The 72,089-nt window shown below is 33.2% G+C and overlaps 2 protein-coding genes and 1 pseudogene across 2 annotated transcripts; all 3 read right to left on the reverse strand.

Moving 5' to 3' along the window:
• Positions 1-21,646: 21,646 nt before the first annotated feature.
• Positions 21,647-24,170, reverse strand: LOC120187570 (pentatricopeptide repeat-containing protein At2g17210). Its single transcript, XM_039191268.1, has one exon. It carries the CDS (start codon positions 23,925-23,927, stop codon positions 21,720-21,722), a length of 2,208 nt encoding a protein of 735 aa, XP_039047199.1. The 5' UTR covers positions 23,928-24,170; the 3' UTR covers positions 21,647-21,719.
• A 3,104-nt stretch (positions 24,171-27,274) lies between these two features.
• Positions 27,275-31,653, reverse strand: LOC120187502. Its single transcript, XM_039191212.1, has 9 exons — positions 31,336-31,653; positions 31,076-31,121; positions 30,895-30,973; positions 30,741-30,786; positions 30,571-30,669; positions 29,438-29,506; positions 29,013-29,361; positions 28,744-28,883; positions 27,275-28,352 (listed from the first exon to the last, which is right to left on the reverse strand). The coding sequence occupies exons 1-9, from the start codon at positions 31,504-31,506 to the stop codon at positions 27,408-27,410; spliced, it is 1,944 nt and encodes a 647-aa protein (XP_039047143.1). The 5' UTR covers positions 31,507-31,653; the 3' UTR covers positions 27,275-27,407.
• Positions 31,654-55,263: 23,610 nt separating this feature from the next.
• LOC120187668 lies at positions 55,264-55,882 on the reverse strand (annotated as a pseudogene).
• Between the last annotated feature and the right edge of the window lie 16,207 nt (positions 55,883-72,089).

Raw genomic sequence — 72,089 nt, forward strand, 5'->3', positions numbered from 1 at the left:
AGATTTCCCAGTTTTCAACCTGAAACATACCCAAATTTGGTCAATTTTTCTCACGTTTACCCCTAATAATACTATGTAACTATCCTCTACTTATCCATACTAACTTTCCTTCATTTAGATACTTAAAACATCTAGTATCCCTCAAGAGCATTTGATTCTAAGAATCATAGAAAAAATTTTAACTTGTTTTTACACTCATCCAATGCTTCTAATCTTTCATTTACCTCTTTGACAAGTCAATTCTACCAATAAACTTCAATAAACACTCATATATTAACATATCATTATAAAACCCATTTTTTAAAACCCCATTTATTTCCCTTATCTCATTGTTTTAATCTTATCTAAACCTGACTTAAGCTTCCATCATATACAAGGCTTCAATAACCAACCAAAAACGAAGAAATAAACTAGTAAATTGAAAACTCACCTTTGAGCTATGGAGGAGCTTTTCTAAGAGGAAAGAGGAAGAAAAGAAAGAAGATTTTTTGGCAACCTAATCCCCTTTTCCCCTTATTTTAATACCAATTTAAAATGCATTTTAAATTCTCTTTCATTTAAAGGACCAAAATGCCCTCTTAATAATCCATTGTCACATTTTAGTCTAAACCATTAATCCTAATCATTCTCATCTTTTATCATTTAATCGAATAAATCCTCTTATTTTTAAAGCCTTTCAATAAAGTCCTTAGTTCAATATTTTGGCATTACAAAAGCTACACTACCACAATTTTCAGCAAGAAAATTCTTATATGCTTGGCATTTCTCAGTATGCCTTCTAGGGTTAGATGTACCAATATAAGAATCAGCTTTATACCTTTTCACTTTGTAATACTTACACTCGGCATAAATAGAACCATCATCAGATTTGGTGAATGTGTAGTGGTCCAAACGGGAGAGGTTCTTCTCCCAAATTCGGATGAACCAGTGGACTTCCTCTTAGAGGATTTATTTATATCAACTGCTTCGGACAATATATCATTTACATCTCCTTGCAAAATAAATTAGAGTTAGTATGGTAAAAATTAAACCTTGATTAAGCTACAAACAAAAGCAGGTAGCAACCTTATACAACCAATCCAAATGAAAAACCAGCAACACAAACAAGAACTACATAGGAAACAAATAAACAGTAGCTACAAAGTATAATATATTTACCTCTTTCAAAATGTTCTTCATTCTAATTTGTTGGGATTTCTCCTACAAAAGAAATGAATAATATATTAATGAACAATATTAAAATAAAAAACAAAATCATAAAAAAATAAACATACTTGGATAATTCAACTCATAAGAAAGGTTGTCCATGAAACCATTTAAAAAATAAAGGATTTGAATATCAACAGAGATGGAAGAGAATGAAATGATATGTTTTTTGGTGTTTATGAAGATCAACGGACGGTTTTTGTGAAGATCAAATATGAACTAGGTTGAATACGGATGAACATGGGAGAAACATTTGGGTGTTTGATCGAAAAAATAAGAAATTGTATGGGTTTTGGTGTTTATGAAGATCAAATGAGGGTTTTGGTATGAACTAGGATGAACAAGTTAAAAAATTTCGTGTGTTTGATCCAAAAAATAGAAAAGTGAAGACAGAGAATTTTGAGAGAATTGGAGAGTTAGAGAGAGCAAAATGGGAGAATGAATAGGAAACCAGAAATTGAGAAAACAAATTTTACCTTATATAATCGCTCCGTTCGGGTCAGGTTCAAGATCTGCGTGTTTTTGAACTTCGTTTCACATTGGACCGTTATCCCCTTATTTTGATTTTATTAAATTTAGTCCAACTTTAATGATTCAATTTAATCTTTATATTTTAAATTATTTCAATTTCATCCCTATATAATTTATATTAATAAACTATTTATAATTAATATTAATATAATTATATATTATAATTAATATTAATATTAATATTAACTTATATTAATATAAAATATAGTCTATAAAAATTAATATTAATATAAACTATATTTTATAAATTATATAGAGTAGTTTATAAACTATAGTTAATATAATTAATATTAATATAGTATAGCTTATAAACTATATACTATATTAATATAAATTATAGTTAAGATAATTAACATTAATATAAACTATATAGTACATTAATATAAACTATAGTTTATAAATTATATACTATAGGTTATAAAGTATAAACTATATAGTACACTAATATAAACTATTGTTTATAAACTATAGGTTACATATATAGTTTATATAACATATAAATAGATTGTATATATACATAAACTATAGGTTATATATATATATAGTTTATATATATTGTACATAGTTTATACATACATGTACTATAAGTTACATATATAGTTTACATGTATACATATATTAACTATTGTTTATAGACTATGGGTTAATGTTACATATAAAATTTATATAAACTATTGTTTATTTAAACTATATATGAATTATCAACTGTGTCTATACATATATAGTTTAGGGATTAGGATTTAGAGTTTAGGATTTCTATAAACTATATATTTTATTACTTTATATAGTTTATATATATATACTTTATATATACTATACATAGTTATACATACATATATTATAAGTTATATATATATAGTTTACATGTATACATGTGCTATATGTTACATATATTAACTATTGTCAATAGACTATAGGTTAATGTTACATGTATATAATTTATATAAACTATTATTTATATAAACTATATAAGAATTATCAACTGTGTCTATTCATATATAGTTTTATAAAGTTTAGGGTTTAGGATTCATGATTTAGGGTTTAAGTTTTAGGGTTTAAGGTTTCTATAAACTATATATTTTATTACTTTATATAGTATATGCATAGTATTTCTATAAACTATATATATATATATATATTAGTTATATTAGTTATACATATATATATATATATATTATATTAATATAAATTATAATTTATAAATTATATAGTTTATATAGTTTATTCATATTTAGTTTACATACATACACACATAAATATATATATATATATATATATATATATATATATATATATATATATATATATATATATATATATATTATATATAATTAATATAAATTATAGTTTATAAACTATATACTTTTTATAGTTTATACATATATAGTTTATATATATAGTTCATATAAACATAATTTATATATATAACTTATAATAATTATATAGTTTATAATATAAATATAGTTTATATATAAACTTATATATATATATATATATATATGTATATATTATAATTTTTTTCAATTTTTTAAATGAATGCAATTTACTATATTTTTCATTATTTCATTTTCATTTTGCATTTTTTAATTTCTTTCACTTTTATTGTATTCAATTTAGTTTAAATTTATATTTTTTAATTGGCCCATTGTTAGTTGTTATTTTAAATGGTTGTTATAATTTTTGTAACTGGCCCATAACCTTTTATATTAATTTAAACCTCACATTTTTAATTTATTTCGATTTGGTCCCTTACCTATGTGTGTTGTTTAATTTATATTTTTTTTATTTTAAATTTTAAATTTCTTCAATTTTGTCCATAAATTTATATTTTTTACAAAATTGATCCATGATTTTTTTTTGTAATTTACTCGAAGTCATATACAATTACAACTTGCAATTCAACAATCACGAAAGATGACAAAATAATTAATCCAAAAATAAAAACGACTTGAACTGAACTCAATCCGTATCCGATAAACATCCGACCTGCATTTTATCTGTCAATGATGTGACCCGATCTGAACGAGATCCGACTGAAGTCCACCTGAACCTGAATTAACCTGATCTTTATCTGCTTCGGACCTGAACTGTTTTGACCTGAACTGACATTGATCCTAACTGAATGACTTGACCTGAACCCGATCTGGATCTTGTGTCAAATCAACCTGAAAATGACCCGGACTGATTTAACCTATACCCGACTTGATCCGAGTCAAACCATCAAATTGACCTGACTTAACATGTACCTAATTTTATCCGACCTATCAAGATCTGACTGAAACCTGTCTGATTACCTGATTTTACAGCCTTAAACATGTTTAAACATCATATAACTCATATTCTCTCATTTAATAACTTTATTTTAGTTATGAATCAAAATTTAACCTACCGAGTTATTTTTATGTAAATTTGTTTTTTAACCAAAATTAGATATACTTCATATTAAGCTCATTTTAAAAATTATTTATGCAAATTTAGCCTAACAAATTCATTAGGCCCTTATCTCATCAATTTTTGTTTGCAATAAGGCTAACCTTAGTTGCCATTTAGTCCGATATAACTATTCTTGTAAGGATATTCAAATATTTAATGAGTTAATAATTTATATAAAGCTCAATCGAATTAACTACACTAAAATCTCATCTCAAACAAGGCTTAGCCAAAATCTCTATTGATATTGATACTCCTACTTGGATATCAATATTTAACTTTTAAGTATCGATACTATCCCACGATATTGATATTATTTTAAATTTTGAAGTGACTTTAATTAAAACGATATTGATACCCCTATGTCAATATTGATATCACCCCTATAGGTATTCATACTCACCTAGAGTACTAATATAATTTTATCTTTGATGTTTGATTAATTTCCTCTGGTATTGACATCATGTCCTTGGTATCGATACCATGAAGAACTATGTGATACTCAAGATAATTTGTGATAATGAGAAACAAAAAGAAATTGTGATATGTGATAAAAGAAAAGAAAATTGTTCACTATAACCCTTAAAAGGTGGAAACACGCCTGAGATAAAATTCGAGAGATCTAATTAAGAGAAAGAACAAAAGGACCATGTTCAACACTGTGAGTGAGACCAAATAAAACTTCACATTCACAATTCATTTGTTCTTTTCTTATTTCCTTTCTTAGAAGATTAATAATAGCTATAGAATGTTGTTAATATGTTGAAGACAAGTTATCATCTTTCAATGTGAACTTATGGTAGACTTTTCTTAATAAGTTCATACTAACAGAGAATATGAATATCTGACTATATCAATTGTACAAAAAGCAAAACTACCAATTTTCTGCATCTTGGATATGAGACATGCATCTCTTTCAATACTAAGTGTAAATAATAACAATAAATAAGTGTTGACATAACAAAGCATTATCTGCTATTCAAGTGAAAAGGAAAATTTATTGCTTTTGACATGCTAAAATCAATTCATTAGTATTCAAAGAAAATATTCCAGCACTACCTCAGTAGTAAAGGAATTGTTGTTATTCTTTAAGGTTTCAGGTTCGAGCACCAAGAATACCAGTGGTGTGAGCATTTAATAGCAAATTGTTGAGAGTTATCTTTAAACATATATTGCATTGTACATACCCCAGAATAATAAAAAATATATTCCAAACTTAATTTTCAAAAGCGCGCTTAAGGCGTCGACCGTAGGTGGGTGCCGAAAAATTCACCTCCAATAGCACAGGCACAGAACAACAAGTACACGCTTTTGGCACTTTTTACGTGAGCGTAGGTGTTGTGCTTCTTGTACCTATGTGGGGGCAAGAAATTAGTAAAAAAATTATCACGTCTCTCTTTTACAGTGTTTTGGTTGGAGGAATATAAAATTACATGAATATATATTTTATCAAATTATCCTTGTGATATATATTTTTTAACAAGTAAAATTTTAATATTAATTATAATAAAAATGTATAAAAATATTACACTAAGTTTAAAGAAAAACACATTTAACATATAATTAATATAATCAGTATATCAAACTTATATTTTCAAATAATTTTCATAAGTATCATATTTATTTATATAAAATATAATATAATATAAAAAAATATTATAATCTCGAGTGGAAAAATATATTATTATTTTTATTTAATCATTGGTTTCCGATCTATTGACTGACTAATCTAAATCAAGTACTAAGAGGCAATGCCGACCCTCCTAACCTAATTTGCTTTTAATGTATAAGATGTATTTTTTAATAACTGAAAATTAAATATTATTTTAAATAGTTATACTCTTTTACAATAATAACATTTTCCCCTCATAAAATTAAAAAAATGAATAATATACTAAATATTAAAATATACAATATATTAATATTTTACTAAATCAAACTCTTTGTATATTATTATGATTAAGTTTATAATTTTGAGTAAAACAAGAAAAAAAGAATTGAGAAGAATTTATATGAAAAAAATTATTATTTCAGGGATATTTGTATTTAAAGTGGTGGGAATGTTCATTACCTAAAAATTTTGAGGTAATGACATTCCCACCATTTTAACCAAAATATACTACTATTAGTAATGAGTTATTACTTGATAACGATCTTTTCCGTGAACCAAATATGGAAATAAAATTCAAAAAAAATCATTCCCTTTGATAATGATCTTTTCTACGAACCAAACGCCCCTTAATTTTTGAGAAAGGAAGAAGAAAGGTTAGCTATTCTCTAATTTTGATTTTGCTTATTTCTTTGTTTCTATTCTAATATTGTTTATCTCTTTGGCTGATTTGGGGTTATTTCTTTCTTTTTGCTTTGGTTCCCTGCACATTGAAGCTTTGATTGCTTCCCGTTAGTGCATTGCACATGAACATGTAATTGTGTTCTTTTTTAAGGTTCAATAAATACCATATTGGCTTTTACCTTTTCAAAAAAATATTTAATCTATATCCCAAATTATGCAATACAACTGCAGTAGATAGTATTCATGCTATCATATTTTCTCAATCTACCATTCTTTTTAAAATGATTTATTTATTTATATTATTAAAATTTTATCTATATTTATTAAATTTTGTTTATATTATTTTAACTTTTCAATTTGTTGAAAAATGGATTCGGGGTTGGTTTCCACCGAATCATCGAACCCTTTAGATCCGACAAGAAAATATAGAAAATCAGAACTTGCAAATAAGAACAAAATATGTTGAGTACAAAATATGTTGCATAATTGATTTATAGATTTTTAGTACAAAAATATGCCCCGCCTACAAAAGACGTGCACCTTCTCCATGTGCCTAGGCTCCAACGACCTTTTGCTCCTCGGTGAGCCTTGTGCCTTTTAAAACTATGATTCCAAATGCTAGCTTTTTATCTCATCTCAGGCAAACATTTTATGGGAGTAGTGAAACAGATAAGTTTGGAAAAAGAAACCACTTGAAATTAGTTCCATGACAAAACAAACCCTGATTAATCTAAGCACATCCAATGGGACAAAGGCTTCTATAGTGGATTTCCAAGAAGCTTCATCCAATATAAATGTGAATAATTGTATAACATCAAAATCTCTGACCTCAACAAATTTTAGTCAGGATGAACTGAAAATTGGCCTGCCTAACCAGTAACCACCAAGGCTCTTCAGGATATAGCCAAATGTTTTGCTTGATATCACCACTTTCAACACTTCGCTTTCCTGATTGTCGGCCAAGATCATGCTCCTTGTCCTTGCAAAAAATTGGCCTATTATGAAGCACCGGTGAACAACTACTAAATTGCAAATTTTCAATAGCCATTAGAAGAAAAAAAGCGGCAAACCTCACATTTAAGTTCTTTAATAAGTGTTCAAAAAGTAAAAATACCTTGCCCATTTTGCAAGGATTACATAATCTTGTCTCTTCAGGGGACAATAGTCCATGACAGAATCTCATCAACTGCTTTTAGCAACAAGTAAATCACCTTCAAATGGCTATAACAGTGCAAGGGTTTTGATCCAATTTAACTTTTGTCAATTAAACATGGATCATCATTGGTAGAATTACTGCACAAAGAAACCAATAAACTAATTCCATAGGATACAACACAAAGTATAAGAGAATCGTTTCACCATAAAAATGAGAACTTTGCTCAATGTATTAAGAAAATTAAAATGAGGTATTATTTTCCTCCTTCCGCTAGTTGTCCCTTTCCTTTTGGTAAGGGTCAACTATGAAGGATTTTTAATGAGACCTCCTACTTCTATCAAAATAATATTCTAGGATTAAAACCTGACTTTACTCAAAATTACACAGTAATCATTTAATCATGTAAAACTCCAAAGGCTAGCAGAAACACTTAATTTAGACGTAGAGGACTCAGATGTTAAATCTCATGATGCACATCATTTCATTCTACAAATCCATGGTTAGACTGAGGATCTCCACCTTCATTTTCCGTCAATTTTGAAAATTTATTTATTTCCCCCTTTTCTAGAAACTGCCAGATGAACAAAACTAAGAAGATTTATCTGAAAATACAACTCCAAATCACAGGAAGGAGATGCAAAGATTAGGCTTACCCATCCAATATGTGAAGGCATTTTAAATAGCAACCACAAAACTCCAAAAGCTAACTGACCCACGTAAGCAGCACCTTTTCCTCCACTGGTGCAAATAATGATAATCAACTATTATCAATGGCGCCAAGCAGTGCTAGGAATACTAAAGCATCCCCGAGACCCAGACAAATAATCCGCAATCCAACAACAGGCAAATAATGCTGTGATAAGAAAAAAAAAAGTAATGAAAAAGTAAAATCAGAAGACAGGGAAGGCAGCTATGCAAATTTCCATTGCAACTGAGATATGAGAATATTTGACAATCAACAACAGAAAAAAAAAATTAATTAATAAAAGGACAGCAAGGCTAAACATTTAATACCTTGTCAGTCTAGGTCTAAACATTTTATTGCCTTGTCAGTCTAGGTGTATCTTGACATGAGTAACTTGCAGCTCTGGCTCGATGAGGAAAAGCAGAACATTGGAGTGTATTACTCGAGATCTAAAGATTATGGAAGTTGAGAAGATGAAGCCCGACTTTCACGGTTATATCCATCATAAGGGAACTCAGTTTTGTCAACTGGAGTTCCCTTCCACTTTGATTTCTTCCTGCTGTATGTTAACAAATATTGCACAAGCTTCTCATCAGACTGCATATTATCAAAGACAATAGCGTCATCTTGGTAATTATAAGCTTTAGACTCAGAGTTCATATTAGTATCTGTAGCAACCGTCTTTCGGTTGGGGTCCCGAAATTAGGCTTCGATTTGGTTTAAATGATTTGGAGTCGTCACCGACCACTTTAAAACGAATTTAGGTGGGTCGGACACCATCTTACCTGATCTGCGTTGTACCAGAAACGTATCGGGTTCGGGAGTCGGTTACGGTCAAGGAATGATTAGCACCCTTGAACCGCCCTTTTGATACCCAATTAATTTGTCGGTTGTCTTAGTTGCGAAAAAAGTTAGAAATTTAAATTAAATTTTAAAAAAATCGATTCAGATCACTTACCTTTGATCGATTGAAAATATTACTAAAAATGCCCAAAATGTTGGATGATAAAATTAAAATAAATACAAGGGGGAAAATTCTAAGATAAAATAAGTAACAAAGAAAATTAAAAATTAGTACAAAAATGAAAATAAACAAAAACAATAAAAAATAATTATAATTTAAAAAAAATAATAAAATAAAAAAAGAAGGTCAAATGAATAAAAAAATAAAATGGTTGGTTTTAAAAAAAATACAAATGAGAATAAAATAAAAAATAAATGAAATAATCAAAAACATAGAGGACTAAACGGTAATTAGCTCCTAACTAAAAAACACATATTTCATGATACTTTGAAGATTCCACGTGCATAATCCATTAAAAAAAAGCAAAGTTTTAAGGGTTAGTTTGGAATTAAAGAAATATAAAAATAAAAATAAAAGGGCTGGACCGATTCCCATGTTGAATTTTTAATATTTAAGATTTTTTTGTTTTATTAATAATAATTCCTAACTTTCCTTTCCACACTTACTTACCAAACATTGGCAGCTTTAGCCGTAGGAATAAAATAATGCAAAGTACTCGCATAAAAATAAAAGAAAAAAAATAGTTCTCATGCCCGAAGATAATGGGGTCAGGCTGGGTGTATTTAAAACCACGAGAGAGACTCACCTTCTAAGATAAAGACCACGAACATAACACCTATATGTTGTGTACCCACGCCTCCTTCGAAAGCTTGAAGGTTTTGGGTTCTGGCGAAGACGCGGGCTACTCTCGAAGAAGACCGGTAAAGCTTTTGAACTTTTTCACCTGTTTTCTTTTTTTGTCTGGTATTTTGGATCGATGGTAAAAATATTTTTTCTTTGGTTGCTTCCCTGGCTCTTCTCTTCTCTTTCTTTTCTTTCAATGTTCAAATCTTTCTATATATTTCTTGTATTTTCGTGTAAAAAAATGAGTAAAACAGTGTGTATGCGTGCAAAAAAAAATTTTGTATTTCTCTTGACTATTCGTACAAAAAATCTGCCCTAAATGTCTTGTTTACATGAATATTTATAGCCTACCATATACTGTTTTTAGGTCCGATTTTTTAGAGTTTTAATCTGACTAAATCACTTGCACTTTGTTGCTTATGGTGTCCTATAACTCCACGTTGTTGCGTCCAAGAGAGAGGATCATGGGTTGTTGCTGGGGCGAGAGAACCGACGGAAGACTTGGCCCGGTGGTTGGTTTGGCGAATGGATGATGTAGCGCTGCTTGGAACGCTAGTGTTCTGGAAACCCTAGATTGCTGGTCTGGTTTGCACGTATGGCTTGGGTTTGGTGAGGGCCAGGAGTGTTGTAAATGGGTCGAATATTCAAGCCTGAAACATGTGTTGAAAAAAAATAAACAATAAAAATAAGTAAATTAGTTGTAATATGTTATATAATTATAATATATAATATGATATGTATATATTATGTAATATAATACACATACACCATATATTATAAATAATAACGCATAAATTAATATGTAAATTAACACGTAAATGCTACATGAAAGAAAATATATGTCGACCGTATCAACCCCACTTTTTGACAAATAATTAGAGCATCTGTCTTCTCTCTCCTTAGGTCCTATTTCAACGACAGATCTTTCCTTGCTGTCACTTTGCTCACTACGCCGTTTATAAACTAACTTATATGGTTTCTTTCCACGTTGCACATAAACCATCTCATTATGTTTCATTCTACACTGTTCATCAACTATCTCACATGCTTTCTTTCTACGCTGAGCATAAACAATCTAAATTGGGTTCTTTCTACGCCAGGCATAAACTATCTGCACTGGTTTCTTTCTTCGGCGAGTATAAACTATATCCATTGGTTCCATCTCATTTGGGTCCTTTCTACGTCAAGCATAAACTATCTCTGTAGGTTTCAAACAACTGAAAGCCCTACTACTACCGGCAGCCAAAGCATCTAACTTATTATCATCACACAAATTTCTATTTTTCGATATCCTAGGTGAACTATTCATCCGAAATGCCAATTCAGCATCACCACACTTCTCCAATTCAATGTTTGCAAAGTCATCCACCGGTTAGCCACATCAGTTTTGTTAACAGCCATTACCGTTGCCTGAACCGCAGCCTCAACAGTCTCTACCATTGCACAATTAGCATCTTTCACCACATCTTCTAACAACTTTTCCACCCCACCATTCTTAACTTCCGAAACCCTAGAAATCTTTGCATTTTATTCACGACTAAAGATGCCCCTTTTGTGGGCAATCTTTTCAGGGACACAACAATCAATACAAACAGTAAATTTTGAACCACAAACAAAGCCTGACCATGGTAGAACAGATTTGTAATTTTCATGGCCTTGGATGAGAAAATGGGAATTAAGGATGAGCAATTAGGGATTGGAGATAGGGAAAATGGGAAATGGGAAAACAGATTACGGATTTTGAATTATACAAAAAGGAAAGTGAAGGGATGAGAATTACTTGATATGGGCTTTGGACAGATTACGGGGCAAATTGAGACAACAAAGCAATTGGGCTGAGGAATTCCACAAGCAAAGCTAGACAAATGAAACGGTTATGGGTTGTTAGAAACAATCTATAGCTGTCAATAAATAATTGAATGAATCTAAGCAATATATAGATTGTAATTGGCAAAATGAGATTTTATGAATGAAAATACTGAGAACTTCTTTCTGTAACCTACATTTCTTTTCTGCTTCTTCAATCCTTTCTTGCATTTCAGGTTAAAACCTGACAATTGCTAATCAGAGCTAGATTAGTGATCCCAAAAAATTTTGTAAACTGGGTAAGACAAAGAAAATGAAGAAGAGTGGAACCATAGAGACACCAGAACAATCAGTGGAAGCTAGGAATAAAGAGACCTTACCATCTTGGTGGGCTGGTCAGAAAAGTGAGCTGGAAGCAAGGATACAAAAACTGGAAACTGGAGTGATTGAGAATAGAGGATATTTGCAGAGAATATTGCAGATGGTGAATCAGGTAGCTGAGAAAAAGGATTCACCTTTATATGATAAAGGTCGGTTGCAAGCAGCTGAAGAGAAAACAAAAAAAGGAGGTAAGCAATCATGCTTAATAACAGTTCTTAATGAGCATGAGAAATATACTTTCAGGAATGATGAACCTGGAATATTATCATCTAGACCTGTTGTTATTCCTCAAAATTTTGAAAGTCCAATTAATGATATTATGGATGTGCAAAAATTAAAAATAGAAGGAAATGCAGTGGACTTAGGGGAGTCATCTATTGGTGGAGAGGGTTAGTCAAATTATGTTTTCAGGCCAAATATAGAAATTCAGATGTTTGATGGAACAAACCCAAGAGGCTGGGTAAGGAAATGTCAGAAATATGTTTTCCATTTTTAAAATACTTGAATACCAAAAAATAGAATTAGCTACAATGTACTTAATTAGAAAAGCTGAGATTTGGTTTGATGGTTATATAGCCCATAAGCATAAGGTGAACTGGCATGAGTTTGCAGCAGATATATGTCATAGATTTGGTGATCAGAATTGTAATGACATTGTGGAGGAGTTTAACAAGCTGATTCAAAATAACTCTGTAGAAGATTATCATGAGAAGTTTGAGGAGTTGAGATCTTATATGTTGTAGTACAACCCATTCTTGGAGGAAGGGTATTTTGTTTCTAGTTTTTTGAGTGGGTTGAAAGAAGAAATTAAGCACATAGTGAAAGTTCATAATCCAACGACTCTGGCTGCTGCTTTTAGATTAGCAAAATTGGTTGAGTTGACTTGGGAGGTGAAAAATAGGAAGTTGAGGTTTCAACCTAGAGTGGCATCTGCAGGACAGAATTCCATCTATAAATCTATTCATACAAACTTGAATCAACCATAAAAGGGAGTTGCTCAGAATAGACAGTCTTTAGTGGAGTATAGAAGAACACATGGAGTGTGCTACAAATGTGGTGAGAAGGTTAGTCCAGGACATCAATGCAAAGTCAAACAGTTGAATTCTATAGAGGAGATAGAGGATGCAGGAGAGTTTGAGAATGTGGAACCAGAATATAATGAGCCTAAGGGAGCAGATTCTGGAGATGGAGAATTGGAAATATCTATAAATGCAATAACAGGTAACACATGCTATAATACCTTAAGGATACAAGGTCACATAACCACTGAACATCCTAATAGACAGTGGAAGCACTCATAGTTTCATAACTGGGCAGTGGTCTAAAGAAGGAGTAGAAGTGGAGCAGACTTATCCCTTAACTATTACAGTTGCTAATGGAGAAAAATTATACAGTTCAACTATGAGTAAAAATTTAAGGTGGGGAATGCAAGGTTCTCAATTTGAACATGATTTTAGAGTTTTAGCTCTGGAAGGGAGTGATATGGTGTTAGGGGTGGATTGGTTGAGAAAACTGCAGAAATTGATGGAAAAACACAATGATCTAACATGAGAAATTTTTATGTTAAGTGGAGAGGATAATCCTAATGTGGTACATGCTGAGTTACAAGATTTATTGGAGAAATATTCAGTTGTTTTTGAAGAGCCAAAAGGGATGCCACCTCCAAGAGAACATGACCACTCAATTATATTAAAAGAGGGTATAAAGGCAGTGAACAACAGACCCTACAGGATGCCTTACCATCAGAAGTCAGAGGTTGAAAAGCAAGTTAAAGAAATATTATCTTCTTCTATAATTCAGACAAGTAAAAGCCCCTTTTCCTTACTTTGTTTGTTGGTTAAGAAGAAAGATGGGAGTTAGAGGACGTGTATAGATTATAAATAACTAAATGCTCTGACTATAAAGAATAAGTTTCCAATTCCTGTAGTGGAAGACTTGTTAGATGAATTGAAGGGAGCATCATACTTCTGTAAATTGGATTTAAGGTCAGGGTATTGGAAAATCAGAATCAACCCTAAGGATATTCCAAAAATAGCCTTTAGAACTCACCATGGTCATTTTGAGTTCAAGGTTATGCCTTTTGGGTTGATTAATGCCCCGGTAACTTTTCAGGCATTAATGAACAGAGTATTTGAGCCTTACCTAAGGAAATTTGTTTTGGTATTCTTTGATGACATAATTATTTACAGCTTTAATTTGGAAAATCTTATTAAGCATCTCAGGACTGTTCTGGAAGTTTTGAAGTAGAATCAGTTATTTGTAAAAAAGACTAAATGTTTTTTTGGTTAAAATGAAGTGGAATACCTGGGTTATATCATATTTAAAATGGGGCAGCTACTGACCCAACAAAGATCCAGGCAATGCAGCAATGGAAATTACCAAAAACCTTAAAGTCCCTAAGAGGATTTCTTGGCTTGACAGGATACTATAGAAGGTTTATTAAGGGCTATGGAGAGATTTCTAAGCCTTTAACTATTATGCTTATAAAGGATCAGTTTCAGTGGACAGAAGAAAGCAGAGCTACCTTAGAACTTCTTAAGACTGCAATATGCCATGCTCCTATTCTAGCACTGCCTGACTCTACTAAAAGTTTCTGTTTGGAGACAGATGCAAGTTCTAAAGGAATTGGAGCAGTTTTATCTCAAGAAGGTAGACCAGTGGCTTATCTTAGTAAGGCATTAGGAGCTAAGCAGCTGGATTTATCTATATATGAGAAAGAGTATTTGGTTATTCTTATGGCCATTTCCAAATGGAGACATTACTTAGAAGAGGGGGACTTTCATTATCAAGACAGACCATAAGGCTCTAAAGCATTTGTTGGAGCAGAAGTTGACTACTTCTATACAGAAAAAAGGGCTCACCAAGTTATTGGGACTGAATTATGTTATTCAGTACAGAAAAAGTAGACACAATTTGGCAGCAGATGCTCTATCTAGAAGAGATGAGGATGAAGGGAAATTACAACAAATGACAGCTACTATTGTTATTCCAACATGGGTTCAGGAGGTTGAACAGAGTTACCAGAATGATTCATTGGCTACAGAGATGATTACTAAGCTAGTTGTCTCAACTCAAGATGTAACAGAGTGGTCATATTCAAAGAGTGTCCTAAGGAATAAGGGCAAAGTTTATATTGGACAAACAGATTCTTTAAGACAGCAAATTATAGAGGTTCTACATGACTCACCTTAAGGTGGCCATTCAGGTATACAAGCTACATATCATAGGGTGAAATCCTATTTTTATTGGAAAGGGATGAAAAGGATGGTTAAAGAATTTATCCAACAGTGTGACATTTTCCAAAGGATTAAAGAGGAACATGTTTTGAAACCAGAACTACTTCAACCACTTCCAATTCCTAAACAGGCTTGGGAATTCATTACTATAGATTTCATTGAAGGACTTCCAACTTCTAACAGGTACAATTGTATCTTGGTTATTATTGACAAGTTTACCAAATATGCACATTTCCTACCCTTGGTACATCCCTTCACTGCAACAGATGTAGCTAAAGTCTACTTAGATCAGGTATATAAATTACATGGACAGCCCATAATAGCCCTGATGCAAGCACGTTTTCAACTATAAAGGGAGTACTCTTGAACATCCTTTTAATGCATTTACTTTATAATAACCTTATAATATATACTATTATATTACATATCATTCTAAGGATATTAGTTATGAAGTTAAAGAATAACTTAGTATGAATACATCTTACACATTGTTATTTTAATATGTTAAGCATGTTAGGATAGCTATATAATTATATTATGCATGATTATAACATATACATCAAGGCAGCATACTTATAATGCATTTCATTAGTTCATTTTGCATTCATATTAGCTCTTAGGCTTTATACCTTACCTTACACATATTAGGAGATGATATAATTAGCTCATGACATTCAAACTTAGCTCACATTACCATAATCAAACATGGCAGCAAGGTAATTAGCTCATATTAGCTCAATACCATGGAATTACCTTGTTTCCTTGCACATGTAGGTACATTGGAGCATAATAAACGTTGAGGTAGCTTGGTGAATGATTTGGACGTCATATGCAGCTCACAAAGTAAAAGACAGCTCATGGAACACTAAGGGAAGCTCGATTCAGCTGGAGGAGCTTAAGGCTAGCTAAACTTAGCTAGTTGGACTATTTGGAGTTGAGTTGCCAAAAGTGATGTCAAAGGTAGCTGAATGTAGCTGAACATAATGTTAAGGAGCTCACAAGGACTTAGCTAGGAAGCTTGTTCACAAACAGCCCATGTTTCCTAGCTAGCTCCACAACTCAAGCTAGCTTGGAGGAGACACATGCATGCCCAAGAGAGAGAAAATGACCAGCCATCATCCCATGCACAAGGCTGCACCACAAGGCTCCCTAGAACACCCATGTGCGTGCCATATGACCAGCCCCATGTGTCGTGCATATGATCTCATTTAGGCACCAAGATGAAGAGCCATTTAACCATTCGGCCAAGCATCATCTCCTCTCCCATTTGGCTCCAATTTGAAAGGATACAAGTGTTATTCGGCCAAGGATCATTTCCCTCCATCAAGGGCCGAACCATCATCTCTTTTAGCATTTAAATTATGTCTTTATAGGGAGATACAAGGGTTGGTCGAACCATTATGTCTCTATTCGGCTATGCCCCTCCATTTCCTATAAATAGGAAAGCATTCATCATTTGTAATCAGACCTTTTATTTTAATTGAAGTGAGATTTTTTCTCTTTCTTAAGTCCTGGTGACTTTTTATCGACTTATCAAGTATTTTATACTTGTGGCGTCAACCCTCTTCTTTCATCTTGATACTTCTGGTTCCTAGTTCATATAACTAGTGGGTCAAAGTACTTATCACCACCCCTTGAAGAAACAATATAAAGATTGGGTCTTTGCTCTCTATAGCATTGGTTCTTATTTGAGCGTTCTTCAAGATACTATCCTCACAACCATCCTTTTGTTTCATCGCCATAACCATAACCATTTCAATCATCTTCCGCTTCCATCTCTCATTTATTAAATAGCCTACCTATTAAACCATACGTTTACCACCCTTATCCATTCTATTTTGAGCCATTCACTTGTGCAGGTTGTTTTGCTTCCTTCCTAGATCCACAATCAAACGAGAAGGTAGAATTACCTTACATCAAGCCCTATCTGATAGAGACAAGGTTTTTACTAGTCTTTTCTAGACATAACTACTTAAGTTACTTGGAACTAATACTTTATTCACTACAGCCTACCATCTAGAAACTGATGGTCAGACATAAAGATTGAATCAATGTATGGAATAATATTTAAGAGGGATGTGTTTTATGAAACCTACAAATTGGAGTAAATGGATGTCCCAAGCAGAATGGTGGTATAATACCAGCTTCCACACTGCTTTGGGAACAACTCTATTCATAGCTCTCTATGGCTACATACCTCCTACTATGACATGACAAACAAAATCAAAAGTAACAGATGTACAACAACTACTACAGGAAAGAGACAGTATGAACACAATTTTACAAGAGCAACTTGTAAAGGCATAGCAACGCATGAAGCATTATGCAGATAAAAAGAGAAGTGACAGAGAGCTTCAGGTAGGGGATGAAGTTTACCTTAAGTTCCAGCCTTATCGACAGACATCAGTAGCTCTGAGGAAGAACCTGAAGTTGTCAGCCATGTACTATGGACCCTATAAAGTCACAGAGAAAATAGGATCAGTGGCTTACAAATTACAGTTATCTGAAAATTCAAAAATTCATCATGTTTTCCACACCAGTTTATTGAAAAAGACGATTGGAGATAAATAGTAACCTCTCGAAATCCACCGGAGGTCAATGTAGATAGGCAGCTCTGTGTTTATTCCTCACTGGTATTAAACAAGCGAATGGTGAAAAGAGATATAAACAATCACACAATTATTGTTTCAATGGGTGAATTTGGGACCAGAGAATGCTACCTAGGAAGATTTTTCTGTACTAAAAGCGCAGTTTCCTGATTTCGATCCTTGGGGACAAACATCGACTGCAGAAGGGGGTATTGTCATGGCCTTAGATGAGAAAATGGGAATTAAGGATGAGCAATTAGGGATTGGAGATAGGGAAAATGGGAAATGGGAAAATAGATTAGGGATTTTGAATTATACAAAAAGGAAAGTGAAGGGACGAGAATTACCTGATATGTGATTTGGACAGATTACAGGGCAAATTGAGACAACAAAGCAATTGGGCTGAGGAATTCCATGGGCAAAGCTAGACAAATGAAACGGTTATGGGTTGTTAGAAAGAATCTACAGCTGTCAATAAATAATTGAATGAATCTAAGCAATATATAGATTGTAATCGGCAAAATGAGATTTTATGAATGAAAATACTGAGAACTTCTTTCTGTAACCTACCTTTATTTTCTGCTTCTTCAATCCTTTCTCGCCATTTCAGGTTAAAACCTGACAGTAATCTAAAAAGCATGTTTTGTGAAGGGAACGCTTACATTGTGCACATGAAAAATAATCTTTGGGGGCTTCTTTGAAATAATAAGTGCATATTTGAGATGAGTCAACACGATTATAACATTTTGGGCAGAGAAGAACAATGCCCCACTCGCTGTAAAGCGTTTGAATCTGGTTTTTACTGCTGGCGTTGTCACATCGAAATCCACATGCTTGGCATTCAGTTAAGTTGGGGAGCCCCTGTGCCATTTTAATGGGAGGTTGGTGCAACGATTAAGGCATTTTGGGCTTCGCGTAGTCGGAGAGGAGGCGGCTTGCCAGAAGTGGGACAGCCATCCGATATCGTTATCGGAGGGGATTCCATTAGAGTTCCATTCAGGTTTCAGGGACGAGGGGTATTTTTAGGGTTCCATCGATACCATTCCCATTCATGTGAACGTGTAGGGATGAGACGTGCGAAGCTTTAGGGTTTTGAATTTAGGGCACTTTGGAGACTTTATTTTAGTTGTAATTATTCCAACCACAAAAATATTTGGAAAGGTTCTATATTATTTAGGAAAGACTACTTCATGTATCACTTAATTTAGTCCGTTGATTTATTTATATTATTAAATTTTTAATAATGTTAATTATAATATTAAATTTTAGTCGTTAAATCAATAATGAGATCACGACATGATTTTCCACATCAAAATAACATCTTTTTGATGTAATTGTTATGATGCTTAAAACGATATCATTATAGATATTAAATTTTAGAGGTTTATCAATTTTATCATTAAAATTGTAAACAATTTTCATTTTTAGCATTGTCCCTTTCGATCGATGTTTGTAGTCAACCATCACTCATCATAGGTCATATTTCACTGCAAGATCAGTATCAAAATATTCTTATTTCACTCCTATTTCTTTTCCTAGGACTGAGTTTCCACGAAACACACTCAAAAGCGACGAAAATTCATGTAAAAGTTCAACGTATTAATACTCCAATCACTTTCAGTGCTCATTCGATGAGGCTAGTTTTTGAGGTATGTTGCTTGCTTGTCTTCTTGAAATAATGTTTTCCATCTTTCTTACGAACAAACACTTAAATCCCGTATATTTAAGAAAATCTACAAACATCTAGAAAATGACTATTTTTTTGTTTATTTTCATCAATTTTGAGTGGGTTTCAAATAAAACTAATCATATGAGAAGAATGAGTACTGAAATGTGAACATTTTGGTACTGATTTTGTTGTGAAAGACGATCAATGACGCACCGTTATTGGCTGCTCGAAATGTGTAGTGTCAAAAAAAGTAAATTATTTAAAAGTTCAATAGCAAAATCGATACGTCCCTAAAATTTAATGTCTAAAATGATTTCGATTTAGGCATCAGAATAATCACACCAAAACGATATCATTTTAGTGTGACATAACATGTCAGCAACCATTAGTAATGTCATCGTCCTATTAGTGACTTAATGGTGGAGTGACATTATTGAATGTAAAACTAAAACTCAATGCTATGTTGGTAAAATTGAAAGTTTAGTGGTATAAACAAGTTAACGAACAAAGTTTAGCGGTATCAGAAGTAGTTTTTTTTTCTTTTTTTCTTTGTTATCGCGTTATAGTAAATTTGGTGAAATAATGTTCCAAAAAATAATTTTCTCATATAAAGTATTAGAGAGATTATTTTTTTATCTATGATGAATATCACTATGTTTCTCGGAAGATGTCTAGAAGATTCAATGATTTCTGGAAAACGTCCGAAAGACTCGTCGACTTCTTAAATACCCAAGTAAACCAGTTAGAGGTTGTATGGTAGAATGTCATACCTAAGATTGAGCAGTTACATCTTGTGTTTGGACATTCAAGTTCATCCATTTTATGTAAGTTTCTCTTGATCTTGAGTTTGGACCTTCAAGTTCATCCATTCAATATTGAGTTAGTACTACAATGCATTTTGACTTACATGTTCGTTCACTATAATAAAGCGATTATACAATACCATTGAGTTTCTGGATCTGCATCAACTAAATAAACCCCTACTAGAATTTACTCCAGACATCCTAACTGATGTTTTGTGATGGTAGATTAAAAGCATAACATAATACGATGATATAATAACAAGATAATATGATTACATGATACACGATTATATGATAGAATTTTAATATGATGGTGTTGAAGTTTATATACATGATATACGTACATATATATTAATGATAGAATTAAATACTACAACTCAGTTAAACCATTGATGTATAGATACTTATGAAAATATCATGATATCCTAGATTGTGTATAATGAATCTAGTATGTTATAAATTATCATAATTATAAATATCATGATATCTTAAATTGTGTATAATAAATCTAGAATGTTATAAATGTACATCATAATAAGTATGATGATATGAAATAAGATACTCTAGACAAATGATAATGCTTAAAATTATAAGAGTAAATGATTAACGCCTAAAAGTCATAATAGAATATCGTATTTATTTTTATGAAATTCATGAAATATAGTAGAGTATATGAGTATCACATAGCTTTTTAAGTTTAACCTTTATATTTTTTTATTTGTAAGTTACATATTTTGAGGATTACGATATGATAACGATATCATCATAGGAGTATCACTATATTTGTCAAAGTACAATGATGATGACTTAAGAGCATATACATATTATGATTTTTATTCGAGTTGTGTTGTAATATTTTATTGGATAAATTACACAAGTGGCCTCTTATGTTTTCAATTCGTTCAATTTTAGTCACTGATTTAAAAATTAGATGTCATTGATTTAAGATATTATTATCATTTTTTTAATTGGTGATCAAAATCGGACAAACCAAAAACACATGGAATTATCCTTTAAAAAAAACAATGAAATCCAATTCCGATAATATGTAATTGGGATCAGACATGAGATTTGTCGTGTTTCTATACAACAGTTAATCTGCAAAACTGAAAAATAAAATTTCTGATGAGGGGACAAGAAATTGTAATTAACCAAAATCTATTTATATGTTCAACAGAATGACAAGCAACATACAATTTTTCTGACTCCCTTTATTCAAGGAAAACCCTCTCCTTGCCTTAACCAGATATTGAATTCGATCACTCATTCGAAGATCCAAAATATACTTCAGCATTCGAATTGAATCCTATCGTAGATGGTCATTGAACTATGCAACCGCTCAACCGTGATGTTGATCTCTTCAGCCCGAGAATTGGAGAAATCCCCTGCAACGAATCTACAAGCTCTGTTTCCCACATGAACCAAACTGTATCCAGCAGAGAACCTCACCCCTCTCTCTTTCGCCAGCCACCTCATTGTCGTCGCATCATCCCATGAACCTTCTGCTGCATACATTTTTGATCCCAGCAAATACCCAGAAGAGTTCATCGGCTCCAGCTTGAGAATATGGGAGAGTGCTCCTACACCAAGCTCACTGTTTCCACGGCTGCTGCAGGCACTTAAAAGGGCTCCCCAAGCACTTGCACCAACCTTGATACAACCAGGGATCTGTTTGATCAATTCCATTGCAATGTCCACCTTTCCTGCCCGACATAACATGTCAATCACACAGGAATAGTGTTCCGACTCCGGTACAATCCCATATTCATGGACCATTGATTTAAGAAAAGCAAACCCTTCCTTGATTAACCCTCCATGGCTACATGCAGATAGTGCTGAAAGAGCAGTCACAGAGTTAGGTTTCAGACCCCGCGATTTCATTTCCGGTAGCAATGCTAATGCCTCTCTGGGAAGACCATTCATACCGTATGCTGCTATCATGGCACTCCATGACACCACATTTTTCTGTTGCATCTGATTGAAGACCCTTCTCGATGTATCAATGGCGCCACATTTTGCGTACATATCAACAATGGCAGTTGCAACAGCTACATCAGCCGCCACGTCTCTTCTGATTGCAACACCATGGGCCCATTTTGACCTTCCCAGTTCGGCTGAAATCGAACATCCTTCGAGAAGGTTCAGGATCGTAGTAACAGTGGGCTTCTCCTGCGTTTTGCTCATCTCACAGAAGACCCCGACAGCCTCATCAGGCTTGCCACAGTATGTGAACCCAGCTATCATCGTGCTCCATGCCACCACATCCCTGCCCTTCAAACCATCGGAAAGTTTCCATGCAAAATCAACAAGATTACACTTGGCATAAGCATCAATTAAAGAATTCATAACCAAATCATTCAATTCGTACTTCCGACGGATTATTAGACAGTGAACTGACTTGCACAGAGATGCAAACACAAAATGTTTGCATATATGAAGAAAATTCACTATAGTCACTTCATCTACCCCGACGCTTGTCTCCCCCATCAAATTAAATAACGACAACGCTTCATAGTATTTCTCATTGAGCAAAAATCCAGATAACATAGAATTCCAAGAAACATTGTTCTTTCCAGACATCTCTTTATAAATTTGAAATGCAGAACCAACAGCATTACACTTTGAATACATATCAATCAAGGAGTTCCCTATAAACAAGTCACCATAATCTCCTCTTTTGATCACCGCTACATGGACCAACTTTCCCATATCAATGTCTTTCAATCTGCTGCAGGCCTTTAGAACACTTGCCGCGGTTATACCATCGGGTTGGATCCCATCCTCGGACACCATTTCCCGAAACAACTTCAAGGCAAAATCCGCTTCCTCGGTTTGCAAATATCCCTCGATCATTACACTCCAAGAGATCACATCTTTGTCAGACATTTCATCGAACAGCTTCTGTGCACTCCCCATGTTAATATACACATACATGCTTAGCAGCGAGTTTTGGATGGAACCAATGGCGGAGAATCCACTCCTAATCACAAACCCATGAATTTCTAGTCCTTCATGGTAAGCTCCAACATTGCGGCATGCCTGAATTAAAAGAACCAATGTGGAAGTATTCGGTGCGAAGCTAGCTACCCTAGCTTTATTAAACCACCGTAGGGCTCCTTCTGTATCACCCAGATTCAGGTGGCCGTAAATAATGATATTCCATGAAACGGAATCTCTGTCTTGCATGCGATAGAACGCACCCAATGCCGATTCCAAGTGTCCAGATTTCATGTAAAAATCCAGAATAGAATTCCCAATGGAAGCAAATGATTCATAACCTTGTTTGATCAAACAAGAATGCATGGATTTCCCGTAATATGGGGAACGAAGGTTTAGGCATGCTTTGAGGATTGGGGGGAAGAGGGAAGGATCCGATGGTTGAACTCCATATCTCTGCATCTCCCGATAGTTAGATAAGACTTGTACCCATTTTCCAAGACGTGACGATTCTTCCATCCTCAAACTCCAGCTCCAGAGGTTTGTTGGAAAGCGCATTGCGAATCAAAACACAAGTGAATGAGTTGCATCATCAAGGTTTGTTTATTTTAGGACGAGAGCTGCAAAACAGAGCCTTCATACATGGATTCATTGTCCCCAACAAAAACAAATCCACAATTGCTTCACAGCTAACCCACAAAAGAATTCTCAGTTTCTTGCAGAGCATGCAATTCCTAGTGTCTCGGCTGCAAGGGAACCGGTATGTTGCATTTTCCAGCAATAAAAACCAAAAAGAAAAGATTTCCGAATTTCCAGCCTCTCAATCTACCAATATAAAATCACTGTCTAATTGATCTACTCAAGTGATGAAATACATTCAACATTATGTAATTTAAGATCATCAGCGAGTCTAGCTCCATATATATATATAAATTAGCTAGCTGGTAATCCCAGTTTTATTTGGAAAGGATGATGCATTTGTCAATAACAGCAAGGACTTTAAAAATGTAAACCCTCTCAATTCAACAAAGCCTTATGGTACTGGAATTCTTTATCACTCAAAATGTAGTACTTGCATAATAACAAGATGTACTATACTTGTTCACGAAAACATAGTAACACGGCAAAGTTAAAAAAAAAACAGCTTAAAAAACAACCGAAACGAACAAAATTGAAATTGTGACAAAAAATAGTAATATTTTTGGTTGAATGTAGCAAAAAATGTGACGTATTTTATAATATTTTTTGTTAGCAATTAAAATATTACGAGAGAAGATAACATTCTCAGTTGTTAACAAAAAAATATTATGAAAAAATTAAAATTTTAAGTTGGATATAGCATAAAATATTATATTTTTATCACTTTTTATCATTTTTAATCTTAAATTAATAGGTTGTATTGTAGAACTGCCCAAAAAAACTAACGCAAGTCTCACCATGAAGATCTCCCTACAACATTTGGTTTCTATCTCTATTGTTTGTGATGGGATTGTTTTTTGAAAAGGAAAATAAGTCTCATTAAAAACTCCTCCTAATCAACACAAGGTGTGGAGCGTATGAGGGGGGGAGTGGCCAATTGCATAGATTAAGTAAACCGTACATCGTTTGTCACCTCTAAAGAGATGATCTCGAGACAAACCGAGTCAAAAATTGTGAAGACAATGATATACAATTTCATTTGACCAAAGTATCTGTTGCAGAATTACAAGATCGATGAATAAGAGAAACATTCCTTCACTAGTCGAAGATGACAAGGTAAGATAGAGAAATCTTCATCATCACGTAGCAATTTGTTCACTAAAAGAGCACAATCAAATTCAAAAAGTACATTCTCCCATCTGTTATCACAACCAAGGATAAAGCAACACTAACATCGCAATAGGTAAGATAATAGATTCTAGCACATAATACAAAAATGAAGATATGGGAGATGTTTGCGAAACAATTAGCATGTTAAGATTTATACATGCTACTAATTGGATGTAGAGGTGTTGATTGTTTGGTTTTAACTAAATTAACCGATTGAATCGAAATTTAATTAAGTGAATCGGTTGGTTAATTTGATATTAGGTTGATTAATGGTTAAGAATTCGTTTGGTAATGTTGTCTAAAAGTAATTTTGGTTTAAAAGTTAGTTTTGACCGAAAAACAATACCAAACGGGTAAAAATTGAAGAAAAAATGCGATGGAAACCTGATTTCAAACCAATTGCAAAAACTAGGATTTCTAGCTTTTCATTTTAAACTTTGAATTTGGAAGTAAATTTAAATTTTTATCATAGTTTGAGTTGCACTCATTTGCCATGGAAAAGAACAATAAAATTCAATTGTCTTTATTAATTATGTATTTACATTTTAATTCAATAATTTAATACTAACAATCTTAAAAAAATAATTTATTGTTTAATAATTTATTTTAATTACTTAAAACTTATGATTTATATATTAAAATATTAATAGTGATTTATTATAAAATATATTTTTATTATAATTAATTTTTTATTTTTATTATAGTTTAAATTGATATATTTCATATATAATAATTTCTTTTAAATTTATTTATAATATATATCTTTTAATTTTTTTATTTGAATGATTAAATTGATAAATATATCATTTAAATTATTTTATTTTAAATTTTAAATGAGTGATTATGGTTAAATATTATTTTAAAAATTCAAATATTAAAAAGTATTGATAATATATTTTTTATTAATAAAATATTTATAAAAAATATTATTAATTAATTATCTTAAAATATTTTAATATTTTTATTATAGTGTAAGCTAATATATTTTTTATATCATAATATTAATAAGATTAAATATAATTTAAATATTATATTTTTAATTTACAATATAATGTCTAAATTGACATTTTATCTTTTAAAAAAATCACTTTTTAACAGTAATATCAAACAAGAAAATTTTAAATTGCATTTTTGAAAAGTCACTTTAAAAAAAAATTCTACAACACAATCACTTTTGAAAAGTAATATCAAACTGGCACTTAAACTTTTTCAAAGTTTGGTTATCAATTAATTCTGTTTGAAATCAATTAGGTAAACAAATTAAAAATTTATTAAATATATCATATATATTACACATATATTTTAAGCTTAAACACATTAAAAATTAAGGCTCAACTATTTTTTAACCACACTAGACCCGTTCACTTTCATGATCAAATCAAACTTTGAACCAAATAAAAAAAACTCTACCAAATTTGAATTAATCTAGCTAAAAAATTATTTAAAAAATTGGTTAATTAAGTCACAGACTGAATTAACCAAACTTTGTTCGATTCAATTAATATTTAAAAAAAATCGATCAGCCTACTGGATACAATTTTTTGATTATTTAATTTTGACTAATTTAATTCGATCGATAACCAAATTAACCATTTGAATATCGCTAATTGGATGGACATCATAATTTTTCTTACCTATAGATGATTTTTATTATTATGGTTTTTAATATTTTATCAAGTTTATAATAATTTAATATATTTTAAAAAATAATGCATTTTTAATAATTTCATTTTAAAAAATTATTATATAAAGTTTTATGAAAACCATTTAATCACAATTAGACATGTGTTTCTTAAAAATAGTATTTGTTATAAGAAAATTTAATTGTTACTTAGAGAGATATTTACCTTTTCAAATAATAGAGGAATATTTTTTTATTAAGATAAGGTTATTATAAAATAGTACATGTAGCAAATAACATTAATTATTTGGCAATGAATTTTCAATGATTTATACTACAATTGTTAGTACTCCAACTAGAGATCTCTAGGAATAACAATTATTCTTTTAACTACTAAAACAATTTGATTTGTGCTAATAATAGAGGAATTAAAATAGAGTATTTGGGTAAGTAGAGTGAACTTTATACACTATAACATATTAAACATAATCATAACACCATAAAATACATGAATTGTCGAGTCTGCTCTGCCCATAGCATTCATGTTCATTGCCAAATACCTGTTCATCTTCATCGAAGAATGAGCTAGGATACAAATGCTTATGTGCCTAAGAATTAGGATACAAATGAAATCCGATATTCAGGTCTGGCAGAATTGAATCTGGTCTCTGTTGTGGTGACAACCTTGAGTCTGGTTTTTGATGCGTTGATAATTCATCCCACGAGGCTTGTCGATGATTCCTTGATCTTGGTGTTGCCACCGTCTCGTGTCCAGAATTTGGTAACAGGAAGTTCAGGTTTTTTGTGCCTGAATTTTCTGTCAATTTAGGGTCATTTGAGTTGGAGTTTGCAGTTGTTGGATGCACAAAGTTGGTTGCGGTTCTTGAGACAGTATCAAGCCTCTGAGATGACTGGAAAATGAATCCATGAGGCTTGGCAGTCCCCATGAGTTTTTCCATATGAGCTGGGAGGTTATACCAGTAAGCACTATTATTGTACCCATTCATGCCAGCATGAATTGGGAAGGGAGGCCTCGGCTGGACTGCCGCACTGCTGTTTGTCAGGTTAAAACCAGTATTGGAAGATCCATCACTGCCTTCACTCTTCGGATTCCATGATTCAGGATATCTTATAGCAGCCGAAAGGGATGCAGAAGTAGTGCCGAATGCTGGTATAGGCTTACTTAAATGGTCATCTGAGATAGATTGAACAGAAGGAACATGCTTCTTGGACAAATTATCAGCTTTGGGATAGGAAGGCTTTTTATCTTCTCGGGTTTCTGGGATATAAGATTCAGTGGCAGAACACGAGTTTCGACGTACAGAGCAGAGCAGTGATGATGTCTGCTGGCCTGGTGGAAACGATAGCGAAGTGTGTTGTAAAGGTCTCTGTGCTGGAATATCATTTTCCACAACCCATCCGGGACCAAAATTTACTTCAGCTGGTAAACACTCTTGTATCCTTTTAGAGGCAATTTTCCAGGCAACTGAGCCAAGGCTAGCAGCAAATCGAGCTAGACTTCTTGTGTAACCATGCTCCACGTATACCCCCACCTGCTTCAAATGAAAAACAAGATATCAAACCAACACAGGCCAACCTAAGATTCCCCACTCAAGCTAGTCGGAAAATTGATGTAATTGTTAAGTGACAATTATACAGTTCACTGCTTTTCATCTTTCATTTTTACCAATTATGACATCTTCAGACCCCAAAAAACACACAAATCCACCATCTAGGGACGAAAATATGTACAAATTCATATGGCCATGCAATTCTGAAATTATATTGGCCTAGACATATTCCAATTTCCAAACATTAGTTCATTATTAGTGTTTCAACTTCAAAACCACAAAAAATGCTTGTGGACATAACTTATAGCACTGAGAGCTTCAATATTCTACTCAATAAAATTATAAAACCACCATTTATCTACATGATACGTACAGTCAGTAGCTGCTTCCTCTCTCCATCGAATGTATTCAACACAGATGCCTCTCTGGCAGAAGATGAATGGAGCAGATTGTAAGTGTTACGTCTATTCTCATCCAGCACAAAATGCTTTTCACTGTGCTTCATCACAGAACCTGCAAGAAAGACATTCTATTACGCCTTCTCATAAAACAACACATAAGGGTGACGTTAATGAGAGTCATAAGAGAAGAAAACCAAAAAAAAAAAAAACGGATGAAGTTATAAGAGTGTTTGTCCTGTACCTTCGTCATTTCTGTCGCATTTGTTTTCAGTAAATGAGCCTGAGTAAACATCATTGAGAGAACCACACAAATTTCCAGACGAATCTGCAATATTAGACTTGTCTGATGCAAGAGATCCTTTTCCCGTGTCATGATTGGAACATAGGGTGTTGTCTTGACCAGTAGCAAGGGTGGCACCTGAGGAAAATTCTGTAGCAGCCCGCTCTAAGGAAGGCCGACCTGGTGTCTTCTTGAAATTTTTGGTTGGTGGTCTACCTCTTCTTATCACCTTTGGTTCTGCTTCATTATCATCACTATCTTGCCGTAAATTATCAAAGTTCTTTTTTGCTAGCTCTTGTATAGATCGTGCCTGGAAACCAATAAAGTTTTCATATAAAACATAAAGTTAACCTTAAATGTAATTACGAATTGGAGCCTAATCATACCTGTCGAAAATATATAGTATCAGGAGCATTATACTGCATCGCGTTTGAACTTATAAGGAAAACATCTTTCTGCAAGATAACAAAAGGAAAAATATATTCACATATCCCGAATTTTCAGCTTCTTACAGTGACAATTAAAGTATCAATCAAGGATGACCAATAGACCAGATTACACCTCTAAAATATTTTCATAATTAGAGACGAGAAGATAATAACTGAAACACATCATCTTTTAAATCTCAAATGTAAAGAATTTAAGTCTTGAATTTGCTTCAGCAACAACTTATTTGCAGTGACAAAACAAGTTGAATATGTAGGATATTTTTCCTTTCTTGTTATCAGCTGGACAACTAAGAACAAAAAACATGTTCAGCACTTCATCCTTTTCCTTTTCCGCACATCACATCTATTCAGAGAACAAAGAAATGATACCAAAATTGGAAGTGTAAGAAAATGACTACTAGCGACAACGAAGCACAAATGAGTTTTTTGCATTTGTATAAATAATAGAATCTTTTTTATCACCAAAGGAAGGCGAACATGCATATTCAATAAATGCAACCCAGTAGTACCAAGTGGTTTAAAAACATGGCAATAACAGAACTTTGTCTATTTTCCCTACATTCAGGATAAAAATGAAGATCTTACAGCAAGCTATATCGCATCTTTCACTTAAGGAGTTCACTATCATCAATGAAGGTAACAGACCAATAATAAACACAGCGCAGAAGAAAAAAGGAGCACATTCAACATAACATATCTAGCATAGTTCCTTTGCTAATATGAAGCTAAAAGAAGTTTCATGCTAAATGCTTTCAAAAATTTTGAATCAATGACTTTAACAAGACGCAAAACTAGGATCCAAGACCAGCATAGCACTTTGACTAGTGAACAGAATCATTATCAATCAAAGGAAATCCAAAAGCACATCCATGAATACAATCCATGTAAAATTACTTATCAGTTGAAATTAACATCCATCACCTGGAAATTAACAAGATCTCAAAATATTTAGATTAACCACTATTATGGAATCATGAAACATAAAGAAAGTACAAGAAGAGACCAATGTCAGCAAAGTGCTGAAATTATTGAAAATGATAGAAGATAAAATGACAAACATGTTAACGAACCTCAAATTGTTCTAAGGTGGCATAAGCCCCGCTAGCAAGTTTTTTCCTAATAGTTCCAAAATCCATCGGATGCTCGATAACATCATGGTAGTCTGGCAGCTGCGTAAAGAGAACTAAATAAAATAAGAAAAATATGGTTTAATAACAACAATGGTATTTGCAGAGCATACCTCTTCAGGGTCTACAGGCTCCGAAAACACACCATAAGTGTCCTTCCTGAAATTAGTTAATTTCAAAAGCAGCAGAACTGAGTCAACTGACTATCAAAATGCTACATCTAATGTAAGAAATCAAACCAAACAACATAAGAGGTTACTGAAATACTTTTGAAGCCTATCTAGGATGTAAAGTAACAGCTTTTTGTCTGGTAAAGCTGTCGACGGTCCAGAATCCAACTGACCACCTACACATATTGGTAACGGTTCATAATAAATAACTTAAAAAGTTAAAATTCCTTTTAAAAAAACTGCTTTCTCTAACAAATGGTATTGAATCATAAGTAAACCTTGGCATTTACGTGTGGGGTTTGCACCAGGAAAAGACTTCTCTTCCTGAAAATTATTGACAAATATGAAAAATAATACTGCAATTAATAAATGAACAAATAACGGGCTTTATTTCCTTTAGTGGCTGAGGTACCCCATAATTGGCGCTTTTTTTTAAATCCCGTTAAAATACCCAAAACTAAAATGCAAAAAAATAGCTGAAATTAGAGAAAAAGTGTTGGTTTTAATTTTTCATAGAAAATCTAAAGATTTGTCAAACCTTTCTGGAATCAGCAATCCCGGCTCCATCCCCGATCGATTTGATTTTCCTCTTCCTTCGACTCGAGAACGCGTTAGTATCCTCGAGATTCGAATCGGAGCTGCGGGATTCTGAACTGACCGGCAATTTTTGCTGCGAGGAAGGCAGCTTGACCACCAGTTTCATATTCATCTCCGGTCGTTTTATCCGGAAAATTCTCCCTCACTCCTCATCTAGTTGTATGAAGAGATTTGATCTAGGTTCCGATAAACAAAACCCAGTCAATCAAGAGAGCCGATGAAAAGAATAGAAGAAAACGACTAGGTTTTAGAGAAATGAAGAAAGTGATAAGTTTCATTTTAGTCGAACAGAGGAAAAAAGGATTACAATCCGGATGCAAAGCCCAATACTAGACCCAAATATTTAAAGGCCTGCCTTCCTTCTTCTTCCTCCTCATCTCTCACTACCTTACCCAATGTAACCCCCAGACCCGGTCTGTAATTTAGATCAAAACCTAAGTGGTCACATATCTTATTCAGAGATTTTTTTTAAACATCTTATAATACATTAGATATAATACAGAAAAAAATATTAATAATACAGATATATCCAAAACGATAGCAAATACATGTCACCAAACATAACTGAAAAACATATAAAGATATAAGTTCATACAAAATAAGTAGTTGATCTTCCCTGATGACAAATTTGATAGTTTACGGTCTGCTGTTATCTGGAAAAAAATAAAAACTACAGAATGAGCTAAAAATTCAGTGTGCTCCATACAATGTATATAAAAACATACTGATAAGAATATTCCAATAAAATCGGTTTATGCAATCATGTCGTTAAAAATATGAACACTACCCCCATCCCATCACAACAGAATGTGTAGGTTCCCCAGAACCATACACCCAGCCCCATACACCTAGCCCACACAACATATAAGGCCCTGAGCACAAAGCCGAGGAACCTGCAGATATACTTCCTTCAACAATACCCCCAATGAATGAGATGTTCATGAATGTATTTGAATGAAAACCATGATTAATTCTTTAAAACATAAAAGTGTTCATGTTTGGAGATCATATATACAAATACAGAAATCAGAAGACAAATCAGTAGTATACAGAAATTCAGATATCGGATAATCAGTATTCAGAGAATCGGTATAAAATACCGTAACCAGAAATCATATCAGAAAAATGCAGTAAATCAGATATCAGATACACAATATTCATATATATATATTAAAATAATAATAATGTAACACTGTCGGAAAACACACCTGTAACAGTTTGAGAAATCAGATAGGGAAGCATATTACTGGGTTTGTCGATCACGCTCTGTTACAGCGCTAGATCCTACGAATTGGAAAAATCCATATTGGAATCCTAATATAAATAATCTTAATCTTTATTTAAATAATATACGGAAATTTACGGGTAATTCTTGTAGTACGTGGTTTGGGCTGATCTGATGAACGAACAACTCCAGACCTAACTGATCCTCGCTCAGGTGAAACACGAGTACCTTCATAAAATATTTTATTGAATCAATTCCTTAACCAAAACTCAAATAAATAATCAAAATATTAAAATACCAAGCCTTTTGGTTTCACATGCTCGATTAGGGGATTTCGGGTAAGAATTTGGTAAAACGGACTTTGGAATCAGAATTTGGCAAAATATTAAAACATAAAGTATGACCTTTCGAAATTTTGAATTCTTGATCAAAATCAAAGTCAACGGGTTTGACTGACAATTTGGAGACTTTCGGGTTCGAATTTGGTGAAACGAACCCCAAAAATGAATTCAGGACGTCGAACAATGTTAGGATAGGTATACGCGAAAAGATTAAAGGCCGTTTAATGGTCGGTCAAAGCCGATCAAAGTTCTGGTCAAAATATGATCAACCATTTTACATATTTATCACCTTTTTTTAAAAAAAATTACAAAAATAGCACCATTTTAAAAATAATTAGCAAAATATTACCATTTTAAAATATTTACTAAAATATCACAATTTTTTCAAAAATTACGAAAATAGCATTTTTAAAAAAATTACAAAAATAGCACCATTTTCGAAATAATTACCAGAATATCACCAGTTTCAAAATAATTACCAAAATACCACCCGGTCAACGGTCAATGGTTGGGTCAGGTCAACGGTCGGGTCGAGTTAACGGTCGGGTCAACGATCGGGTCGGGTCGGGTCAACGGTTCGAACCGATCAACCTGGTTCAGACCGGTCAAAACCGATTGAACCGATTACAAGGCAGCGGCCGAGTCTTCCCCACGCGTAATGGCGGCGCGTGGGACCTCTTCTGGCGTCCTATAATTCACGGAAAAATTCCTAAAAATTATTTTGAGCTATTTCGAGATACTTACAAAGCTCAGTTCAAATTTTTGAATTGCGGAGAGCTCGATTTCAACAAATCTGAAACTTTGACCTTTTTACCTCCTCATGCGCCGCCGTCGACGGAGACCAAGGATGACACCGGTGGACTCGAAATGGCACAAGGAACAGATGGTGCTAGAGGTGTCTAAAACGGATCAACGATCGACGGTGAATTTAAGATTTTCTCGACGATTGTGCTAAAAAAACGTCGAGACTTTGACTTGAAATTCCCGGCGTTTGGAAGCGTTTCACTTCAATTAATTTAAGGGGTTTGTTCCTCACTCGATGATGAACACGATGGTGGTTTCAAAACGACGATCAAAATTCAAACGGCGTCGGGATCGTGGTTGGAAGATGGGTGTTGGGAAGGGAATTTTGGGAGCAATTGGTTTCTGATTTTCAGAAACCAATTGCACGTATATAACCAAACTTACCAACCCTTCTAGGGTAAATTTAGGGTTTGGTCCCTAAATTTTCTTTAACTCTAAAACAAGCTATAAGTTTTAAAATCTTTCAATTTAATCCCCAAAACCAAATTACTTAATTAAAACCTCAAATTACAATTAAATATTTTTTTCAAATTTCCGGGTTGTTACAATTCTCCCCCTCTACAAGAAATTTCGTCCTCAAAATGTACCTTATGAAAATAGATGAGGAAACTGAGCCTCCAATGACTCCAAAGTCTCCCAAGTAGCTTCTGAGGGACTACGATTACTCCACTGAACTTTGACCATTGGAATACGCCTATTCCGAAGAACTCGTTCATCCCTCTCTAAAACCTGAATAGGCTCCTCCTCATATGACAAATCATGTCTCAGCTCTACCTCGTCAACCTGAATGATATGATCCGGATCTGGACGGTATCGCCTCAACATAGACACATGAAAAACATCATGAATACGACTAAGCTGTGGAGGCAACTCAAGCTGATAAGCAGCATGTCCAACTTTCTTCAAAATACAATACGACCCAATAAATCGCGGACTCAGTTTACCCTTACGTCCAAATCTCAATACATTCTTCCATGGGGATACCTTGAGAAAAACCTGATCTCCAACCTCAAACTCGATATCCTTACATCACTTATCTGCGTATGATTTCTGCCTATCAAATGCCTCTTTTAAACGATCACGGATCAATCTGACAGTATCTTCAGTCTCTCGAATCAAGTCTGGACCCAAAGTTTTTCTATCATGCAACTCTGTCCAACATATAGGAGTACGACATCTACGTCCATACAGAGCCTCATACGGTGCCATGCGAATACTCGTTTGATAACTATTATTGTAAGCAAACTCTCCCAACTATCACGGAAATCAATCACACAATCCCATAGCATATTCTCCAACACCTGAATAACTCGCTCAGACTATCCATCAGACTGAGGATGAAAAGTCGTACTGAAATTCAAACGAGTACCCAGAGCCTCGTGCAAAGCCTTTCAGAACCTGGAAGTAAACCTCGGATCTCGGTCAGATATGATAGACAATGGTACACCATGAAGTCTAACGATCTCATAAATGTACAACTTAGCCAGTTTGTCTAGAGAATAATTAATCCGGATAGGGATAAAGTATGCTGACTTGGTGAGTCGATCAACAATCACCCAAATAGAATCCTTTTTGGAAGGAGTCAGAGGAAGACCAGTAACGAAGTCCATTGTAATGCGCTCCCATTTCCACTCAGGAATCTTAATTGACTGTAACAATCCAGATGGATGCTGGTGTTCTGCCTTAACCTGCTGACAAGTCAAACACCTCGCCACAAAATCTGAAATATTCTTTTTTATACCAGTCCAAAAGTAGCGCTCCTTGAGATTATTGTACATTTTGTCCCCGCCAGGATGCATAGCATAAGGACTACTATGAGCCTCCTGAAGAATAATCCGTCTCAACTCATCATCTTTAGGGACACAGTAACGACTGTGAAAACACAAAATACCATCCCGATCCACTGTATACTCTGAACTCAATCCCTGTTTAACTTGTTCAATAATGGGAATCAATAAGTTATCCAAAAGTTGTTTGGCCTTAATATCTTCGGCCAAAGTGGGTTTAACCTGCAACTCTGCTAATAAAATGTTATCATCAAATAAACTCAAGTTGGCAAATAAGGCTCTGAGATCTGATATCGCCTTACGGTTTAAGGCATCTGCCACTATATTAGCCTTCCCTGGATTGTATTCTATCTCTAGATCATAGTCTTTTAGAAGCTTTAACCAGCGACGATGTCTCAAATTTAATTCTTTCTGAGTAAGTAGATACTTCAGACTCTTATGATCAGTATACATATAACATTTTTCTCCGTAAAGGTAGTGTCTCCAGATCTTTAAAGGAAAAACCACGGCAGCTAACTCCAGATCGTGAATATGATAATTACGCTCATGCGGCTTTAACTGACGCGAAGGATAAGCGACAACCTTCTCATCTTGCATCAAAACACATCCTAATCCAGAGTGAGAAGCATCACTGTAGACAGAAAAATCTTTTCCAGATTCAGACTGAATCAGCACTGGGGCTTGAGTTAAAATAGTCTTCAATTTCTCAAAGCTAGCTTGTTGGTTCTCAGACCAGACAAATGGAACATTTTTCCTTAATAGTTTCGTCAGTAGAGCTGCAATAAGGGAGAACCCCTCAACGAAACGACGGTAGTAACCAGCTAAGCCCAAGAAACTACGGATCTCAGAAACATTCCTGGGTTGCTTCCAGTTCAGAATAGCATCCACTTTGCTTGGATCCACCCGAATACCATCAGCAGAAACGATATGTCCAAGAAAAGTCACTTCGCTGAGCCAAAACTCATACTTGCTCAACTTAGCGTATTGCTTATTCTCCCTTAGAGTCTGTAGAGCAATCCTTAAATACTCCTCATGTTCTGCTTCACTTCTAGAATACACCAGTATGTCATCAATGAACACAACTACAAACTTGCCCAAATAAGGTCGAAACACCCTATGCATCAGATCCATAAAAGCAGCAGGGGTATTTGTTAACCCGAATGACATCACGAAAAACTCATAATGCCCATACCGGGTACGAAAAGCAATCTTCGAAATATCCGAGTCTTTCACTTTGAGTTGATAATAACCAGACCTCAAGTCTATTTTTGAAAAGATAGAAGCCCCTCGAAATTGGTCAAATAGATCATCGATCCTGGGCAGAGGATATTTGTTTTTAACCGTGAGCTTGCTCAGTTTCCTATAATCAATACAAAGTCTCAATGTCCCATTTTTCTTCTTGACAAAGAGAATTGGGGCTCCCCACGATGATATATTGGGTCGGATAAATCCCCTGTCCAATAACTCCTGAAGTTGGACTTTTAGTTCCTTAAGCTCATTTGGGGTCATACGATAAGGATCCATTGAAACAGGAGTGGAACCAGAATAGACTTCAATTTCAAACTCAACCTCTCTATCCGGCGGTAATCCAGGCAACTCTTCGGGAAAAACATTGAAAAATTCCTTGACAATCTGGATGCTTTCAATATCAGATTGAGAACTTTTGGTATCCAATATATAAGCAAGAAACGCCTCGAAACCTTTCCTGATCATCTTCTCAGCTACCAAAGCAGACACAACATTCGTCAGAAATCCACGGCGTTCTCCGATCATTACAATCTTTCGATTATCTAGGGTCTTCAGAACAGTTCTCTTGGTCTCAAAATCAATATTTACTCGATGTTTGTCCAACCAATCTACGAAAATAATCAAATCAAACTCTTTCAAAGGTAACTCCATCAGGTCAGCCAGAAAAATTTCCCGATTGATCTCTATAGGGCACTATCTAAAAATACGATCCAACACGATGGACTTGCCTAAGGGACTTTGAACTATCCCTGAATGCTCAGTATTCTCAACAAGAATATTTAGACCCTCAGAAACGGAATGCGATACATAGGAATTGGTAGAACCACTATCAAACAATGCAAAGTAGGGAAATGAATGAATAGTAATAGTACCTGCAATCACATTAGGCCCATCACGATCTTGTCGAAGTCTGGCAGTGTAAACCAATACAGGTTGTCTGGCCTCAGATCTGACTGGACCCCTACTCTGAGATGCTCAGCCTCTACTAGTCGATCCCGATGATCTCTCCTGAGTACGACCACCTGCAGGAGTCTAAACAGTACTCTGAGTACGAGCGGGAATACGAGCTGGTGTCTGAACTATAGTAACTGACACTGGACAATCCCTTATAAAATGGTCACCATAACCACATTTAAAACAGGTACCAAATTTTTTCCTGCATTCTCCAGGATGAGATTTTTCACAATAATTACATGGCTACAACCCAGAAGATTCAACAGGTCTAGAAGACTGAACAACTGAAGAACCGGATGCTACAGGTCTGGTACTCGCACCGCCTCTCTGAAAAGATTCACCCCTGCCTCTCTTGCTAGGATATATAGAAGAATCAACAAAACCAGAAGGCCTCCTGAATCGGGTTTAAGCTCGATCACTATCTCTCTTATGCTCCATACCCAATCGCTCTATTTCTTCAGCAATATTGGCTATCTCAACTAAGGCATCAAAATTCCTCTCCCGGTGGGTAGCAACTCGGCTCCTGATTTCATACATGAGTCCATTTTTGAACCTCAAGCATCTATCTACCTCAGTGTCAACAAGTCCAGGAGCATAACAGCTCAATCGGATGAACTCCACCTCGTAATCCATAACAAACATATTACCCTACTTTAGATCCTGAAACTCCTGGCGTCGCTCCTGCAGATATCTCTCCTCAATATAGCGACTCCGAAAACGTGTCTTGAAAAGATACCATGTTAACTGGTTTCTCGGAATACTACCATAAATTGATTGCCACCATCTAAAGCTCTCTTTTTTCAACATAGTTAGGGCCCCCTTCAACTTTTGCTCAGGTCCGAGGTCTATCTCATCCATAATCCTCTCTGTGTCCTCCAGCCAATACTCAGCATCTGTCGGGGGTCCACCAGTAATACCCTCGAATGGAACTACACCAGCAGCGACCAAAGAATTTGAAATCTCAACCGCAGTCATATTACTAGGGGCTCTGGCAGCTCTCTGAAACATGCGGAATATAACTCTATTAATGACGTCTTCATTCATGTCAGTATCCTCATCTCCAATGACTGGAGGGTCTCTCACAGGAGTAAACTGATCATCATGAGAAAGGGTCGGATCTACTTGCGGAACAGGAGGATCACGTGGAGACATCAGATCGTCGATCGTAACAGAAGATCAAGCAACTCGCCCTCGACCACGTCCACGTCCTGTCCTACGACCTCTAGCAGTACTCATCGTTGGATCATAAGGCTCTACAGAAAGAATTTGAAACATATGTCAGATTAGCATCAGGGATCTCGAGAAAACTTTAAATTATAAAATAAGGTGACATGTTTTTTTTTCTTCAAAATTTCTTAAAAATCCAAAGTTTAGGACCCATATATAATCCGAGTGTTTAAAATCGAAAGCTCTAATACCACCAAATATAACCCCCCAGACCCGGTCTTTAATTTAGACCCAAACCTAAGTGGTCACATATCCCATTCAAAGATTTTTTTAACATCTTATAATACATTAGATATAATACAGAACAAAATATTAATAATAAAAATATATCCAAAACGATAGCAAATACATGTCACCAAACATAACTGAAAAACATATAGAGATATAAGTTCATACAAAATAAGTAGTTGATCTTCCCTGATGCCAAATCTGATAGTTTACGGTATGTTGTTATCTGAAAAAAATAAAAACTACAGAACGAGCTAAAAAGCCCAGTGTGCTCCATACAGTGTATATAAAAACATACTGATAAAAATATTCCAATAAAATCGGTTTATGCAATCATGTCGTTAAAAATATGAACAATACCCCCATCCAATCACAACAGAATGTGTAGGTTCCCTAGAACCATACACCCAGCCTACACAACATATAAGGCCCTGAGCACAAAGCCGAGGAACCTGCAAATATACTTCCTTCAATAATACCCCCCAATGAATGAGATGTTCATGAATGTATTTGAATGAAAACCATGATTAATTCTTTAAAACATAAAAGTGTTCATGTTTGGAGATCATATACATAAATACGGAAATCAGAAGACAAATCAGTAGTATACAGAAATTCAGATATCAGATAATCAGTATTCAGAGAATCGATATAAAATACCGTAACCAGAAATCATATCAGAAATATGCAGTAAATCAGATACCAGATACACAATATTCAGATATATATTTTAAAACAGTAATAATGTAACACTGTCGGGAAACACACTTGTAACAGTCTGAGAAATCAGATAGGGAAGCTTATTACTGGTTTGTCGATCACGCTCTGTTGCAGCGCTAGATCCTACGAATTGGAAAAATCCATATTGGAATCCTAATATAAATAATCTTAATATTTATTTAAATAATATACGAAAACCTACGGGTAATTCTTGTAGTACGCGGTTCGGGCTGATCTGACAAACGAACAACTCCATACCTAACTGATCCTCGCTCAGGTGAAACATGAGTACCTTCATAAAATATTTTATTGAATCAATTCCTTAACCAAAACTCAAATAAATAATCAAAATATTAAAATACTAAGCCTTTTGGTTTCACATGCTCGATTCGGGAATTTTGGGTAAGAATTTGGCAAAACGGACTTTGGAATCAGATTCAGGACGTCGAAAAACATAAAGTATGACCTTCTGAAATTTTGAATTCTTGGTCAAAATCAAAATCAACGGGTTTGACTAATGATTTGGAGACTTTCGGGTTCCGAATTTGGTGAAACAGACCCCCAAAATGGATTTAAAACTTCAAAAAATAGCACCATTTTAAAAATAATTAGCAAAATATCACCATTTTTAAAATATTTACTAAAATATCACCATTTTTCAAGAATTTCGAAAATAGCATTTTTTTTCATAATTTTTTCAAAAATAGCACCCTTTTCAAAATAATTACCAGAATACCATCAGTTTCAAAATAATTACCAAAATACCACCCCGGTCAACGGTCGGGTCGGGTCAACGGTCGGGTCAACGGTCGGGTCGGGTTAACAGTTCAGACCGGTCAAATCGGTTACAAGACAGCGGCTGAGTCTTCCCCACGCGCAATGGCGGCGCGTGGGGGCGCGTGGGACCTCCTCCGGCGTCCTATAATTCACGGAAAAATTCCTAAAAATTATTTTGAGCTATTTCGAGATACTTACAAAGCTTGGTTCAAATTTTTGAACGGCAGAGAGCTCGATTTCAACAAATCGAAAACTTTGACCGTCTCACCTCCTCACGCGCCGCCATCGACGGAGACCAAGGATGACACCAGCGGACTCGAAACGGCACAAGGAACACGATGGTGCTGGAGTTGTTGAAAACGGATCAACGATCGGCGGTGAATTTAAGATTTTCTCGGCGATTGTGCTAAAAAAAGGTCGAGACTTTGACTTAAAATTCCCGGCGTTTGGCAGTGTTTCACTTCAATTAATTTAAGGGGTTTGTTCCTCGATCAATGATGAACACGATGGTGGTTTCAAAACGACGATTGGAATTCGGACGGCGTTGGGATCGTGGTTGGAAGATGGGCGTTGGGAAGGGAATTTTGGGAGCAATTGGTTTCTGATTACAATTAAAATATTTCAATTGCACGTATATAACCAAACTTACCAACCCTTTTAGGGTAAATTTAGGGATTGGTCCTGATTTTTTTAATTCTAAAACAAGCTATAAGTTTTAAAATCTTTCAATTTAATCCTCAAATTTTACCAATTTACTTAATTAAAACATCAAATTACAATTAAATATTTTTTTTCAAATTTCCGTATTGTTACACCCAACCTTTGTGTTTTGTTTTGGGCCTTCCTCTCTCTGTTCCCTTCCCTACACAGAAATTGGGAAAAGAAGGTGCCTAATGCATTGGCTTTGTTTTGTACGACATTGGCACGTGAAGAGCACGCGAGAGAGATCGAGGTTAACACGTGTTGAGAAAGGATAGGTTCAACTACAAATAAACTGTTTTAATTTTTGTTTTCTTTTTAGAAAATTCTTTCCCTTTCAACCTGTAATTTATCTGCAAAAAGAAAAACAAGTTTGGATTTTACAAAGGAAAATTAAGTGACCATGTCCATGGCTAATGCATCGGGGACCAAAGGAAGGAGAATTTTAAAGATGTTATAAGAAAATACCATCTTTTAACTCAAATCATGAATTTTCTTTCTTTTTCTTAGGGTTAAAAACTATCATATTGGTCACTTTTGTTTTGCTTTTGTTCAATTCTAATCAATAAATTTTAAACATACTGTTTTAGTCACTTATATTATTGATTCATTCTAATTTGATCGCTGAGTCGTTAACTATCGTCACTTTATTGGCGTGATATGTTAAATAATTTTTGGACGTCGTTATGTTAAGCTCACCCCTTTTACCTCTTAAAAAAATTGATGTACATTTAATCGAAAAATGTGTTGGACTCCACAAATCTAACATCGAACCTTCTACTTCCTCTTTCTGATCTCCCCAAATATATTGTTGGATTACTTTGATTTCAAACTATATTGCTTCACTTCCCAAGGCATTTATGTTGGATTATAATTTATATTTGTGGGAACAAATGTACAATGTTATCATAAAGTATGATATAAAATTAAGTGATCAATTATGTTAGATGCATCATAAGTATTAAAGTGTAGATATCATAAGTTATATTTATAATTTGATAAGGGACATAATTATAAATATTTAATAGATTTGGCCCATTAGAGAATTTTTATGACAAGAGCAAACATATTTTCTTAGAAGATCTCAACCAAAGAAAAACTCATAGATTTTAACTATCAATTCAAGTACACTTACATATATAATATTTTATTCTTGATGATTTGACATAATTAGGTCCCGATTAGCTTTTGTATTTATTATGTTTTGATTCTAACAAGTGATATTAGTGAAATGTCATGTTGAATCATTGAAAATAAATTGATTTTAAATTTTTAGGTTTAAAATTTGGCTTTTAAATATAAAATAAGTGTCCAAACTATAATGCTTTTCACGAATGGGTGCCTAAAGTATTTTTTTACCCATCTCGATGCTTAACATTAAAATCGTTAGTATTGTAGGTGTCTGGGCCGTCAACGGCGTGAATTTTCTCTGTTAAATAACACGTGTGATAATATTAAAATTTTAAATTTTTATTTTTCTTAAAAATAAAAATATTATTAAAAAAACATTTCCCCTGCCCGTGTCCCCCCTTTCCCTCCAGGCTGCTCCTCTCCCTCCCTTGCTCGCTGCTTCCATGGCCAAATGTCCGATTACACGGTCAACCATATGATCAACTGCCACAGTCGACGAAACGATCGATTATCACAATCGAATTTTAGGGATTAAGTATTTAGGATTTTAGGGATTAGAGATCAAAATTTAGGATTTAGGAATTTTGGGTTTTGAGATGATAGTAAGGGTTGTGATCAGTTATTGGATGGTAGGCAATGTATGGGTGGCGGGTCATTGACGAATAGGAGGTTGATGATGGCCGACAGTTGGAGTAAATGAGACTAGAATAAAAGATTTTAAGAGTTTGAGTTTTTTTTGGTATTTTAGAAAAAAGTGGGGCTTTTCGAAAATAAAATATTTTTGAATTAATTTTTTTTCTTCCAAAATTATCGTATTATAACATGTATCACTTAATGGGGAAAATTAATGCCATTGACGGCTTGGACACCAAAAATAGTAATGTTTGTAATGATAGACACTGAATGAATAAAAAAATACTTTAAGTACCTATTCGTGAAAAGCAATATAGTTTGGATACTTATTTTATATCTGAGCCTTACTGTTTAAGGGTCAATAAAACATGTTATAATGAATTTAGAAAAAGCCATCTCTTGATTTTGTTGAATATGAACTTGGTAATCTCCTTACTGTTTAAGGGTCAAGTTTTAGGGTTTTAATGTCCAAATATAATTGCGGGTATTGTTTGTGGAATTGAAATTCCAGTGTTCATAATTTAGATAAGTGTTGGTAACATCATCGCATATTTTTGTCTCTGTTTATTAGTGAAAATTTACTTTGTAATACTTTGGCAGTATTGTTTAAATTGATTTATTTTTTCCCCATACTAACCATATGATTTTAACCACCAAATATTATTTGTATTACGCCAATGATAGTTGCAACCGTCTGCAATTAAGTTTGTATTACGCCAATGATACTTGCAACCGTCTGCAATTAAGTTTCGTATATATTTTATGGTTTTCTTATTGAGATAAAATTACAGTGTTTGTACCACTTTATATGATATTTGTGGTTAATATTAAGTGTTATTATTTCTTAGTTGGTTGATTGTTATGTGGCCTCTTTATTAATTTTCATAATTTAATTGATAGCTGCGATTGTCAGATTTAATTTAATGAATCTACGATTAAGAAATTTTAGAGAAATAAAAAAAGTAAGGTTTTTCTCGATTTCTATTTTTTCATTTAGATAACTTTATTTTAATTTACTTCAAAAAATAACGAGGTGATAACAACTTTGGCCTTTAATTATTATAGAAATATTAAATTATTTAATTACAATTTACTTTTATTTCGATTATCAAATATATAAATACACATATTGTTAATGTTAGATTATAGAATATATATTTGACATTAATATATTCGATTCAGTTTGATTATGGATTTTATTTTTTTGACCTTTGGTTAGTAAGGAAATAGTAAATTTAAATATTAATATTATTTTGAGATGGCTTAGTTAAAACAATAAGTGGTTAAGGGGTCCCAACTATAAAAAAATGTTTTATTTTAAAGTATAAAGATTATGTATATATAACTTAAGATATGTTAGTATTGATCGGTCTAAAGGAAGATTAATAGCTAACATAATTACATATACAACATTGGTAATAAGCATGTGATAACTATTCAGTTTGACATGCGAGTAATAAATTGACCCAAATGAAGATTTTTTGCTAGACATAGTCTTATTATCAATATTTGATTACCACACTAGAGATCACTTAAAGTGAATATTTTGTCAAAATATGAAATATGATATCTTGAGATAATGTTTAAGTTTATTCAAATTTATTATCATTTTAAATATCTTTTAATTTAATTGATTGTTGATAATATTTATTTGGTTTTATATATAGTTAATGCAATCTATGAAATATGTATAAGACAACATTGTTTAAGTTAGTCTAGTTTTACTCTCCTTCATTTACCAAAAAAAAATGTATATACTTAATTTAGTTTGATCAAAATTTTAATTTGAATTGTTGGTTACTAGAATGGGTAAATTACAAATTTAATAAATGAGTTTTATTTTCTTTCATATTTTACTCATTGTACTTTAAAAGTTTTCAATTTAATCACTCAATTTTATATATTGAATTGTTTTTGTCACTCAACTGTGTTCTCCTTAACTCTGTGATGAAGTGACATTTTTTATTAATTTTTTAATCAATTATGTTTTATTAATATTTTTTATATTTTTATTAGTCACACTATTAGGATTTGAGGTTCTATGAAACAACTAAAAAATATAGCCAAGAGGGGTAAATTGGCTTTATAAAAAGTTTTGGGAATGGAGTAAAAAAGACAAGCAATAGACACAAGATTTAGAGTGGTTCAACTTCCTTAATGAAGTCTACATCAACTACCTTAGCTCTACACTAAGGATTTCTAACAAATTCACTAATTTGTTCTTTCTTTTTCTAGGCTCAAGAGTAACTTTCTATAAATCCCTATCTTTTCAATGGCTAAGATAGAACCACTCCCCTTTTACAAAAGATAAAAATTGTGCAAACAAGAAAACCTCTAAAAGGAAGGAGTTTACAATTTAAGCTCACAAAAATACTTATGTACAAGAGAAAAGGAAAAATAAGATTGAAAGAGTTTTTCTCTTGATCTCGATTGCTTGGATATGTGTTGTAATCTTCTTTAAGTGTCCTCAACTTGTTTTTATATGTTGGAATGAGTTTGTAATCGTTTATAGCCATTGTGGATGTTTTGGAGTCATTGGGGACTTAATTGCTGCAAAATAAAACTGCCTAGATGAGAGAGTATCAATACTCAGGATATGCGTATAGGTACTCGGGATAGAAGTATCGATACTTTCCTTATAACTTTTAAATAAAATAGCCGTTAATGATTGTTGGGCTAGGTGAGTATAGATACTAGGGTCGTGGTATCTATACTACTTTACAAAGATGTATCTATACTTCTTTGAGTATCGATACCAATTTTGCCTACTGGAATTTTAACACCTTTGAAAACAACGGGCAATATCGGTACTGTCATATGAGTATCGATATCTCTCTCACCTTGAGTATCGATACTTCAAGAATAATAGAGATATTGTTCATGCGGTATTGATATTGCAAAAATAATATCAACACTACTTACCTAGAAAATTGTTTTTGTGTTCAAAATTTTATTTAATAGACTTTAAATTATTTTTGAAAAATTTGAATAAATTCAATCAAGTCGAAAAATATTTTTTCCTTAATTTTTTATATCAAAATAGGCTCAACAATCTCCCCTTTTTTATATAACAAAATATTTGAAAAATGTATTGGCGAAACTCCCCTTAATAAAACATTTAATGGAAAAGAGAAATATTTTGGAAAATGCTTAATCTCCCTTTTTTTTCATTCTTGGAATTGAATTTTTTTCAAACCTACACTTCTCCCTTTTTTTCTATAAAAAATAATTACAACTTTAAGGTACGAAGAAACAATAGATAGTAAGTATAAAACTTAACATAAAATCATTTGAACAATCAAAAGCTCCCCCTCAATTAAAACATTCCAAAATAAAAATTGACACTTAAAAAATTGAATTTCAACAAAGATGAACAAACATGTTAGTAGCACATGAAATTCAATATATATCTCCATGTATATCATAATTTATGCATTTTCATGAAATAAATTTTATAACTCATATGCATAAAGCATTACAAAATAATATGCATTCGAAAATTGATATCAATTGGTAGAGATATATCATTTTAGTGAAAAACATATGCATAAATATTCAAATTAAGGTCAATAAAATAAAAAAATGCTTAAAATCATTGAAGAGCACATATTGACCAAAAATCATTATGATGAACAAATACATTTTTTTAAAAATTAATCAATGACAAATGTTCATCATAACATATTTTTCAACATACATGAGAAAACAAATCACATGTAAACATTTATGCTCAACACTCATTTATCCATAAAAATATGGAATAGACAATCAAATTAAAAAATCGAAAAGCTTTAAGGTTAGAGATTACCCATATTTTTTTCCTTGTGTGACCTGAGCATTTCAAATTCTTTACCTTTATAACCATTGCTCCAACACACACCTACAAGTGACATTCATTTGGATTTTGGTACCTAAATTTCTTTGGGTCCTTGAGGGTTAGTTCTAATGTCTCTAGTTCACTTACGAGCCCCACTTGCCTAATTTTAAAATATTTTATTTTCTTTATAGGACAAGTATGTGGTTTATGACCATGGAAATGACAATGTGAGCATTTTGTCATTTTTAAAATATATTAATTGTTTTGAGAAATAATTTCTTTTTCTTTTTTTAAGCATTCAAGCTTAACTTTCAAATAAAATTGTTTTCTAAGTCTTCGATTTTGATTTTTGAAAGATCAAAATCATTTTTCAAAATTCAATTTTGTTTTTTAAAATCCAATTTTTGTTTCAAAACCAAATTATTTTCAATTTTAAATTTAGAAATTGATTTCTTATATTTAGAATTCATGGTCTCAAATTTTAAATACAATCATAGGCATCTTATAAATCTTTAAATAAATAAGAATTTAAATCACTAGAGTTAGAAGTTAGACTTGAATCTTTTTCGATGGCCATGAGACATAAGTTGGCGACTTCATCTTCATCATTGGAGTTTTCTTTATCACTCAAAGCAGCCAAAAATGTTTTTTTGCTTGATCCCTTCTTCTTTAGAAGAGGAATTTCATATTTGACACGTCCCATTATTTTGCACTCAAAGCACACTGGGGGGCCATTTCCTTACTCGATTCATGCTTCTTATATTCTTTTGATATCATGAATCTTTTGAAGAGATTGGCCATCTCTTCATTTACATCCACTTCTTCAGTTGAGTCTTGATTACTTTCAGTGTTGGATTTGAAGGCGATTCTCACATCATTCTTTTTCTTATGTTCTTCTATTCTTCTCCAATCAGCCTTCAAAAGATGATAAAGGCCTTGAATACTAAATTTTGAATGATGGTTATTTGCATGTCCCCTTGCTTGAACATAAATGGCCTTCAATGGGTGATAACATCAACCTTGAATGCCTTGAATTGGTGAATTAAGATGACCATCAATTGTTTGTCTCTTGTTAGAAGATGAAAGGACTCTTCCTTGGCTCAAAGTCATCCAAATCATCCATGCATGAAATTCCCGTATCAAAATTCCAGCCTGCACTGTCTTCAATAAATCGATCATATCTCAAGCTCCCGATATCGGAATGAGGTGACTCAAAAGGCGTTGGAAAGCTAAGAGATATAGGAATACTGTCCATTTGGTTTCTATAATCAAATATGTCTGTATCGCATCCATAATTAGAATACATTCTGACTGATATTCTTGCATCTGTTAAGACTGTTCAGCTTCCCTCTTGCACCTAAACACAAAGGTGAAATTTATTCAATATTTAATTGAAAACATGCATGAAACAATTAAGAGTTAGTTTAATAAATGAACTAGTTTGATTTATGAACTAGTTTAATTAATGAACTAACTTTATTAAATGAAATAGATGCTTTAAATGCAATGCATGCTTAAATGAACTCATGCTTAAATGAAGTAGCATGGTTATTTATTTATGCAACTTAATGTCATGCAAATTTATTAGCACTCATGCAAATTCATGCAAGTAAAAGATAAAATCTTCCCTTAAACTTGGTTGTTCCTTCTTCACGTCCCAGCCTTGAATATGATGGTGGAGGTTCTTCTTTTGGATTAAAGAAGGCTTTCAAAAATCTAAACTTGGCTTGAAATTCCCAGATTAAGCTCAAATAATCTTCTTGAAGCTTCTCGAATGTAAACAACTTGCCTCGATCAAACGGTCTCAGGGAGATTGCAGAAAATAATGTAAGGTGCATAGCCGGGATCACATCAATCATTTTACCGATAACTATAACCCATAAGTAAACCTATAAAGACCCTAGGTATTCGAGTAATATATGCACCGTAGTGCTTACACATAAGGTCATTCCCACCATATGCATCGAAGTGCTACACATAAGGTCGTGCCCACCATATACACTTAGTGCCCTTACACACTATAGTGCTAATATAAACCTCCAGCTGCTATACTCTATGGCATGCCAACTATACCCTGCCCTTCAATGATTTACTTGGGCATATAGTATAATTTATTCATCCATGGTATCGTATGACCATATCATTAACATTAGGGAAGTTCATACCCAAATAACATCAATGGAAAAATATCACATTTATCCGCGATCAATGCATTACAATTGCACATTGTGACATATCAATGTCATGTCGAAGTTATAAAAATGACATAATATCATGCTGATATAAATAAGGTAGACTTGTCGCAAGTCTTCCTGATGATGTATAAAACATCTATGTACAATGTCATGCATGTATTGCACTCACCTTGACACTTTATATCTATCAATTGATGTGCCTCATTATGATCCACAATAAGTCATTTTATACACGATTTGCTTCAATCACAAAATCAATCACAATCTATACAAAATCACAAATCGATATCAATACATATGTTAGTATTGTACTAACATAACGACATCTCCAAAACAAAATCCATAATATACTTGAAACTTATTTTCTACCAGAATACCTAACACTTAATAATTCCTTTTAATATTGGCACCAACTTTTCCAATTTACACAAGATGATCCTTCACCATTTTATCACATAAATTTTTAATAACAAAATTCCAGCATTAAAATTATTACCAACCAAATGCTTTTACAAAGGCACAATTACATTTACTAACCCTAACTATACGAATATTGCACTTAGATCACCAAACTTTTCAAACTTCCAAAAAAGTCATATTTCACATCTTAACACTCATTTCAATTCCAAAACAATAATTTCCAGCATAGTACATCAACTATTAAACAATTACACAACTATTCAAACTTTTCCAAAATTTCAAAATTGGTCCCCTAGCTTTTCAAAATTTATAGAATGGTCCCCAAAATTTTCTAAGGCTTGTAACATACTTCCTACATCATTTCCAGCCCTTATATAATTTTCCATAATTTTCCTCACTCAAAAATACCATGGACGGATGCTTTAACCTTTAAAACTAGGTTTTCATGATTTTGATTCGATTCAAGCATGAAATCAACTTTCGATCAACCTTACAACATCTCTAAAATCAAAGCCTTAATTAACTCTCATCAAAACATAAAGTTCTAAAATTTCATCATTTGGTCGAAAATCATAGAATCATTTATAGGAAGTTTCAACATGTTTTAATCATAAATCAAGCTTGAAAATGAATCTACAACCTCAAAAACATTAAGATTCAACATCAATTTAATGAACCCTAGTGTGAAACAAACCCTAGGATTTGGGGATTTTTTAAATCAAGCTAGTTTAGGAAGTATAATTGTACCAAAAGATAGCGTTTTTCGAATAGATCACTTTTTTATTTCACGACATAACTTGAAATCCTAATGAAATTGCTCCAAAATGGAAACCAAAATTTTTTCTTACCTTAGGAGAGCTCACGACAAGTTTGGAGAAGATAACAAATTGGTATGAATTTAGATTAATTTCATGCTAATTTATCTTTAATTTAAACTTTAATGAATATTAAATTCATTTAATTGGGAAAAACCAATTTACCCTTAATGAAACTTCATATTTACGATCCAACCAAGACACCTCAACCTTATCATCTTCTTAAAGTCAAAGATGAACAAAAAAAATCTTACTTTATCGATTTTCCCTTACCTTTCCAAAAATTACAATCGTGACACTTTAATCCAACGGTCCAAATTAAACATAGAATTAAATCCTCAAATTCAAAGATTTATATTATTTTCCAACATTTTAAAATGTGGAAATAATATTTTTATGTCTAATTTATCATCCTTCATATTTTCACGAAATTTCTATTCAATTTTATTTACCGAATTTTTTTCTCAAACTCCATCTCTTTATAACTTTTAATACAAAATCCGTACTAAAATTCTGATTCCCACTGAAACGTTATTCTTGAAGTAAACTATTTATTTACGAGGCCAAATTGTAACTTTTTAAAATTACCATTTTGGTCCCTAAACTTTACCAAAGTTTATCTTGGGTCACAACTTTCAAAAGTTGCATTTTGGTCACTATCTAAATTTTGGGGTATTACACAATGATGTAAACATATTTACTTTTTAATCGGGATAAACCTTCCCAAAGTTCTTCAACTCGTTGATTATTGAAGTGAACAGATCAGACATCGTCTTTATGTCTTCATCGGGCTTAATCTTGGAGTTCTCATAGTTGAAAGTAAGAATGACAATCTTAGACTTCTTGATTTGGTTTGTTTCTTCATGTTTTACCTCCAACTTGTCCCATATCTCTTTAGCATTAGAGCATGAAGATACTTTACTATATTCGTCTCGGCCAAGTGCAACAAAAGAGAATATACATGTCTTTAGCATTGAGTTGGGTGAGCTTCTTGTCTGCATTGGTCCACTCTGATCATTTTCTTGGAGGGGTAGGAGAACAGTCAACGATTGCCTCCTAAACCATAAAATCAATGGCTTGAATGAACAAACTCATCCTATTCTTTCAATAGGAGTAGTTGGCACCATTGAAGTAAGGAAGCCTCGTGATGGAGTGAGAGTTCTCGAGGTAGTATGAGCCGAAAGTCGAAGTCATCTTCTTGGTTGCGTCTGTAATTGATTAAACTTCTTAAAGGATCATCTCAAGAGGTTTTAAAACATTCAAATGAGTGAAGCTCTGATACCAATTACTAGGATTTGAGGCTCTATGAAACAACCGGAAAATATAGCCAAAAGGGTGTGGATTGACTTTCTGAAAAGTTTTTGACATGGAGAAAAAAGATAAGTAATAGACACAAGATTTAGAGTGGTTCAATTTTCTATGAAGTCTACATCCATTACCTTAGCTCTACACTAAGAATTTCTAATAAAAAAATTACTAGTTTGTTCTTTCTTTTTCCAGGCTCAAAACTAACCTTTTACAAATCCCTATATTTTCAAAGTCTAAGATAGAACTACTCTTCTTTTACAAAGGATAAAAATTGTGTAAAAAAAACCTCAAAGGTAGGAGTTTACAATTTAAGCTCATAAAAAAACATATGTATAAGAGAAAATGGAAAATAAGATTAAAAGAGCTTTACCCTTGATGTGGATAGTTTGGATAGGTGTTGTAACCCCTTTCAAGTGTCATCAACTTCTTTTTATATGTTGAAATGAGTTTGTAGTCGTTTCTAGTCGTTGGGGACTTAATTGCTACAAAATAAAACTACTCAGACCAAAGAGTATCGATACTTGGGATATGAGTATCAGTACTTCCCTTGTAACTTTTAAATAAAATAGTTGTAAAATACCGTTGGGCTAGGTGAGTACCGATACTAGAGTTATGGTATCGATTCTACTATGTAAAGTAGTATCGATACTCCTTTGAGTATCGGTACCAATTTTTCCTATTGGAATCTGAACACCTTTGAAAACAACAAACAATATCGGTACTTCCAGATGAGCATAGATTCCTCTCTCACCTTGGGTATCGTTACTTCAAGAATAGTATCAATAATGTTCATGTGATATATATAATGCAATAACATTATCGGTACTGCTTACCTAGAAAACTATTTTTGTGTTCAAATTCTTGTTTAATGGACTTTAAATTATTTTTGGAAACTTTGAATACATTCAATCAAGTTTAAAAACATTTTACCCTTAATTTTTATATCAAAATAGCCTCAACAACCACCCATTTACTACTCTTCTTCACCACTCATTTATCATCATTTTTATCACCCATTTACAACTCAACAATCTCAGTTGTAACGCCCTAAATCCCGTATTAGTAGTTTCAAGTTAACCTAAGAGTATTTTAGATAAACTCATCACCCTTGTAAGAAAGCTTGGTCTAATAGTGCATTGGTTTTGGCTTAGTTGGGCCCATTTAGATGATAAAAAGAGTGGTTTTAAAGTGTGACTAAATTTGGAAGGATCAAAGAGAGATTTACCCATTTTCTATTTAAAAGACTAAATCCCATTTATGTGGGATGATATCATGCCTGAACATCTCTTTTTCCCCTCATTTGTTATTTTTTCTCCCAAAGCCTTCATCTCCTCTCTTTTTCTTCTTCCTCAAGCCTAAGTTAGAAAAATGTAGTAACTTTATGGGTTTCCAAGTTCAACAAGGAAATTGTAAGGTAAGAATCTTTACCCTCTCATTCCAGGTAAGAATCTTCACCCTCTCCTTTCAAGCTTCATTTCAAACCTTCAATCTCTTCATTCCATCATAGTATCCAAAACATAGGTTTTAGCAGAGCTTTAGAATCCTATAGTAAACCAACTAGTTTTTAGGAACTCCAACCTTAGGAAGTGTTTTTAACTATGTTTTAAGCTCTCAAACACTTTAGTAATCCTTATACATGATTTTTGTCTAGTGAGAGAAGTTGAAGAAAGCTCCAAAGCTAAAGAAAATGAAAAGCTAGCACTTGGTTGAGCTTAGGGGTTTCCAGTAGCTTAGGAGATCAAGGAAACTCACTTCTAACTCAACTTTACCATATGTAGATCACAAGGTGTTTTTTTAGGTTTCATGACTTATGAAGCATGTTCATGGTAGATTCAACATTTGGTGTTTTTTAGCATATTTATGGACCTATTATGATCCTTACTTCTATAAATGAAACTCTAATAACATTTGGGAACCTTAATAAGACTCTTTGGAGTGCTAGAGAGACATTTTCATACCTAAAACAAGGATTTCTAGGTTTGAATATCGGTACTGAAAGAACAGTACCAATACTGTTCATCAACTAGCCAAAATAAGGGGTTTTTGAGAAGGAAGTATCGATACTCACCCATAGAGTATCAGTATTGTTGGTCCAATTTCGATACTCATAGGGTAGTATCGATACCGAGCACACTAAGCAGATTTCAATAGGAAATTTTGGTATTGGTACTCATGGGAGTACCGATACTAGGGGTAGATTATCGATAATCCTAGTAAGGGTATCGATAATAAGACATTTTTCAAAACATCGAAGCAATATTTGGTATACCACATTCTAAAAGTATCGATACTCAAGCTAGAGTATCGATACTACCCCTCTCAATCCAGTTCTCAATAATCAGTCGGTATCAATACCTAGAGGTTAATATCAATACTCAATGGCCAGTACCGATACTGAAGGGCTTATTATCGGTACCCACGAATAGTTTTGGGTAATAAACCTAAGGGTTTTAAGGGATAGATTTGAGGGACTCAACAATACCAGAAAGACATGAAACAAAACTACATGTGAGAATAGTAATAAACGCAAAAAAACTAGGAATAATAATAGCTAGGATGACATAAAACTAGCCTTTTTTTATGCTCAGGAAACAGTTAGGACACTTGAGTTACTGTAGCAGATAACTATCGTACGATTCAAATATATCACAGTTAGTTCCAAGACACTTTAGTTGTCAACTGGGCGCAGATGCCCCAAGACTCGATGGAGTAAGTTGTCCGGGTGTAAGTTTCTGATGTAGTTTCGGATCTCACCGTAAATTACGAAGGGTATTTTAGGAAGGCTATAGGGTTGTGAGCTCCAAGATATAGAACCCTCAGCCACACTACAATGCCTACCTCATCATTTCATATCAGTATTCTTATGTCTTCATACCTATTCCACTAGCATACGCATTTAATGAGTGCATGTAGTACAATATAGTTATTAGTGTGACACTAAGCTCGTAAGCTCAGCGTTCATAATGTATTTATGTGCGTAGGTTCTTAGGAGACCATTCATGAAGTGTTATTGGCATCAGATATTCTAGATTAGTCGAGGTTTTATAGTACATCTTGATTTATATTAAAGGACATGTACTAATATAGACCCTTTTTTTAATCAATCGTAAATCTATTTTTGTATTAAACTCAACCTTTGATATTATTTTAGATATTTGGGAGCTCCCCATATTTGTAAATCAGATTTATTACATTTTTATTTTATATTTCTATAGATGAGTTATATAATGGTTTACAATTGTTTTTAAAATTACAATTTTGGGTTAGCCACTTCAGTGGTCACATGTGACATCGTAATTCATTGATCTTCGGATCATACTAGATTAGGATGTTACATCAACACCCAGAGATAAGATAAAGAATAACAATATGTTGTCTGGTTCCATATAATCAACATACTCATCATCATGTTAAAGAAGGGGAAGAATTGAAAATCAAAGAACTCTTTGGGGAAAGAAGGCTTTGGCCTTTGAAAGAGAAGGGGAAACGTGGTTATCAGGTTTGGCTAAGAACAACATAAAGAGAGGGAATGTATATGATTCAAACAAGCAAAAAATCAATATTGTTGATTTTCAAATCTCAAGAACTCTCTGTAATGGTCTTTGGGTTCTTAGTTTCTTCAGCTAGGTTGACGTTTGTTAAAATCTTAAAATTTCCTTTGAACTTAGAATTTCTCAACCACTCCAAGGCTTAATCCTAATTCAATCTCAGATAAGTTGCCTTAAAAACATTTTCATGCACTTTTCTCGAAATCATAAAATCCCATGCATTTTTCCTAATATCATAACATAATATGGCTCCAAATTTGTAACCCCTCTGTGCATGTAATGTATTTGAGCATACAATTTCTCTTATCAAGCATGTAATTAGTCGACAACTTGTTAGTGGAATCGAACGTGAGTGTCACATCCACCGCAGTCTGGTTATTCCTTCTACTGTCAATATAAGTCAGCTTCAACTACTTATCCGTAACCCTAACTGAGTTCATAAACTGAAATAGACAATTCTCTTTGGGGACTTTATAGTCGATGATGAAGAAGTCAGTTTTCTCAACAGCAAGAGTCAAACTGTTGGGACCTTTGACGATAGTGGCGTCAGTCATGGAGGAGTGGAGCTTGAGCATTGACGGAAAGGATAACAATAGTGTTGCTCTTGTCATTAATTAGTGTATCTATTTTTTAGTGACGCCTTGGTTTTTCTCTTTGTAAGTGATAAGGAACCGAAATAAGAGAGATTTTGGTGGAGCCATCAAGTCCTTGCTACTTAAATGATAAAACTAATTAAGAAATCTTAGTTATCTCTTTGATGAATTCTTGCATTGTGACAGTCATTTCTATAGCCTTCATAAGTTTATTGACAAGTTTCATAACCTCAACTTTAAACTTGAAAAGGGAAAACGATTGGATAAAGGTGTTGGAGTTGTGTTCAACAGTTTTAAATTCAAAATTTTAAGTTTGATTAGTTTGACTGTAGCTTTAGCCTTCAACCAATACATGTCATAACGCCATTATAAATTTATTGACGACAAAAGAATTCAATGTATAAAGTTTAGTGAGTAAATTGAAAAATTTTAAATTTTAATGAGTAAAATATGAAAAAGAAGAAAGTTCGGTGATGAATGGTGCACTTTACCCTATTAGAATATATATATATATATATATATATATATATATATCAAAACAAATTAATTTATATTTTGGCTACGTCTAATATTTTAAAAAGCTAGCTGAAATATAATGCCTCCAAAGTGACTTCTTTTGTTTACATTAACTTATTTAAATATCAAGATAATTATGTGTTATTGTGATTCACACGTTTATTAGTTGGCCTAAAGGAAACTTAATGTTCAGCCGAATTTCGATTAACACTTGTAGTAATAAATATGCAAAAATTATAAGGTATTTTATGTGTGAATTACATCAGTCTAAAGATTAATCTTTTGTTCGACATAATTTATTGTCAATGTTTGGTTACTACAATAAGAGTATCATTTAATGTTAATATTGATGTTTAAAGACTTGATATTGATATAGTCTTTGGTATCTTGAGATGAGAATTTAAATATTATTTTTGAATTTATTTGTTTACTTGTGAATATTAATGTGAGCTTGATCTTATTTATATTTTGTTCTATCAAATTATTTACTTATTGTTACCATAATATCGATCAATATGCATCCTGTACTAATGTTTAGAAAATGAATTTCAAGGGATGAAAAATGCACTTACAAAATTTGTTGTTATATGCACATAGGACCTTGCACTAAGGAAAGAACCATGTACACCTCTAACGAGGATAACATCCTGAATGATATAAGAGATATTGAGAGGTGAAATTTGTTCAAATTGCACGAGTCTAGTGATCATTAAGTACAACTTTTTAAAAAGCCTTTAGGGGAACATAATCTAAAAAGATTACTTAGGCTAATGATTTTTTTGACGAAATTGAGAATCTCAATTGTTTTCTCAAAAATAATATGGTTGAAATGACATCAATTTTGACTTCTTTGATGTCTATAAAGTATAAGTGCCAAGGAAATGTAATAGAGCACATTATAGATATGTTCCATGTTACTTCAAGACTTTAGGCACTTAAGATCGAGTTTATTTTGAAGAATAACTTGTTCTTATGGTTTGAGTATCGCTTTTTATACATTATAACAAACTCAAAAGGAGAAATGAACTCTAAATCAACTCATTTTTCATTGTGTGCAAAAAAATATGTTGTAGCATAATAAGTTTGAAAGTACATATTTAAAAACTACATATAAAGATTAGCGCAAAAAAGGCAAAATATAATTGTTAAGGGTCCAAATCACAAGAGACAACAAAACATTACAAATAGTTGATCTCCTTTGTAGTAAATTAGGACACATGAGAAAAAATTAAACTCTAAAGCAATAATAAATTATTTTGGTTATTTTGAGCAATCTAGGGGTTATAAATTTTATGATCTCATATTAAGAATATTTTTAAGATGAGATCTATAATATTATTTTTGAGGATGTTGAGGAAGAAATAAGGTTTGAGACATTGCTTTGAGGAGGAATTGAATTATAACTATATTCCTATTATAATTTTTAATGATATTGATGTGTTCATACATGTCGTTAATCAAGAAGTGAATCTAGAATCTCAACAAAATAATATTGAATAAGTCCCCGTTTAAGATGAATTTTTTTTTCAAAAGAGCAAACTCAACAACCTAAAAGAGCAAGTGTCATTAAGAAGATCTATGAGATGAGAGAAATGATATTTTAGATGATTATGCTATATTTCTCCAAGAAATAAAGATGACAATGGAATAGTGCTGGATGATCCAATAAACTTTCAAATGTCTTAAAAATTTTGGCTCTCAAAAGTAGATTTTTGCCATGTAAGAAGACTATGAGTTTATAAAAGATAATCAAGTTTGAGAACTTATCTCATAACGTGAAGGTGTAGAACAATTGATTATAGATATATATTTAAAACCAAGATGGATACAAAATTTTAATGTTCAGAGGTATAAGTCATGTCATGTATCTAAAAGATATACCCAAAAAGAATGCATTAATTTTGTAGAGATATTTTTTCTCTAGTTTCATGACAGACTCTTTTATGACAATCATGATACTTGTTGCTTATATTTGATTTTGAGTTACATAAGTTTGATTTCAAGATTGTGTTTTCAATGGTAACATTGATGAGATGTTTCTTACTGTACAATTAGAAAATTATTATAATGCTAGAAAATTAAATATATTCATATTAAGAAAATATATTAATGAGCTTAAGTATGACTTTTATTAATTGTATAGCAAATTTTGTCAAATGATCATCCCTTTTGGTTTTCAGATGAGTTTGATTGATGATCGTATTTACTAAAAGTTCAGTAGAAGTAAACCAAACGATACTCCTTATTGCTAAAAGAAACAATATTAGTCTTGATCCGTTCTAACAATGTTTTTGAAATTATGAAAATGCAAAAAAGTTCCTTATGCTGAAAAATTAAAGATTTTAATGCATATTCAAGTTTGTACACATTTAGCCATAGCGTGTGATCTTAAGATATTAAACAAATATTTAAACAATTTGGGTGTAGATCGTTGGATAAAAACCAAATTGATTCATACGAAATATTTAAGAATAAAGATATTACATGCTCGCATATACAATGTTTATTAAGTAGAGATCATCAATTAATATTAAATAGACTCTGACTTATTGAAATATGGATGCAAGATTTTGTCACATAGACTATTAATAATGGATTAAAAAGAAAGACCACTAAAGTTATTGTTAGAGTTTGAATCGAATTCAAAGTGGTACAAATTAATTAATATTTAAATTTGGGAAAGTAAGAATCCTAGTTTGATTAAAAATATAGAACCAATAAAGTAGATTTATACTATATTTAGTTTTCCTTTGTAATCAAGTATATATCCCTATAACAGATACTAAGGGTAAGGTTTAGATATCAAGTTCTTTTCTTTCATCAAAATCCTTTTGTATTTTCTTCTTTCATATTAGTGAAATTCTTCTCCTATGCCCATGGTTTTTCCTTTTTGGGTTTTTCTCGTAAAATCTTGGTGTTCTTTGTTTTTCTTTTGTCGATCATGTTTATTTGTTTGTCAATAATCATTATGATATTATACCAAATTGGTATCTAAGCTTCGGGTTAAATATTATGGCAACAATAAAGTATGATATTCCGCTGTTAGATCAAAACATTGGGTTCTCATTGTGGCAGGTGAAGATTCAGGATGTCCTTGAACAATTGGACTTAGATGATTCATTGGAAGAGTTTGATAAGGAGAAATCATTAAATTGTACAAACAACGAAAAACATAAGGATCATAAAGCCCTATATCAAATTTGTTTATGCTTATCAAATAAAATTTTACAAAATGTGTTGAAAGAAAAAATGACTACTTCTTCGTGGATGAAATTTGAGTAACTATGCATACAGAAATTGTTGACCAACAAGTTGTACTTAAAGCATGTTTTTATTCGCTCAAGTTAGTAGAAGGTTCATCTCTTGATAAGCACCTGGTTGTATTCAAGGAAACAACCTCTGATCTAGAGACTTTAAAAGTGAAGTATGATCAAGAATATTTAGGGTTGATCCTCTTGTATTCAGTGCCTTCTTCCTACTCATCTATCAGAGACACAAGAAACACTCACTCTCAAGGAGGTGTACAATGACATGCACTCGTTTGATAAGATGAAGCATCTTGTATCTAGTTTTGAGCTTCAAGAAGAGGGTCTTGTGGTGCATGGATTAACTAGCTCAGACCATGAAAGAAAAGTTAAGTTTTCTTTTAGTAATAAAGGAAGGGGCACATCAAAATCTTCCAACCAAAGTAAAACTTGTCACTTTTACTAAAAGAGAGGTCATGCTAAATTAGGCTGTTACAAGTTACAGAATAAAATTAAGAGAGAAACTGAATAGCAAAACTCCAGAAAATCTAGTGAGGGCATTGTAGTAGAGGAGTGCAATGACGGAGAACTCCTAGTCGCAGCTGTCGACAACTCTAAAACAAGTGATGAGTGGATACTTGGCTCTAATAATAGTTTTCATACGAGCCATAATCGTGACTGGTTTGCAATGTATAAAAGTATATCTATAGGTGATGTATTTTGTGGAAGTAATGTCTCTTGTAAAGTCACAAGTATTGGCATAATCAAGATTAAGATGTTTGATGTGATTGTTTGAACACTTGATAATGTGAGAAATGTTCTAGATTTGAGTAGAAATCTAATTTTATTAGGTAAACTAATTCAAAAGGGTACAAATTCTCCAGTAAAGGTGGAGCTATGAAGATTTGATAGGGATCTCTTGTTGTTATGAAAGGGCAGAGAAAGACTGCCAAATTTTATGTTCTACAAGGTTCAATAATTTTAGATAATGGAGTTGATGTTTCCTCCATTGTGCCAGATAGCGTTGTCATTGGTAAAAACGTCTTGACTAAATATAGTAAAAGAAGACATTTTTTTGAATAAGATAACTGTGGGTAGAACCGTTCTGCCCACGATAATTTGAAGTAGAAAAGAGTTTAATTTTGTGGGCATAAAAATTTTGAAGATAGATTTATCATTAATGGTCATGATCTTGTTATGCATGATATTGCTCGTGGTGATATATTTATGAGCAAGCTTGGCACTTATAATAACCATGTCGATGTGAAGGCTAAATCTAATATTAAAAAAATAGATTATATTCTATTGATATTCATTGCTGAAGATGATTACCCCTTTGAGGAGTTGTGTGGAAGAGGTGGAGAACTAGTTCGTTGAAGTGAAGAATTGCTTTGTGTTGAGTTTGGGTGCCTCATCGAATTTGGGTGTTTTGTTTCAAAATCTTTGCACTTTTAGAATTCGCGTCAAGGTGGAGATTTTCTAGAATTTGACTTGAATTCAAAGTGATACAAATTAATTAATATATAAATTTGGGAAAGTAAGAATCTTAGTTTGATAAAAAGTAGAGACTTAATAAAGTAGATTTCTACTCTATTTAGTTTTCCTTTGTAATCAAGTATCTATCCCTATAAATAGATACTAAGGGTAAGGGTTATATATCAAGTTATTTTCTTTCATCAAAATCTTCTTCTATTTTCTTCCTTCATATTAGTGAAATTCTTCTCCTTTACCTGTGGTTTTTCCCTTTTGGTTTTCCACGTAAAATCTTGGTGTTCTTTATTTTTCTTTTTTGATTGTGTTTATTTGTTTGCCGATAATCGTTATGATATTATAACATTTATTTTGTGACAACAAATTTATAGTCTTTTATTTTATTTACAGCAGGAATACCTTACAGTCTAAGTACATGGACATTAAGTTTATGATTGTTAAATAAAATTTAGAGTGATTATCTGTCTATAGAGAATATTGATACAAACTCATTATTACACACTTACTAAGGAATTGTCACCCTATATTTTTCATGAGCACACTACTCATGTGAGTGTAATATCATTAAAGGATATTTAGTTTCAATGAAAGTTTGTAATTTTAATACTTGTTTGTTATAGACACAAGTTCAATTACTCTAGTTTAAAGATATTTATTTTAATGTTATTTTATATAAAAATAAAGTTCTTTCCACACTAAGGCTTTGCTAAATTTGATCCCACTAATGTTTAAAAATGATAGTTAGAAATAAACATGTTTAGTTCATATTGCATGTAATTTTCACGCTACACTCAATGATTGATCTATGTCATTTGAATGTGTTTGTACATGTGATCATTGAAAAGTCTAATCATGATTGATACGACGAAGATTGATTTGATCTTATATGGATTAGTTGATGGATGAGATTGTTATAGAATACTTATTATATGATTTCAAATTTTGAGCTTGCACATTTTTCATGAAATATAGGTTGCTCTAGTGGGAGATTGTTTGATTAAAATTCATATTTGCGTGCACATATGTATAAGGTACAATGTTATCATAAGTATGACACCAAATTAAGTGATCAATTATGTTACTTGTGTCACAGATATTAAAGTGTCATGTAATTAAAGTGTAGATATCATAAGTTGTATTTAGAATTTAACGTAGGTAGAATTATAAATACTTAATATATTCACCTAATATTTATTCTATACAAAAAGGTAGTGATTCCCAAAAAAACATGTTAACTTGTATTACTCTTATCATGTCAGAAAATTTTTACGGCAATAGCAAATCTATCTTCTTAGAAGATCACAACCAAAGAAAAACTTAAAGATTTCACAAAATAAATTAATTCAAGTATGCTTTCGCATATAGTATTTTATTCTTAATGATTTTACACGATTAGATCCTAATTAGTTTTCATATTTATTATGTTTTGGTTATAACAATTTAGTCTACAATTGGGATTGACTAAAATATTATTGGAGTTCCATGAATTCAATAACCACTATGATTCTTGCATCAACTACAACCTTGACGATGATTGTAACAACGAAAAAACATCCCCCTTAAAATTTTTAAAAGAATAAAAGAAATTATTGGAAATGAATGAGAGAAATCAAAAGATAGAGAATGAAAGAAATAGTAAAGAAAAAATGGAAAATAAAATGGGTTTAAATTATTTATTTTTAGATATTAAATATTAAAAAATATTTTAAATTAACATTCACATGTTTTTTTGTTGTTACCCTTCAGTTATAAGACTTCTTGACTAATCTAGACCGACCCAAGTCACAAACCTAGTTTTGGTGGGTGAGTTTCCCCGCAGAGATTTTTTACATACAGAAAGACTCAAACCTGAGATCTTGTTTAAGTAATATCAAGCTGCTTACCACTTGAACCAACCCTGTTGGTAACTTTAGCATATTTACTAAATCTAAATATAGTGGTTTTTATTATTAAATAATAATTTGTTAGTTAAAGTAATGATACTTACCGAAATTATTTTGTGGTGACTCAAAAATGTGTTGGGTCATGAAATACTCATCAAATGGATGGCGTTGTCGTTAGTCTCTTTGGGTTAAGTACAACTAGATACCTTTAAAATTGGTATGCGTTTAATAATAATATCAAAATTAAGTTTTAGAGTCATTTATATGTGCGGAAGATTAGAACACCACAACATGCCCAAAACGTGATACTTTAAAGTAACAGTGTTGCCTCAAAAGAAAATAACCATAACGGGTTTAGTAAACAATTATAAACAAATGCTTATAAATAAACATGTCCCAATTAAGGTCAAATTCAATTAATTATTCAAGTAAACCATAACTTGATACTTGATGTATCAAACTAGCTCCAACTTTCTCCATGACTTGAACACACCATGGATGCTCTTCAAAGTTATTTCTAAGGGAGTTCTTCATTACCCTATCTTATATTATATCATTTATACATTCTATTCTATCATAAGCATTCATTCACATGTTAGTATAAATTATCATATTCATATTTCCATCCTATATTTAGTTAATCATGTCTTTCATATCATTCAAATATATGTTATGATTACATATCATTTCTTAAGATATTATTATTACATGTTTCCATTTGTCATTTATGAATACCATGTTATATGATATTCATGCATACAACATATTCGCATCTTTATAATTGATGCACAATATTATTTCAAGTATGTTAAGTATGTTATATCAGTCTTGCATTCATTTAAGCATGATTCAATTCATTCGTGAAATGGCAGAATGTTTAATCATTCATTTGTTAGCTCACGTGCATTCATTTTAGCTCCTAGGTCTTATACATTAGCTTACATATGTTATATCATTATGTACTTAGCTCTGATATGCATTCATAGCTCATATCACTCAAACACCTCACGGCAGCATGCATTTTACCTTAAATGAGCTCACACATTGCTTATTTTATTTGTTTGGTGATTCCTATAGGTGAAACACAAAACAAGGCATATTATGGTAGCTTGGCTAGCTAAAAGGACAAGCACAACAGCTCACACTAGCTCATGAACATTATGGCAGCTCATTTCATCACATAAGGAGCTTAAACTTAGCTGGAGGAGCTAGCATGTAGCTGAACTTAGCTGGAGGAGAGCTTTGGACCAAATTACTGAAAAGTGGACTAGAGGTAGCTGGAAGTAGCTGGGAGAGTAGTTGAGGAGTTGAGAAGACCAAAGCTAACTAACTTGAGTTCATTAAGCTATAACTCATCTAGTTAGCTACCAAGACACTCACCTAGCTTACCTTGAAGCTAGTTCATCTATAGGCTGCCCAATGGATGCCATGTCACCTAGATGCATGTTGGAAGCTAATTCACGCCTAGTTGTTGCCTATCTTCATTCCATGGACTTCAAGACTTCATCCTATTGTTGCAACCTCATCAAAGCATAGCAAGAAGACCCATGTGCATTCATGTAGGCTGCCATGTGCATCATTCAAGCATGTGCTCTCCATGTGACATCAAATTGGCACCAAAACACCAAGGGATGCTTCCTATTCGGCCAAAGACTCTTTCCTCTTCATTTTGGCACCCAAATAACTTCCAAATGCATTCAAATCATCCTTAGGGCCGAACCAACACATAACCATTCGGCCAAGAGCATGTATTTTCATTAAAGTCTTGTTTTTTCATTAAAATTCATGTCATTTTAGGAAGGTACAAGGGCTGGCCGAACCACATGTACCTATTCGGCCAAGTCCTTCAAAACTATAAATAGGCCATTATATTCATTTGTAATCAGACCATTTTTATTAATCAAAGTGAGATTATTCTCTTCCTTAAGTCCTGGTGACTTTTTATTGACTTATCAAATATTTTATACTTGTGGCGTCAACCCTCTTCTTTCATCTTGATACTTCTGGTTCCTAGTTCATATAACTAGTGGGTCAAAGTACTTAACACCACCCCTTGAAGAAACAATATAAAGATTGGGTCTTTGCTCTCTATAGCATTGGTTCTTCTTTGAGCGTTCTTCAAGATACTATCCTCACAACCATCCTTTTGTTTCATCGCCATAACCATAACCATTTCAAACATCTTCCGCTTCCATCTCTCATTTATTAAATAGCCTACCTATTAAACCATACACTTACCACCCTTATCCATTCTGTTTTGAGCCATTCACTTGTGCAGGTTGTTTTGCTTCCTTCCTAGGTCCACAATCAAACGAGAAGGTATAATTACCTTACATCAAGCGGTAATCAGAGCTTTGGTGGAAGAAGCAACGTGCAACAAAAACAAAAATACAAAAAGAAGAAGTGCAAAGTGAAATGCAAAGTCAAAGAAAGCAAGAAAAAAAATTTCAGCAAAGAAAACAAAAGCACTCAAAAGAAGAAATTGAAAGCACTTGAAAAAGAAAAAGAAAGAAAGAAAAGTTGGAAGCACTCATCAACAATTCTCTTCACTAAGCCATTCAAGTAAGCCTTTAAATTTGATTGTGGTGATAGAAGGTTGTAAAGTGACTTGTGTAAGTAACCCCTTTTGTTATTTTCTTTCTATTTCTAAGCCACCATTTCAATTATATTTTGCTTTCCATTCCTACTAACCCATTTGCAGCCGACGACAAACAAGTAAAATTTACTCGATATAGTCTTGAGTAAAAGTTTTTTAGAACTTGAGGCAAGAGAATCGAGAGGAAAAAGGTTGGAGCGTGTATGAGATCAGAAGAGGACAAGTAAAAGCCATTAAAGTCCTAGAGTGCAAACACGAGCGGATTGAGTGACATCAAATTTTTCTTGGAGTGACTCGTGAGGCTTTGTGAAAGTATACTCTGGTAAGGTCCTACACACATTTCAATTTTTCCTTATTTGCTAACATGTCTCTTCCATCCAACATCTTTGTAGTCAAAAGGACTTTGAACATTCAAACTCAAGAGGATGAACAAAGAGAGAACATTTTCCATACCAAATGTCACGTGGGAGATAAAATTTGCGTTGTGATCATTGATGGAGGAAGTTGTACAAATGTAGCAAGTACTCACATGGTAGAAAAGTTGGGTCTCAAGATTTCTAAACATCCTCATCCTTATAAACTTCAGTGGCTCAACGATGTGGGAGAAGCCAAGGTAACCAAGCAAGTTGTTGTACCTTTTTCAATTGGAAGATACAATGATGAAGTTCTTTGTGACGTGGTGCCCATGAGTGCAAGCCACCTTATACTAGGACGTCCTTGGCAATATGATAAGAAGGCTACTCATGACGGATTCTCTAACAAGTACTCTTTCCAACATCAAGGAAAGAAAATCATATTGGCACCCTTGCTTCCCAGTCAAGTACATGAATGCTAAGTGACCCTTAAGTCACGCATAGAAGAATGAGAGAAAATGAAGGCCATAAAAAGAAGCTTTGAAGAAGAACGTTTTGAGGAGACAAGAACAATTGAAAATGAATCTGTTGGAGTTGAAAAGGATGTTTTGCAAGTAGTGGAGAAAATTAAAAGTGGCAAATTTGAAAAGGATGAGTATAGAGAAGAGAAGTAGAGTGAAGGACAATTTTTACCTAACAATTCTTCTTCTATTATTTCTTTTTCCTTGCAGGATATTCAAAGAGACATATATTTTCAAGTAGAAAATTCAAGAAACATGTCTTTTGAAGAACCAATAGGTGTGACATTTGGTAATCCACAAGACATGTCCTTTGTTCCAACAGCTATGCCACTTGATGTTAAAAAAGATGTGCCACTTGATGTGCCAAGAAATGGGATCATTGATAATCCAAGTACATTGCACATATTGAAGGCAATTCAGCAACCAATAGAGATTTCCATCATTAAGCAACAAACGCCCATTAAACATCCTCCCTGGTTTGCTAATTCTATTCATTTTGTTATTAGTTTTTCGTTTTATAACTTTGATTCATTTTGCAGTAATTTAATTAGTGTAAGTGGTGTTATCCAATCAATCTATGATGACAAGATCATTTGTCATTTTGAGTTTGATTGGTACATCAAATTCCGCCACTACGATGCTGTGAAGCAAGCATTGTCCACCTTTTTAAAGGCCATCATCTGGAAGAGCACAAAGCTTAAAGTTGTTGACTTTATCCACTTGCTTGAAGGAGATCAAAAGTAAAATTTCTTCACCAACCATCATGATGATTCAAGGAGTAAGAGTGAAAAGATACAATGTTTTGAAAGGATACAACCTTTGGAGCACAAGACACAATTTTTGAATCAAAGGACATGTGATGGTTTCCTAACATTGTGTCCTCCCATTAAAGGACGTGAAGTTACCAGATTTGAAGCCAAGAGGTTGAACATATCGTGTGAATCATCTATTGGAAGAAAACATAAGGATTCAATCCTTCCTACATCAAGAAGGTCTTCAATGAGAAACTACTTCGATTTGAGGACAAATCGCCTAAAAGAAGGGGAGGATGATACGATCCAAACTAGCTCCAACTTTCTCCATGACTTGAACACACCATGGATGTTCTTCAAAGCTGTTTCTAAGGGAGTTCTTCATTACCCTATCTTATATTATATCATTTGTACATTCTATTCTATCATAAGTATTCATTCACATGTCAGTATAAATTATCATATTATTATTTCCATCCTATATTTAGTTAATCATGTCTTTCATATCATTCAAATATATGTTATGATTACATATCATTTCTTAGGATATTATTATTACATGTTTCCATTTATCATTTATGAATACCATGATATGATATTCATGCATACAACATATTCGCATCTTTATAATTGATGCACAATGTTATTTCAAGTATGTTAAGTATGTTATATTAGTCTTGCATTCATTTAAGCATGATTCAATTCATTCTTGAAATGGCAGAATGTTTAATCATTCATTTGTTAGCTCACGTGCATTCATTTTAGCTCCTAGGTCTTATACATTAGCTTGCATTGTTATATCATTATGTACTTAGCTCATGACATGCATTCATAGCTCATATCACTCAAACACCTCACGACAGCATGCATTTTACCTTAAATGAGCTTACACATTGCTTATTTTATTTGTTTGGTGATTCCTATAGGTGAAACACAAAACAAGGCATATTATGGTAGCTTGGCTAGCTAAAAGAACAAGCAAAACAGCTCACACTAGCTCATGAACATTATGGCAGCTCATTTCATCACATAAGGAGCTTAAACTTAGCTGGAGGAGCTAGCATGTAGCTGAACTTAGCTGGAGGAGAGCTTTGGACCAAATTACTGAAAAGTGGACTAGAGGTAGCTGGAAGTAGCTGGGAGAGTAGCTGAGGAGTTGAGAAGACCAAAGCTAACTAGCTTGAGTTCATCAAGCTATAACTCACCTAGTTAGCTACCAAGACACTCACCTAGCTTACCTTGAAGCTAGTTCATCTCTAGGTTGCCTAATGGATGCCATGTCACCTAGATGCATGTTGGAAGCTAATTCACGCCTAGTTGTTGCCTATCTTCATTCCATGGACTTCAAGACATCATCCTATGGTTGCAACCTCATCAAAGCATAGCAAGAAGACCCATGTGCATTCATGTAGGCTGCCATGTGCATCATTCAAGCATGTGCTCTCCATGTGACATCAAATTGGCACTAAAACACCAAGGGATGCTTCTTATTCGGCCAAAGACTCTTTCCTCTTCATTTTGGCACCCAAATAACTTCCAAATGCATTCAAATCATCCTTAGGGCCGAACCAACACATAACCATTCGGCCAAGAGCATGTATTTTCATTAAAGTCTTGTTTTTTCATTAAAATCATGTCATTTTAGGAAGGTACAAGGGCTGGCCGAACCAACATGTACCTATTCGGCCAAGTCCCTTCAAAAACTATAAATAGGCCATTATATTTCATTTGTAATCAGACCATTTTTATTAATCAAAGTGAGATTATTCTTTTCCTTAAGTCCTGGTGACTTTTTATTGACTTATCAAATATTTTATACTTGTGGCGTCAACCCTCTTCTTTCATCTTGATACTTCTGGTTCCTAGTTCATATAACTAGTGGGTCAAAGTACTTAGCACCACCCCTTGAAGAAACAATATAAAGATTGGGTCTTTGCTCTCTATAGCATTGGTTCTTCTTTGAGCGTTCTTCAAGATACTATCCTCACAACCATCCTTTTGTTTCATCGCCATAACCATAACCATTTCAAACATCTTCCGCTTCCATCTCTCATTTATTAAATAGCCTACCTATTAAACCATACACTTACCACCCTTATCCATTCTGTTTTGAGCCATTCACTTGTACAGGTTGTTTTGCTTCCTTCCTAGGTCCACAATCAAACGAGAAGGTATAATTACCTTACATCAAGCGGTAATCAGAGCTTTGGTGGAAGAAGCAACGTGCAACAAAAACAAAAATACAAAAAGAAGAAGTGCAAAGTGAAGTGCAAAGTAAAAGAAAGAAAGAAAAAAAAATTCAGCAAAGAAAACAAAAGAACTCAAAAGAAGAAATTGAAAGCACTTGAAAAAGAAAAAGAAAGAAATAAAAGTTGGAAGCACTCATCAACAATTCTCATCACCAAGCCAATCAAGTAAGCCTTTAAATTTGATTGTGGTGATAGAAGGTTGTAAAGTGACTTGTGTAAGTAACCCCTTTTGTTCTTTTCTTTCTATTTATACGCCACCCTTTCAATTATATTTTACTTTCCATTCCTACTAACCCATTTACAGCCGACACCAAACAAGTAAAATTTACTCGATATAGTCTTGAGTAAAAGTTTTCTAGAACTTGAGACAAGAGAATCGAGAGGAAAAAGGTTGGAGCGTGTATGAGATCAGAAGAGGACAAGTAAAAGCCATTAAAGTCCTATAGTGCAAACACGAGCGGATTGAGTGACATCAAATTTTTCTTGGAGTGACTCGTGAGGCTTTGTGAAAGTATACTCTGGTAAGGTCCTACACACATTTCAATTTTTCCTTATTTGCTAACATGTCTCTTCCATCCAACATCTTTGTAGTCAAAAGGACTTTGAACATTCAAACTCAAGAGGATGAACAAAGAGAGAACATTTTCCATACCAAATGTCATGTGGGAGATAAAATTTGCGTGGTGATCATTGATGGAGGAAGTTGTACAAATGTAGCAAGTACTTACATGGTAGAAAAGTTGGGTCTCAAGATTTCTAAACATCCTCATCCTTATAAACTTCAATGGCTCAACGATGTGGGAGAAGCCAAGGTAACCAAGCAAGTTGTTGTACCTTTTTCAATTGGAAGATACAATGATGAAGTTCTTTGTGACGTGGTGCCCAAGAGTGCAAGCCACCTTATACTAGGACGTCCTTGGCAATATGATAAGAAGGCTACTCATGACGGATTCTCTAACAAGTACTCTTTCCAACATCAAGGAAAGAAAATCATATTGGCAGCCTTGCTTCCCAGTCAAGTTCATGAATGCCAAGTGACCCTTAAGTCACACATAGAAGAATGAGAGAAAATGAAGGCCATAAAAAGAAGCTTTGAAGAAGAACGTTTTGAGGAGACAAGAACAATTGGAAATGAATCTGTTGGAGTTGAAAAGGATGTTTTGCAAGTAGTGGAGCAAATTAAAAGTGGCAAATTTGAAAAGGATGAGCATAGAGAAGAGAAGCAGAGTGAAGGACAATTTTTACCTAACAATTCTTCTTCTACTATTTCTTTTTCCTTGCAGGATATTCAAAGAGACATATATTTTCAAGTAGAAAATTCAAGAAACATGTCTTTTGAAGAACCAATAGGTGTGACATTTGGTAATCCACAAGACATGTCCTTTGACGTTCCAACAGCTATGCCACTTGATGTTAAAAAAGATGTGCCACTTGACGTGCCAAGAAATTGGATTATTGATAATCCAAGTACATTGCACATATTGAAGGCAATTCAACAACCAATAGAGATTTCCATCATTAAGCAACAAACGCCCATTAAACATCCTCCCTGGTTTGCTAATTCTATTCATTTTGTTATTAGTTTTTCGTTTTATAACTTTGATTCATTTTGCAGCAATTTGATTAGTATAAGTGGTGTTATCCAATCAATCTATGATGACAAGATCATTTGTCATTTTGAGTTTGATTGGTACATCAAATTCCACCACTACGATGCTGTGAAGCAAGCATTGTCCACCTTTTTAAAGGCCATCATCTGGAAGAGCACAAAGCTTAAAGTTGTTGACTTTATCCACTTGCTTGAAGGAGATCAAAAGTAAAATTTCTTCACCAACCATCATGATGATTCAAGGAGTAAGAGTGAAAAGATACAATGCTTTGAAAGGATACAACCTTTGGAGTACAAGACACAATTTTTGAATCAAAGGACATGTGATGGTTTCCAAACATTGTGTCCTCCCATTAAAGGACGTGAAGTTACCAGATTTGAAGCCAAGAGGTTGAACATATCGTGTGAATCATCTATTGGAGGAAAACATAAGGATTCAATCCTTCCTACATCAAGAAGGTCTTCAATGAGAAACTACTTCAATTTGAGGACAAATCGCCTAAAAAAAGGAGAGGATGATACGATCCAAACTAGCTCCAACTTTCTCCATGACTTGAACACACCATGTATGTTCTTCAAAGCTGTTTCTAAGGGAGTTATTCATTACCCTATCTTATATTATATCATTTGTACATTCTATTCTATCATAAGCATTCATTCACATGTTAGTATAAATTATCATATTATTATTTCCATCCTATATTTAGTTAATCATGTCTTTCATATCATTCAAATATATGTTATGATTACATATCATTTCTTAGGATATTATTATTACATGTTTCCATTTATCATTTATGAATACCATGTTATATGATATTCATGCATACAACATATTCACATCTTTATAATTGATGCACAATGTTATTTCAAGTATGTTAAGTATGTTATATTAGTCTTGCATTCATTTAAGCATGATTCAATTCATTCGTGAAATGGCAGAATGTTTAATCATTCATTTGTTAGCTCACGTGCATTCATTTTAGCTCCTAGGTCTTACACATTAGCTT

Source organism: Hibiscus syriacus, unplaced genomic scaffold, assembly GCF_006381635.1.
Source record: "Hibiscus syriacus cultivar Baekdansim isolate YM2019G1 unplaced genomic scaffold, ASM638163v2 tig00113725_pilon, whole genome shotgun sequence".
NCBI lineage: Eukaryota > Viridiplantae > Streptophyta > Magnoliopsida > Malvales > Malvaceae > Hibiscus > Hibiscus syriacus.

Bases quoted from the DNA above. Each gene is read 5' to 3' on its own strand.
- LOC120187502 (XM_039191212.1), bottom strand. From the start codon at position 31,506: ATGAATATGAAACTGGTGGTCAAGCTGCCTTCCTCGCAGCAAAAATTG. The intron at 31,122-31,335 runs GTTTGACAAATC...AATAATTTTCAG, and splicing joins GGATTGCTGATTCCAGAAAG to GAAGAGAAGTCTTTTCCTGG. The intron at 28,884-29,012 runs GTACAGGACAAA...TCTTTCTTGCAG, and splicing joins ATGCGACAGAAATGACGAAG to GTTCTGTGATGAAGCACAGT.
- LOC120187570 (XM_039191268.1), bottom strand. From the start codon at position 23,927: ATGCGCTTTCCAACAAACCTCTGGAGCTGGAGTTTGAGGATGGAAGAA.